This window comes from Tachypleus tridentatus, chromosome 2, assembly GCF_004210375.1.
Source record: "Tachypleus tridentatus isolate NWPU-2018 chromosome 2, ASM421037v1, whole genome shotgun sequence".
NCBI lineage: Eukaryota > Metazoa > Arthropoda > Merostomata > Xiphosura > Limulidae > Tachypleus > Tachypleus tridentatus.
In genome coordinates, this window is record NC_134826.1 from 108,710,911 (window position 1) to 108,774,947 (window position 64,037).

General features: G+C 32.6%; 1 protein-coding gene across 1 annotated transcript; it reads right to left on the reverse strand.

Annotated features, from left to right (window-relative positions):
* Positions 1-9,154: 9,154 nt before the first annotated feature.
* On the reverse strand, positions 9,155-49,836 carry LOC143245579 (uncharacterized). Its single transcript, XM_076491937.1, has 20 exons — positions 49,198-49,836; positions 42,360-42,427; positions 35,409-35,684; positions 33,969-34,262; positions 28,856-29,101; positions 27,726-27,992; positions 26,442-26,726; positions 25,100-25,414; positions 23,857-24,129; positions 23,166-23,438; positions 20,413-21,090; positions 19,593-19,859; positions 19,161-19,421; positions 17,619-17,791; positions 16,874-17,034; positions 16,539-16,690; positions 15,952-16,030; positions 13,645-13,798; positions 11,813-12,893; positions 9,155-10,799 (listed from the first exon to the last, which is right to left on the reverse strand). The coding sequence occupies exons 2-20, from the start codon at positions 42,421-42,423 to the stop codon at positions 10,519-10,521; spliced, it is 5,580 nt and encodes a 1,859-aa protein (XP_076348052.1). The 5' UTR covers positions 42,424-42,427; positions 49,198-49,836; the 3' UTR covers positions 9,155-10,518.
* Positions 49,837-64,037: the final 14,201 nt, after the last annotated feature.

Consider the following 64,037-nt stretch of genomic DNA (forward strand, 5'->3'; position numbering starts at 1 on the left):
TAATTAGTTAATGCCGAGTCTTGAGAATTATTAGTTTCTCATAAATATTCTATACACATAATCATCAATGAAACAATTCTGGATTACCACAATTTTTTAAATCTTAGTAACATAATATTATGCAAATGTTCGAAGACGCTTTATCTACCAAACAATAAAAACATTTATTAATTTTATTTTCGTATATTTTTCGTACTCCTTAGTGACTGAAGTAAACCTTAAAAATAAATTGCGCGTCTTAAAACAGTTCGCTTTACTGAATATCTCAACTCCTCAAAGAAATGATGAATAATAACAACGTTGCTGCTATAGCAGAAGTAATTGTTTTAACAGCCAGCAACTTTTGATTTCTAAAATTTGATCTCATTGCAGTTACTCAAAAGAATTGTTGGGCCATACGAGGATAAGGCTTTCTTTTCGGCCAAAATAATAAACATCTAACAGGAATATTTGTACAAAAAAGTGATTAAAAGATTAATGGAAAAACGTGTGCAGTGATTGGTAGATAACATGCTATACAGAAAATAAAAAAACAGTGGTATTCAATATCCGTAGAGTTATATTGTCAATTAATATTTACTGTTATACTTTAATTTCGGATAAATGTAGTAAAATAAATTATTTATTGGTGCCTAATAGTTATCAGATTCAATTATAAGACGAGACATCAATTAATTAAATAATAAAACAGGAAATCGCGTGGTGGGAATAGCTTCATAGGTTTGGTTTGGTTTGAATTTTGCGCAAAGCTACACTAGGGCTACCTGCGCTAGCCGTCCATAATTTAGCAGTATAAGACTAGAGAGCTTTGCTTTTTTTTTTTTGAATTTCGCACAAAGCTACTCGAGGGCTATCTGTGCTAGCCGTCCCTAATTTAGCAGTGTAAGACTAGATGGAAGGGAGCTAGTCATCACCACCCACCGCCAACTCTTGGGCTACTTTTTTTCTAACGAATAGCGGGATTGACCGTCACATTATAACGCCCCCACCGCTGAAAGGGCGAGCATGTTTGGTACAACCAGGATTCGAACCCGCGGATTACGAGTCGAACGCCTTAACACACTTGACCATGCCGGGCTCAATAATAATTTGAGCTGTATAATTTTATTTACCTTTGATATTTATTGTTTCATAAACGATTGACGTACATAGTTTTCTAACTACGTTTTCTAGTTTTAACTAAAGGCTTTGTTGGGAATAGCATACAACTAAGAAACTATAGGTTTAAATGTTTTATACACTCTTCTTGCTGGAAATTCGTATTGGGGAACCAAATTATTATGTAATTCAAATGATTATCAGGCTTATTGTGATATTATATCACAAATTCATTTTATCTCTAAACAATTATTATATTACATTAATATGTATCGCTCAAAGTGTTTTCATTTTGCTTTATAATCTCCCGTATCCGATGCCCTGTTAAATGTTAAAATGTGTTAAAATGTTAAGTGTTAAAATGAAAAACAAAAAGGTTTGGTTTTAAAATTTAGTGCAAAGCTGTGCAAAGGTTATCTATGTTATTCATCTCCAATTTAGCAATTTAAAACTAGAGGAAAGGCAGCTAATCATCGCTACCCACCGCCAACTCTTGGGCTACTCTTTTTCCAACGAATGGTGGGATTGACAGGTCATATTGTAATGCTCCCACGGCTGAAAGGGCGAGCATGTTTGGTGCGACGAGTATTCCAACCCGCGATTCTCAGATTGCGAGTCTAACGCCTTAACCCATCTGGCCATCCCGGGCCTATTTGTATGGTATCTGTAGGATATCCCCGACTATAGACTGTTGTAATCAGAAACATTTGGTACTAAAATGGTTTTCTCTTTCGCTGTTATTTTAAGCATTTATAAGGGCTGATTTAAGTCAATGGTTGGCATGCTAAGCTAGTGTCATGTGTACCCATCCCGTTACCACACAAACAAATATATATATATCTCCCTCCGCCTTTTTACCCGTAGCTGCATCGTAAGAATGGCGGTCAAATCCACATATTCGACCTAACCAAGAGCATCTGAAGAGTGGGTGGTGATTGTGCTGCTGAATAGTTACCTTTCATCTATTCTAGCACCACCACCCACAATGGCACCACGGTATGTCTACGGACTTACAACGCCAGAAACTGGGTTTTGATACACTTGGAGAGCAGACAACAAAGAATTGTGTAGCTTTGTGCTTAACCTTAAATAAATTTGTGGTGTGTACTTATTTGCTAGACTAACGAGGGATGACTACAGTTACACTTATCATAAAAGCTTAGTATTTCAGCTATTACTTTTTAACAACACATTCTTAATTTAGTCCCTTAGAGAGTTTAAAGAATTAGAAGAAAGAACAATAGTATTCCATCACCATTATTAGAATAAATGTGAAGTAAAGACAGAAGAGCGATGAAGAACTTTGTGATAAAGAAAACGTTTTGGGAAATTGTTAAACAAACTTCTTCAAAATACTCATTGAAATCCCAGGAAATTTGTTTTTCCAAACTCTTCCACTGAAAGACCGGATACATATTCATACCCAAAATCATGTACTTTTGTAGAACCCTAGATAAATCTTTGATTGGCCTCTACTCTTTGGTATAGTTTACTGGACTTATTATTACATATTATTTTTTCTTACACTTATTAGTTCTTAGAAATAGTAAATAAGTCAGATTTGTTTAAAGAAAGAGAAGAAAAAACTAAATACAGATTGATAAACATAAAGTTATTTATAAAAAGTAGTCACCTTTTAAGGCAAACAACTGTTAACGTAAAGAAATACCAATTGAAACTGCTAAATCAACATCACAAAGAATCAACGGAAATGAAGTGGAGAGTAACCTGTTGTTGAAGTTCATTTATACGTGGTACGTAAACAATAATGAGAATAATTAAAATTGCAGACAAATTAGAAATTGAGTAAATCCGAAATTTTCACTAAAAGACGATTGAGACGTGTAAAAGTACAAACAATGGAACCCAAAACAAGTTTCTAACTGGAATTCCACTAAAGTATGTGACCCAGAGATTCATTTCTTTTGGTTATTTTATCTTGTCTTTGAAACTTTTCAACCTCCAGAATTATAATCATACAAAGGTTAGAGGCCTGTCAGGTTGCTCATGTGGATTATTACTCCATTTCTAATGTTTATTAAGATGAAGTTTCATGGAACGCCATCGTGTAACAACTACAGGAACTAGCCTTTGACGACTACTGCATTGGTTTTTATTTTAATGGTCATTATGTAGAATTTCAAAAATATGGAAATATATCTCAATAAATGATTTGTGAAGTATTTACATCCTTTTATGAAATGTTTTATTTACCACAATAGTAAGATTCTGACTTCGTTTTGATTCTGATCAGGTATCTAATTTGTTTGGTTTTCAAATGAGCAGTTAGGTAAAGCACATCTACTTATATTTCAGAGGGTATTGGAATGAACTCAGTGATAAAGGATTTTATTTAACAATCACCAAACAATTTTCTTGATCTCAAAGTACGCCCTCAATAGAGAAAGAAATAAGCTAAAATCAAATTAAAACATGCACTGCTAGGTGGAGATTTCAAGGGCTTCTCTCGTTATTTCTTAGATATATAGGTGACGATAAAAGGAATTAATTAAAAGCTAAACCTTCCTAATTGAACTATATGAATAAGAACCGCTAGGCTGTGAATAGTTGTTTTATTTCGCTAATGTTTATTTGTAAATAAATGTTTTCAAAGTTTCTAACTACCGGGTTAACTTATGTAATTTACACATGCTCATTAAGCTTAATAAATGTAATAAATCCCGCTTAGCTGCCAATATCTTTATACATTCCTTCAACATTTTATTCATGAGCACCAATTATTTATAATGGACTAATTAGAATTTTTTATTCGTTTGGTTTGTTTGAATTAAGCACAAAGCTACACAATAAGCTATCTGTGTTTTGCCCACCACAGGTATCGAAACCCGGTTTTAAGCGGTATGAGTCCATTGTGGCACTTGCTGGGGCAACTAATTGGGAATGTTATGACGAAAACATCATCAGTAAAACGCAAGTTCCATCATACTTATTATGTTTACTGAGCATTATTGCATTCCCAACGTTGAGTTTCAACTACTCTAGAGACAATTTAGATACTTAGAAGACCGTAAAACTTTTTGATATCTTTCATATCTCTAAAAACTGTTTTATTGTTGTTGATACTGATGATTTGCTATTTTCTATAATTTTGTCCAAATATAATGTGTATATTTTTCCTAATGTTTTCCTGAAGATGTATTTCCTGAGAAAGATTGGCGGAGCTCTATTTGTTCACGAACAATTTAGTACTATATATTTGGAGTTTTACAAGGTTAACAATCATTTGATAACATACCAATAGTATTTATGCCACGTTGAATAATTTTTCATTAAAGATGCAAGAAAACTTTGTGTACTTCGGAAAACTGTATGTTAAAAATAGTTAAAAATAAATATAATCTCCTACAAGGCTGTAAAACATATCCTGTGATAAATGTTTTATGTTTGTATCACTTAAAAACGATTTTGTTGCATGTTTTATACCAAAAAGCAGTTTTCAATATTCATTTACGACTGATATATTTTTTATCGAAAAACTGGTAGAAATTAACAAGTGTAATTGTACACAATCTTATAAAATACATAATAACATAACATAATGTTTAGGGACAACAGCGCGACCTTTTTACTCCATCTCGACTGTCCCATCCTCGAAGCCAAACTAAAACTATTAAATAGATGAATCTACAAATATATCAAGGCAACCCTTATCATTCTTATACCAATCAAGCTTTATTTTAAACTCACTCAAATTTACTGTCTCCACAACATCCAAAGGCAATCTATTTCATAGGCCAACTACCCTTTCTGAAGACGGCTTCTACCTTACTTAAATCTAAATTTGTATTCCCTTGTTCTCTGATTCTTGCTGTTAAGTATGAAAAATGTTGGTGCATTAACTTTATTAATTCTTTTTACACGCTTAAATACTTCAGTCAAATCCCCTTTAACTCTTCTTTTTTCAAGATAAAACAATTTTAAGAATCTTAATCTCTTCTCATATGACAATCTCTTCATCAGGACACTGCACGGCTTACGAAACTGATCAACTAATGCAGCAAGATCCTTTTCTATATTGACACTGTTAAGATTATTTCAATACAAATCACATTTATATTTAAATTATGATAACCCATGTGCAATATCTTGGATTTATCATAATTAAAATCCATCTGCTATTTATTTGTTCAACTCACTAAACGATTTAAATATTTTTCTAAAGCAGAAGCAACCTTTTCACAGCCAGCAACACCCATTACTTTGATATCATCAACAAATTTATGTAATTTATTGACCATTCCCTCATCTATGTCATTAATGTAAATCAGAATGAGAAATGTTTCTAAGACTGAGTTATGAGATATACCATTTGGAACATTAATACAGTTTGACTGAATTCCATTTATAACAACACTCTGCTTTCTTCCATCAAGCCATTCTTCCATCCAGTTAGTTAATTTAATCTCTACACCTATGGAGATAAGTTTCTTTACAAGCTTTTTATGTGACACTTTGTGAAATGCTTTCTGAAAATCCAGATACACCAAACCTACACCCTTACCTTCATCTACATATGCAGTAACATTTTCAAAGCATGTCAAATGACCTGTAAGACAAGTTTCCATTAGTGAAACCATGTTTACTGTCTGATAACATTTTAAGCTTTTTTAAATGACTTTGCATGGTATCTTTTTGTCAAACTTTTCAAACCTTTTCCCATAATTAATGTAAGACTAACAGGCCTATAATTACTAGGACAACTTTTATTGCCTCCTTGAAGATTTGAGCGGCATTAGTTAATTTCCAAACTGTTGGTACTTGTCCAATATTTAAGGATTTACATAAAATTATGGCAAATGACTCACATATCAAATTCTTGACCTCCTTTAAAATCCAGGAGCCTTATTATTCTTTAAACTTCCCAATTTTATTGTAACAAGGACAAAATTTATGCTGTTATCTTGTTCAACTTTGTTTCCATCTATCAGTTGCTCAAGACGAGTAATACTTCTTATGTCTTCATTAGTAAAAAGTGAAAAAAAAACAGAATTTAATAACCAAACCATTCATAATCATTAAATACAAACCTTTATTTATCATCTCTCAATGGTCCTATTCTCATTTTAATATTTTGTTTACCCCCTAAAGTACTTAGAAAATCCTTACTCTTAATTTTTATGTTCATAGTCAATTTTTATATATCCCTTTTGATGTCCTAATTTCCTGTTTAAATAATATTCTTGATTTTTAAATCTTGTATAATACCATTCAATTTAAATTTCTTAAATTTGCAATGCTTTTCTTTAATTTTATCTTTTACGCCCCTTGTGAACCAACCTGTTTTTATTTACTTTCTGTACAGAATATATTTGTTTTAAATTTAGAAAAATTTTCTTTAAAATTTTCCACATTTGCTCAGTTTCTCTAAATAATTCAGTTGTCTAATTTTCAATAGAAAATTCTTGTTGTATCTCTCAAAAATTTTTTTTTGAAATTTGGAATAACATTATTTCTGATTTCCACTATGTAGCAAAACATCACACCTAATACAAAAATTATCACCTGTGTTCCCCAATTTCCACTCTCTCAGCCATTTCTATATTAGAAGTTAACAATAAATCTAGAATAGCATTATTTCTAGTAGGTTCCTTGACCAATTGGTGAAGAAATTCATCTTAAACATTTCCAGAAACTTTTCTCCCTCACAATTTGACACTAGAATTTCCATATCTGTATGTCTGAAATTAAAATCACCCATAATTATGATTTCATTAACAGCTCAAATCTTAACCTCACTCTAAAGTTTTTCATCAAATTCATTAGTTTTATCTGGTGGTCTGTAATAAATTGCTACTAAGAGCTTTTCCCTTGATATCCACTAATAGAAACGCAAATTTATTCAGTCTTCTTGTCATTATCCTTAATATTCTCAACTTCAAGCAGATATGACTCACATTTTACATTTAGAGCCACTCATACCCTCTCTTTCCTATTTTAGCCCTAATAAATCACCTATAACCACGTATTTCAAATAAATTTTTGTTGTCAAATTTACATTTAACCACGTTTCAGTTATTCTCATTAACTCAAAATCTTCTATTCCTACTAGTGCCCAAAAGTCATTTTATTTCTCATACTTCCAGTATTACAACAGCAACAATTGAACCTATTCTTATATCTACTTTAATACTGTTTTTCTATGGTGAAATTTTTTCTACACCTCAATTTTGTTTAATTTAGTTTATCTTTCCCTTGCCACAATCTGCTCTTAGTTTAAAACTTTTCTTCAGTTGAATTAATAACCCTTGTAAACATGCCAGACCCCTTAGTAAAAACTGAAGAAAAACCACAATTTAATTCATTTTATCCATTCCAATGTACCATCGCTCGATAATCGTATCAGATTTCAGTCGAAACTAATTATCCTATATTAATTAATGCTTTGTGAAATAAGTTGCTTTGTGATTTTGTTTGTCCGCGAACTTGCTGTAAACATTTGGAACCAACACGGCCAAGTTTTGAAGGTGGGCTGTTGTTGGCTTGGAGGTATTATTATCTACATGTCGTAAACACCTTACCTCGCATGATGAGAATCTAAGAATAGGTTGTCAATGTTGCTGAAACCTGAGCTGGCATCAGGATCTCTCGAGCGCCATGTTGGAAACTGTCTATACTCCCAAAGAAAGCTATTGAATATGATGATCAACTTCGAAAAAAAAAAGACAAAACAAAGTAACAATGACATCATAGTTTCATTGATAGAGCTGATCAAATACTCGGAATACAATTCTGGCGAAATATGTGAATAAGAAAATATTCCAAGCTTTACTAACATCATTGTTTTTGAGCATTGTGGTAATATATGGAGGGTTATGGAAGTAGATTTGAAAAATATGGTAAGAAATGCTACAATATTGTACTTTTTCTCTTTAGAAAATCGTTAACTATAGAATAATGTTAGTGAAAATACTATAACAAAAAACTATAGTAATATGTTTTTATGAGCCAAATTATTTGTTTTAAACTAAATACAGATTCGAAAGTGTGAACAAGTACGGTGCTCCATAAAATATTAGAAAGGCTTTATTATTGTTTAATAAAAATGAGTGATAACGTAGAACCTTGTGGATTTTTTAGTTACTTTTTAATGAAAACTGACATTGTTTATTTTACAACACCATGGTGCCACAAATACACAATAGTTATATTCTTAATAATGTTTCTAACAACTAACGGAAATATTTATAGAAGTTTTTGCAAACATTTATATTAAACACCATTTTAAGAGTTTGCTTGGTTTTAATAGAAGAGTCTTGTAGGTGTGTGTGAAAGTACATCACAATTCATTAAGCAATACCCTGTACCTGTAGCTTTTATATTTAAACAATGGAGAAATTGAGTAATAAGAAATGGGGAATAGTTTTGTCTTTTAATCAGTATATATTGTTCTTAATGAAATGTGGTAGATATAGCTGACTGTGTTTATGGTTGTGAATGCAGAACGTACCCAAAATAATGTCGTAAAGTAAAATAGTGTGGTGTCAATGTTTCCTGGTTAGTACGATTAATAGTTTTAAACGATTAATATGTTTCCGAATTTATTTAAAGTTTCTATTCACAAATACTTTAAAATACTAACTACAATTTGCCTGAACCATTTGTTTCAGTCTTTTTCAAAACTTCGAAATAATTTAATCGTTCAAATATTTGTGTTTTTTAAAATCCTGTTTTAAATCATTTAATTTCATGGTATCATGGTTAGAAATACATTTTAAGTACGTTGTTGAAGCAAACTTGACAAACTGAGGCTCAAGTCTTAGGAAAAGAGTACCTCCTATACAAATGAAAAATACAGGACTCGTTAATCATAAATACATTTAGAAGGTTAGAAACAGTACTTTTAGTATCATGTGAAACCAATAAGAACTGATCATTCCAGGAACCCTAAAAATCTCTAACAAAACAGTTTAATATTTACCTTAAAAATGCTTTATTAAACTCACATTATTTTGTAATTACTCTGCAAAATAATAAGTTTATTATTCCTAAAATGATTAACGAAGAAAATAAATTAATCTTCACTACAAACTTATGTATTTGTACATCAGTCAAGTTCTTTAATGTCAACAATGAAAAATTGTACATTAGAATTGGAGTGAAAAGTTTTACTTAAGGTAAAATTATATGTGATAAAACGGAATATACCATACAATCTAATGAATATGTTCGGTTAATAATCTAAACGTGAGTGTGTTTCTGTTATAGCAAGTCACATAGGCCCATCTGCTGTGCCCACCAAGAGGAATCGAACTCCTAATTTTAGCATTGTAAATCCGTAGACTTACGGCTGTCCCAGCGGAGGACGATAAACTAAACATTCATAAAGTTGTTTCAAAGCAGAAATTACACATATTTCAGTTTGTTTGTTGCTTTCAAAGAAACCTAAAGAAAAAGTCTGAAATATGTAAAAAAAAAAAGTCTTAACACTAAAGTAAACACTGAAAACAATTTGAAACTTAAAATTTATAGTCTATAATTCTTGATAGAAGATGAAAGAAAGAACTATATTGTAACAAGACGGACAACTGAATATAATAATGGAAGATAGATTATACATTTTGATGGATAAAACGAAAAAACTTTTGTCTAAAATTTACAATCTTTGGTTTGACCTAAACATTTTAAAATGTTACACGTAAGAACGGATCAAAAATTATTTGTCATGATACAGTATTGCTTGTATATAGTTAGTTTAATTTTTCCCCAAATTAAACTGCTAATCACTCTGGTTAAATTCTGCGCATGCTGCCTTTGTTCTAATATTTACTTTCACTTCGTCTGCATACAACTGTTTTGCTTTCTTATGCTTCAAGCACACAATTCAAGAAAACACTGAAAAGGATTATAAACAAAATTGGCCAACTTTCTTGAGCTTTTAAAAGCCACATATTGGTTTTATTGTTATAATAGTGCACTAAATCAAATAACAGATTACAAAGTATGAATGTTTGTTTTGTTCTAGATTATCACAGATCTTGTTTCTAAAATAGAAGTATTTTGCTAAAAATGTTTTCTTGACGGCAAAAAAACCTAAAGCCGTTAAAATGTGGAAAATAAATTAACTATTACATAAACGCACCGGTTGTAAAAGTTACTTCTTTACTATTTCAATTATCATATTGTAATCTTAGCCTGAATAAAGAGATTTTTCTCAATGTTCACCCTTGCCTATTGCCCAGATCTATCGGTACCATTACCTCCACCAATCCATAAATAATAAAAAGGCAGATAGATAAAAACAAGTACTAATTGTTAAAGTAATAGTTATTGAAATTAACTAAGTATATATTTTAAAACCAACGTGATATAACTATCCATGCCTTGTTATCCAGTTTAATGTTGTCCGTTGTGTATGATTAATTTTAATAAAATTTGTTATTTGAGTGGTGGCAGCCTGAATCAGGGCGGTGAGTCGTAGGTTCCATAGATACTCGTGAATTTGTCGTCTGAGCTACCGTAAATCATCTGGTGTGGTTTTCCATCTGTTGTGGCAACAAAGGCTGGAACTCGAAAAGGGAGCTCGTCATCAGAGAATTGTTTTTTTCGGTTCTTTTGAATCCGGAAACGACAGAAGATGGCGGCAGCGATCAAAACAAAGTAAATTAAAGATACTGCAGTCACAACTGTTATGAATGTGGAACGAGACGTACATACACCTCCAGGAAGTTTTGATTTGACATCTGGAACAAGAAAATAATATTAAAAACTTTATATACGTTTAAAACAAAATCAAGTTATATGTAAGTTTCATTTAAGCATAAAATAAACAACTTTTCAAATTGTTTGTTTGTTTAGGATTAAGTATAAAGCTACACAATAGACTATCTGTGTTCTGCCCAGGCATCGAAACCTGATTTTTAGCAGTGTAAGTCCGCAAACATACCGCTGTGTCACTAGGGGATGCACTTTATTTTAACTCGTCAGTACAGTTTCTTTATAGAATGCTAAATCTACGATGTTCGAAAAATGATTAATATGCCCTGTAGTACTAAAATAAATATTAAAGTATCTCTCAAAACTTTGCAATGAATTTTCATGAAAACAGGTGCATAAGAAATAATATATACCTTAAACATAATATTAAGTACAAGTTAATCTCATACTTTTGAAAAATATACAAATTCTGAAGAGGTTCTGAAGAATTTAAGTCGGGTTAATTAAGCCTCAGAAACAATTATTAATCAATTTATTTTTTAAGTAATTAAAAAGAAACTTGCGCTTATTTAATAAGTCCAGTGTTAGAAAAATGATTGTTATAAATTTGGTCATATCATCATTATTATTACTTGCATAGGTTCTTACGCCAGGCTTAGCATTTATTTCGTTGAATTCACGAAGGTAACGGGACACAATGCATGTGCGTCATTGACCATATAAGCCTCTTCAATACTGCCATAAAATGCTGTTGTAGTTGATCCATTTTGATGAGCTTCTTTATATTAAAGTAACCATTTTCAATACGTTATCTAATTTGTACTTCTGTGTGTCCTGTAGAAAGTTTCATAATGATCTAAAGTCATATGTTGGGAAATTTTCGTAACGGATAGACACACAGACACAAACCTGTTCATAATAAAAAAAATGTCTAAACGTAGTGCTAACAAATTAATAAAGCTTGTTAGCAAAGAAACGTTTCATTGTTATAAAGTATTTGCTATTTACTTCTAACTGAAATGTTGCTAAATATACCTACCCAGTAGAGTTTTAGAGTCTCTCTTATCCACTGGAATTTCTTTTTCTGCATCTTCACCGACCATAATAGCTAAGGATAGGGGTATTTCTTGTGGTATTGGTCTTTCCGTTGTAGCAGTAATTTCTGGAGTTGTTTCTTCATTGACAGATACTTGAAAATACAGCTCTCCAGCTTTTGGCATCCAGTAACGTTTTGTTGAGTTTAACTCATTATTATTCTGTTTGTAGTTATATGGATTATTGCTGTGAGAATTATCATATAAATTACTGTTGTGTCTTTCAGAAGAGCTGCCGTATAAAATGTTGTTAGGTCTTTCAAGAGAACTGCCATATAAATTATTATTTAATCTTTCAGAAAAACTACCATACAAATTATTGTTAGGTCTTTCAGAAGAGCTACCATATAATTTATTATTAGGTCTTTCAGAAGAACTGCCATATAAATGACTGTTAGGACTTTGAGAAGAGCTGTCATATAATTTATTGTTAGGATTTTCAGAGGAGCTACCATAAAAAGTGTTACTAGATCTTTCATAAGAGGTCGATGAAGATAGTTGTATTTCAGTGCTAATACTGTGTTTCCGTGTATTTTTATCAGATTTGATAATCGCGTGGGGTATAGTGGTTGTTACAAAGTTAGGCTCTGATGTATTTACAAAGGTGGTTAAACTTATCCTTTCATAAGAAATGTTCGAAAATTTCTCAGATTTATCATCCTTGCTAGCATTAGCTGATTCTTGTATCACATGTGATTTTTCAAGATCGGCTAAACTGTCGTAATTAGAAATATTGTCAAAATGTAAACTGTCGTTTACAGGAATTTTCTTTGAACTAGATGGTAAAACAGGACCTGATGATGAAAGAAACGTTTTAAAAATATCCTCAATAACAGCATTCACTGGAACTAGAACCGGTGAAGATTTCATTGAATTACTTGGAGGAGAAATACTCCTGGTTTTTGTTTGATTTACGCTACTAAAATTTGAACCCAACATCGGACGTTCAACTTGTGGTTTTGCTTCCTTTGTAACTGTATCTCGTTTTCGCCGTCCGTAAGACAATTCATTATTAGCACACAGAACCTACAGAATGAAAAGGTTCAATTAATATTTCAAAATACAACTTTTTAAAATAATACAAAGAGTTGCGTTTTCTGTAGTTTTTTTGGGGTGGGTAAAGGCAGGGTTATAGCGATTGGTGAATTTCAAGGTTCATATTTTATGCTATCATGCTACAGAAACTCGTTCCCTGCCTGCTAAAAAAAAGGATCAGCCTGACAAATAAAAGTAGCACAAGAGGTGGATAATTTTGGTCATATGCCTTTCATATAATTTATCGGTTCTAAATTAAGAACAGATTACCTTTTCTGTTACTTTGCTTAAAATTTTAAAATGATCAAACGAACCCAAGATCCTCAAAGCAATACATTAACAACTAGATCGTGCTTGTTGCTAATAATTTTTTCCACAGAAAAAAATTATTCGAACATAAAGCTTTATTTAATATTTTATCTTATTTTAATATTATTACTTAAAGTTTAAAATGATTCAGTAATAACAATTCAGGGTCATGGATTTATTGACGAAGCAGTTAGAGAATTAGTACACATACGCTTGTTGTAGTACACTTCTTTTATGTGGCGCCAAATGTCTAAAAGGTATAAAGATGACGTATATATGTAAGTTTCTAAAACTAACTATACAGCATTCAGTTGAGAATATTCTCGCTGATGAATCTGTTAGTTTTTCTCTGTAAAAACATTTGTGGGAAAAGAATCGTGATGTCGATACCTTTATAACATTTATTCAAAACTGCAGAGCAACACAAACTTACGTGTTCACAAAAATCCTGACAGAATCTAATTTGCACCTCAAAGTTCACTAACCCAGTAGAAGGGAAACGAAAAGCCTTAAATCGAGAAAATAGGGAACGATAATCTTTCTGGTCCAACTGGAGAGAAGGAAATATGCTGGGATCCGTGGGACACCTGTATATAGGAGAAAATATCGACGATAGTTATTTGTTTATTTAAAAAGTACACATTTGAGAGGATTTTCGAAATTAATAGATAATCCGTTGTAACAATATTGTAGCTATTTCTTTAAACAAATTCGGAGTTTTTGGAGATAATACAAATAAAACATGTTAATATTTATCTAGATAAATATTGGAAAAACACATTAGGTTTTTGGAGAAACCAAAAAATAAATCGTTGTAACAATGCTACAGTCATTCGTTTACATAAGTAAGCTGGGATCTTTAGAGTAAATATACATAGATTAACAATTTTATTATGAACCCCCATACACACAGACATACATGGAAAACTGTATATTAACCCACTTATTTCCACAAAAAATTATTATGATAATGTAATATGTCACAAGATTCCCTGAACCATATAGATACACAGGTTTAGCCTTATTATAATTAATATGGGTCCCACAGACTCTAATAGGAACATCGTTTTGGAATATTTCTTTAACTGGTTGTTCAAAAATATCTGTCAACAGCAACAATCGAAAGGGAAAAAAAACCTGCCATTAAGTAACGCTACGGATGCTATTCAGGTGTAATTGATGAAAGGAAACGATTGAATATAGTTTTAAAGTATAACAAGTGTCATGTTGTGTCCTAAGTGTCTGATTCCCTGAATAGCAGCTCTAATTCGTCTATCGCTAACAATACTATGTGAAAGACTATGTGTTTTTTTAACTCCTGTGGATAAAGAAAAATAAGCGTTTAAATAAAAAATACTAATATTTGGAATATCTAAAAATAAACAAATCTAAGATTATAATGAAGTCACATTTTAAATAAAAATTCTGGAATTCCTCCCATATTAATCAAGGTATAGGCGATTAAGTTACAAATTTAAAGAACGGTCCTCTCTCCACTTCTTTACATAATTTTTGTGACATACCTTTTCCAAATCTAACATACACACACAATTCACAATACGCAGATGACATCTTTAGAACATTTACAGATACAGCAAGGTAACACACTGAAGTTGAATCTTTATATAATGATGGGATTTTTAAGAACATACAAAGACAAGTTTGCTGAAGCTAAGTTTTTTTTAACAAGATGTTACATTTGTTGAAGCACAAGTAAATGAAGATAGGAAGGCTGAAACTATTTGTTAATGAAAAGCAGTGGGACCTCAATTAACAAAGTTAAGAATTGTTAAGTAAACTATTTAAATAAAGGGATCCTGATGCATGTGAAACATCTAACTGAAAAATCCTCATTAAGACACTATGGTAATTACTAATTATATGTTTATATTTTGCCCAATAGCTGTATTGTTAATTCAATGTCAGCCTAAAAGTTTTGAAAAACAAATTCCACTGTAGAATGGTGTATAGTAATAAAACATATACAATAATCTAAATTTCACAAAAACCTTTTAATTAAGATGTAACTGTTTTATCTTTCATTACTTATTTGAAATATATACACTCAAAGTTTCTGAACCTACTAAATACACGTCTCATGTTTATAATAAAATGTAAATTTGTTAATCACATCCACCACAATATAAAAAAAATTCATTACTAGCCTCGTTGTTCAATGTTCCTAATTTTCGTTATTTTTGAAAAATAGATAATGCGTTTTCTAATTATGACCATAATTTTAAAAATGTCGTAATGAAATAAATATTGTGAGTTAGATGATTTTAAATTATAAAATGATTTTCATTACTAGCCAGTTTTGCTTACTTATTTAGATATGCTAAGAGATCATTACAGGATGCTATTTATACTTATAATGTAATTCAGCTTGCTTAGTATAGTTGTAATAAAAGATTATTACAGAACCCTATTTACGGTTATAATGTACTTTAGATTTCTTTGTTTAATTATGCTAAGAGAATATATGAAAACACTATTTACAATTGTAATGCAGTTTAAGAGTGTGTTGTTTTTTTTCTTTTCGGATACGTAAATTGTTTTAAGACGTTATTTATAAATCCGGTTTTTAACGTTACTGCTCATTAACGTTCTTCATATTATATAACTTCTGTTGTATTCATAGTTTGAAATCATTCAACACTAACTTTTGTTTAGTCTTCACTAACAATATTTTCATAAAAATACAAAGTATGAAAAGAACGATTATTTGAAATAAACTTACCCATTGCTGTCGATTAGGAACAAGGATTCGCCATTGGCACTTCTAGCGTAAAGATTTCTAGCAAATATTGCAAACGCAGCTAGAAGAAGGAAATATTGTGAAGAAACTAAATATCCGAAACTGAAATGTATACAAAAGTATCGCAAAAAATAACGCACAACCCTTAATATCTTACAAGATTAATGAGTAAACAAAACAGATTGTAATAAGTGTAGAAAAAATTGCAGATGTTTTAGTTTTAAATATAATACTATATTTTATATTTTGTTGAATACAGATCTTATTAATATGTTGATTCTAATTGTTCTTTATTCGACACAGTGAACTTGTTTGTATAAGTTTAAGAAGATGTAGCATCGATGTTATTAATATATTTTTATGAGTTATTCAGCAGGTAAGGATTGACAAGTGGTGAAGAAATGCCTAGAAACCGGTTTAACTCAGTAACAAGTGATAAATCGAATAATAAATTGAGCTTATTTATTTTTTTACTATTTAAAGATATTTTTATTGTCTTAAATCTGGATTTAATATATTAATTTTAAGGTTATAACATATTTATTAAAATTGAAAACCAGGCAACTTACATGAAGTTTCTTGAATTTCAATTTTTAAAATGAGTTCGTCTCCTAAACCAACTAACCTAGCGTCTCTTCCATATCGATCTAGTATTCGTAAACTCACTTTAGGTGGTGATGCTGTATTGGTGACTACAGAATTGATGGAAGGACGTTGAGTGCTGAAAAATTTCATAATAAAAAATTAAACTTTATAATATCGCCTGCAGAACTATTTTTTCACCTCGAAGTTTTAAATACTTCTTATATAAATGGTGTTTAAATAAATACATGAGTAAAATTTATAAAATGAAAAAAATGGCTGACCAACAAAAAACATAAATGTATATAAGAAGAAAACATACGTCACATCAACTCCTTTAATTCCTCCTTGGAATGGACTACCTAACGTGACTGTGTGTTCACCCATCTCGAAAGAACACACTACCCGAACTGTCCGGTCACTTTCAGTCACGATGATTGGATGCTTCTGAATTACTACCTCATTTACATACAGTTTTTCTCCCTGAAATCAAACGAGTGTAAAATTTTATGTCGTAAACTCTTCAAAACTGAAATGCAGGGTATTTGCAAATATAACATTCTACTACCTGTGTTTTTATAATAGGAATAGCTTTATTTTGATTCAACTTTAACCTAGATTACAAGTTCACTCTAAGTTGAAACCACGACAGAATGTTGTAATTGAACATTCTATCAAACAAAGACTGATTATGAATGCTTTTGAAGTTCGAAATACAGACATAATGAGAGGTCTGTTCAAGCAAAGTCAATTACTGAATGTGGACATAAGTGTGATAATATTGGAATTCTCAGGATAATAAACTATTGTCTGAGGTTCTGACAGTTTATAGTACAATACTTTGTCTGAAATTTTCAAAATTTTTAGGTTTTCAATTGAATTATCGATTTTACTTTAACATAACATAAACTTCGGAATAGTTCAAACGAAGATAATGTGTATAGAGGAACATATAAAAAGGCATATGAACTCAAGCTAGTGTATTCACGTATAATATATGCATAGAAAAATTATTGCAAATTCCTTAAACTTTGGTTTATTTCAATAGAAAACAAGTCCTTACTCACCTCTTGTCTTGAACCACAACGACTTCCTAAAGATATCGCAAGCTGTATTGAAGTTTGTCCTTGACCAACAACAAAGCATTGACTGGGGTTCCCTCTAGCGTACACCCTGCCGCTAAATGGTGACTCAAAATTCAATGTGACTAACATGTCTTGGGGTGTGCATTGTACACTAACTAGAAGTAACATAGCAACAAACACGTCCTGAACAACATGATATACACTACACTAAAGCTCTAGTTTACATACTTGAAAGTAGAGTAAAATATTTTTATTTATTTGCTAACTTTAATTTATAGAAAATAAAGAGAAACTTACATACTCAGTCATGTTTGTTATTTACTTACTAGCTACAATTCATAGCAAAGAAAGTGAAAAATTTCATAATATGTATTTACAATATAAAGTGCTATTGTTGTAATTAAAGTATTAGAATTCAAGTAAAAAAAGTAGTTACTGATCGAAATTCATAAAGAAAATGTTTTTACTATACCATGTTGGTTTGTAGTCGTTATTCAGTATACGAAGTTGAAAGTTAGTAAACTATGCCATACAGTTTCTATTATTGTTTTAATACACATTAAAATGTTTTTGTTTCTATTATGCCTACAACACACCAAGACATTGTATTTGCGATGTCCTTAAAATATTTTCCTCAGAAGGCATTAATAACATATGTTGTTTCAGTGAACTCTTTTCAACTCTTTTTTTTTTTTTTTTTTTTACTTACGGGTAAACATTTGAATTTGACTCTCCTCAGCAGGTAGACCGGATGTGGCTTAATTCTTAGCGTATTGGATTGCAACTCAGAAGATCGTTAGTTCGCATTTTCTTGGCGCAAGAAAAATATCGTTCTCCATACTTTGTGGCCATGGATGTGTTATAAGAGTGAGAGTTAAATTCCACTATTAGAATAACATAGCCAAACAATGGCAGTGAGTTTTATTAACTATTTGCCTTTTCTCAAAATTAACTATTCAAAATTAGAGACGGTTATGCGAAAATAGCTGTTGTGTAACTTCACTATACCAAATCTTGGTGGTAGGAATTAATCAATGTTGTAAGCGAGTATTATAAGAACTAAACTTAGTATTACCCCTCTTTTGCGCAGCCATTGCCAGGATAATTGCTAACAAAGACGAATTAGTTCACAAATTAAAATGAAGAACTTTTATCCTGTATTCTTTATTCTAATTTAAACGATGTTACTACCTTTATTGACTATATCAAGTTCACAATGCATGCTAACTTACAATTAGAAGAAATATGACTCACTTAAAACTCTACAATTTATCAAGAGACAACCTCTTCTGTCGAGTTAACTTAAGAAATCTTTCGACAAACAGCTCATAATACATCTGACTGTAAGAAATTAATTGAAGATGGTTAATCATTTACCACCCAAGCTTTCTGTTCTGCCAGAAAAACCTAGCGTGTGATAAAAAGTAGCATCTGCTAAAGGATAGATTTATGTTATCATAGAAAGCTACTTACATATTTGAAGCTTTGTAATTTTCCTATTTCCTTAGATAATGGCTTGATTACCTTTCTCACAAGTTCCTTTTTCGCTGTAAATTGTGAAACGGCGGGTTTCTAGAGCCTTCTTTCCGTGCTCCAGTGTTGTTGTGTCATCACTACAGAGTCCGCAGTCACGTGTCATCACTTCGTAGTCCACTGAGCGACACGTAAAAAGCTTTTCTAAATCACATTGTTGCTGACACTCATGCAAAGAACGTGCTCGTGTCAGCCGATCAATACGAGAGAAAAATCGGTCGTTGAAGTCCTGGAACTGGCAAGTCGAATGTTCTGAAAATTAGGTTTACAACTTAATAAATGTAGGTCATAAGTTTTTTCTTTATTTTTGATAAATATTTGTGACATACACAATCACATATTGTTCTGAAAGTAAATCATTTTTTTTCTTTGAACTTACATTTCACATTTTCATGATATAGTTGTAAAATAAGCGATACATACCTGGAGCGCATTGATTTTCTAAATATTCAGCAACACCTGCTATTCTGTGAAATAATTTCGGTTGACTTCGACGGTTTTCCGAAAATAGTCGACAGATTCGGTGCTGGTAATAGTAATTTGCTGCTCGACACAGAAAGGTGGATTCACTCAAACAATAGTCCTGACAGTCGTGTCGATTAAAAACTCCTGAAATCTCTCGCTCCACCTTTCCTTGAAACTCGTAACCAATGATTCTCTCAAACGTCCATAGTTTCCCACATGAGCGACCTACATGATGTTTAGTCAATTGAATAGATTTAAATCAACATACATGTTCTTAAGAAAAATACGTGTCATTTCTACTTCATAAAAGTAATTTCATCTTAATTTTTAGTGGTATTTTGTAGTCTTCCTCTTGAAGTTGAATATAAAGAGAAATCTGTTCGTCTAACAGGGACTTTTTTTTTCACTCCCGTTATATCATAATTCTCAACGAAAAAAAAATGGGTAAGTTTGTTTTTATTCAAGCACTGTTGATATACCTTTCTCATGAGTCTACTCATCTTCATGTACTATAAACCTCTCATAAATAGTCTCAAACTTACTCAAGCAAAAATGTCTTTTAAGCATAAAAAATATATGAAATTGTCATGAATAACAAATTTCACTTATTTTGAGAGAGAATTGTTTGTAGTGAAAAGTATTTTTCTCCGGGTAATGCTTACCATCTTAATCGAAGATTCTTAAAGAGAGAAAGAGAGGATGAGTATCGATAACATATCCATAAATAAATAAATTAATTTGTTATAACAACAAATACAATAATAACTGAGTTACTCACCTTTTAGACATACTTTTTCGAAGTAGCTACTTTGTGGGGATGGAGAAAGGGATTCGGGGTTATTTCCTCCACCCATTCCCAAACAGTAACATTTCTGAGTCCTTCCATAAATAATCACAAACGCTTGACACATGTCACCCAACTGTTGGCAGCCTCTCTGACATTCTGCTAAAACTCCTATCACACCCTGGGTCCTAATGACGTCTCTTCTTCCAAACATGAAGTCGTAACCAATAGTTTTTTCATATGTGTAATCGTTTATTCCACATACTACAGGAGGAAGCAGTGTAGGATAAGTTGGTGGAAAAGGTGATGGAGTTCGTGGATGTACTGTTGGGAATGTTGGATATCGTGTTGGAAACGTTGGATACCTTGTGGGAAATGTTGAATATTTTGTTGGAGTTGACGGAAATGTTGTTTTTCCACTATCTCTACACGTTTTCTCCACGTATATAGCACCAGACTGGGGTTGTAGTGCCCTAAACTGTCCCGTTTCTCTACTCTCACTGCTTAACAAACAACGGGTTCGATCTAACGTGTATGACCGACAATTGAAGTCTCGCTCTCTATCACACAATTGTTCACACTGGAAGGTAGAGGTCACCCCTGTTAGTGACTTTGTAATATATAACATGGAAATGTCTCTTTCTGCAGAATTATAAGAACAGCTACTCGTTTCTGAAAAAAATAAAACGGTACCTGAATTTACTTACTGTTAAGTAATGTATAATAATAGTTAAACAAAATGCATTGTATCATTAATATGTATTTGAATTCAAGCATTTGAAATTCGAAATTGATTGCTATATAAAACCGACGCTGTAGGTCTCGGAAGGTATAATTGTGATTAACGCATATGAATTGGAAAAACTACAGAATTTGACAAGGAACGTTATAGATTTCAAATATTACAAACCGTAAAACTTCAGTAAATTAGCTTTGGACGTTAATATTTCTACGAGGACATTAGATATTGTCGCCGGAAAAAAATTACCTGTTCTTTATTGATTTATTATTTAGAATTAAGCAGAAGGCTACACAGTAAGCTATCTGTTCTCTGCCCACTACGGGTATTGAAATCCAGTTTATAGCACTGTGAGTCCGTAGATATGCCGCTGTGCCATTGGGGGACTACGTGCACTTCAATCTAGCTAGACAGGTGTACAGGTATATCAACAAAGAATTAATTTACTCGTCGTGGACCTGGATCGTCAATAAAATATTCAGTTTAAGATCAGTATTGTTGATAAGTTTCTAAAAGTGTTGTATATAAATCACTATTTGTAATAACTATTAGTAATTACTATTATTATAATTTTTATTGTTTTTTGTTTGTGTATTAAAATATATCTGTATTAAGAAAGAAAACTGTTTGTGTCAAATTTTTTGGCAAATACCATAAGTTTGACACATAATAACATTAAATAAACTTCTACATTCAAATTTCTGGCTGCTTGAAATATCAGTACACAGTATACATAACATAATAAATCGGAGACTCATAGAATAAATAATAATACGTGACACTAGTTATATAATTAAATTCACCTTGTTAGTTACTTTAAAACTGTAAATTCTAAGTTTGTTTCTAATTGTTGGTAACACACAGCAACTGTAAATTTAACCTATTTTCATCAGGAGTTTGTCGATAGTTAACGAATATTAAAGACTGATAAATTTCTAAAAAAAATAAATAACTATAAAAACTAAAATGCTGTTTTAAACTAAAATAAAAGACCAGTTTAATTACATTTCCAATAATCAGTTACTCTTTTCTGTAGAAAAAAATAGAAAAATAAATCTAGTTTTATTATTAAGTCGAAAACTTATTTATTTATAAATTCAAAATGTATAATTGTTTCAGATTGTATTATGTTTAGTGAAATATATTATTACGTATAAATGATTATTTTTATTTTCATTTATTACATAATTCGTAAAAACAATACATTATTATTAAGTAATATTTTATTATGAAGTTGTTTACCTGTATAAAATCATACTATATTCAATTATTAAAAGTATAGGAATAAATGTCTTTACAAAATTCGAATAAATTATTTATTCATCACAATTTCAAGAGATGAACAGTCTTTATGAGACAGAGTAATTAATTAGATAGACTAGTTTACAGATATGTACTGAAATAAAACGATATTTCTTGAATGAACTAATCATATGATTTCAGAAATATACGGAAATCTCCAATGATAATAATGTATCACTTTGATTTAATGACAATATTCAGGTATGGTAAACAATCAGTAAAACAGGCCTGGCATGGCCAAGCGCGTAAGGCGTGCGACTCGTAATCCGAGGGTCGCGGGTTCGTGCCCGCGTCGCGCTAAACATGCTCGCCCTCCCAGCCGTGGGGGCGTATAATGTGACGGTCAATCCCACTATTCGTTGGTAAAAGAGTAGCCCAAGAGTTGGCGGTGGGTGGTGATGACTAGCTGCTTTCCCTCTAGTCTTACACTGCTAAATTAGGGACGGCTAGCACAGATAGCCCTCGAGTAGCTTTGTGCGAAATTCCAAAACAAACAAATCAATAAAACTATCTTAGACTGTTGAGAAAACCTCAAACATATATTAACTTTGAGGTTAAATCCGTGTACAAAAATTTATTTTTATTTTTTATGAGCTTAAATTTTATGAAAGGTAGTTTTAATATCGTCTTTTCTTTTAAATTTTCGTTTATCAAACATAAAAGAAAAAAATATCAAAAATCAGTTTTTTATTTTCTAAACCCTTACCATTCACATTACATTGGTTTTCTAAATATTCGACATCAGATGATGGAACTAATTGAACAGAAGGGGAATTTCTTCCTTCTCGGTAGAGATTACACTCTCGACGACTGATATAATAGTTAACCGAAACACAGAGAAAACGACGTTCCTCCAAACAACGGCGCTCACAGTCTTCTCGACCACTGAAAACTCGAACTGTGTCACTGGGTTGAGCTCCCTGCAACTCCTGATTCGAAAAGCGTTCAAATAGCCACAATTTAGCACAGCCAAGGGACCCTAGAAATTGTACCAGACAGCTGCATATATTATTCATGTCTTCAAGTACTAGTATAGTCAGAGATCTGTAGATGGATTTCATTAAAGAATCAGTAAAAATGTTCATTTATGAAATGAAATACTTTTGACTAAGTAGTGGTTTTAATATGATCATTGCTGTTATTGTTAACCATAAATTTGCACAAAGAGCTATAAGTTCTGTGTGCATCACAGGGACTTAACTCCGAATTTTAATAATAAGAAACTATTTTAATTTTAGACGTGTCTGATATTGTCACCATTACACCTTTCCAAAATGATATACATGACAGAATAGTATGATATTCATACATCATATATAAGAAAGTATCAAAATTGATTTATGTAATGTTTTAAATGACACAAACTGTTTCAGTTATAAATAAGGATCTTTCCATACTTGATATGCAAATTACTTCGAAGTAGCTTCTTCCGTAAGAAGGTTGGATGCTCGAAGGTTGGTCTGTGCTCGTTGTCTTTAAGCTGGTGCATCGCTGCTGTTGATAATCTATGACGAAGGCTTTACACTTGTTAGACAATCTGCAAAGTCGAGAGCATTCAGATGTCACTCCTTTAATGGTTGACTGGTAGAGGGTAGTTCCACTTACTCCCACCATGTCATAACCTGTTATCTTCTCAAACACTTGTCTCTCGTTAGAAAAGCATTTTGCACCTTAAGTAAAAAGACTAAAATCAGTTACGCTTTAGATTAAACAAACAATAACCACACACTCACATATAAGCTTAAACAGCAATGATTTTAAATATATCTAAGTTAATATTACCTATCCAATAAATAAATCTGTTCTTACACCAATGTGTTTGCTATTATAAACTAATATTTTGGGAGTATTATGAAGTCCGATGTAAAGATCAGTTCAAATTGAGAGAGATAAAAAATAGTCCAACTTTTTGTTAGTCATAAGAGATAGAAGATTATTGGAAGAGAGGTCTCTTTCCTAAGTTCAGCGGATTTCAAAACTACAAGAATCCCTATTATTTTGAGACGTTTTGATCCAATATAAGGAAATCAGGTGTATTTAGCGTAATTTGGAGAGAAATTTATGAAAGACTATGTAATCAAAGAGCAAAAAGATCAAAACTATATATTTTTGATATATATTTTTCTCTACAAGTGGGTTTTCCGTCATCACTGAAAAAGATCAAAAGATGTGGAAAATTGAGCTGTAAGCAAAGAGAGATGACAGAAAATACGTTGCCAGTAAGAACCAAAACTTCATTCTAAACCTAATTTTTTATGTGACATCACACAGTAATAAACAGAAATTCGTTACATTTAAATTTGATGGGATTCAATAAGTAAAGACTTAACAAAGTTGAAGGGAAAGCTAGTTGAAAGTGTAGCATCTAACAAAGTTGAAAGGAAAGCTAGTTGAAAGTGTAGTATCTAACAAAGTCGACCTGTAATGAAGTTATGTTAATAGCAATCTACAATAGAGTTGTGTTAGAAGACGATCCATAACAGGAAATTTAGATTTAGATATTTAAATTGCATAAATTTATCGTCATTTTCTCCTAACTTAGTTATGGACAAAATTCAAATTCTCATAGCTTTAAGAAATTCCACTAAGTTTCACAAGGAAAAGAAAGATAAAAAATAATAGAATAAAACGAGCTTTTACTTGTTGGGGTTGTGGAAGAAGATGATGATGATGACATTATTGTTGTGGATTCAGTAGTCAAGCTGCCTTCACAGTTCTTTTCATAATAATTGAGTCCGGTTCTTGACCGAATGGCTGCAGCTCCACCGCTGATTTTGTCATCGCCACTGATGAAGCATTGCTCATTACTTGAATAAAAGGCGAAAGATCGACAGTTGAAATTAATATAGTCGTCACACATCTGCTCACAATCCTGTTGTGATCTCACGTTCATCTCGATTACGTCAGTATAAGTAGGGTAAGCACTAGTAGTTTCTTGATAAGGGCACGAAATCACTAAATCCAAGAATGGTTAAGGACAATAATAATTTGATGTAAATTATATAGATACAATGATTACAAGTTTTTTACGTACATTAGAAAAATAGTTAATACCATTAAAAATGTTACAGAAGGCTAAATTAACACAAAAACAAGATTTCGAATTTACCTAAAAACTAAATACATTTTCTATTGATATTAATGTTAAAGTTAAATAGAGGAACATTTAAGCCCTCTAGTGGCTCAGCAGTATGGCTGCGGACTTACAATGCTAAAAACCAGGTTTGATACCCCTGGTTGGTAGAGCACAGATTGCCCATTGTGTAGTTTTGTGCTTAATTCAAAACAACAATGAACATTAAATTGTTTAATATTTTATTTTATGTCACTGTGTTCTATCAAGCCAAAAGACTTATTAGAATTTTAGAGTTCAGTTTTAGTTTAGAAATATCGCTCAAAACACGATTACATAAGATTGATAGTTAAATTAAAATCAATATAAATCTTGCTGTTTTATAACCAGAACTAATACTAAGCCGCACAATATAATGTATTCATATTTAAATGGAGTTTAAGATATAATTCTGAATTTCTACCTTCTGCTCCAAAAGTCTGGCTAAAACCGAATGAGGTGTTGTGTAATTCTGATTACATTTCTTTACACTTTCCATCCTTTGAATCATCCTTTAGCCGTTATACAGATGAATGTCTTTGCCAGTTGCCAGTGAGCTATTTTCGTCGTTTCATCTTATTTAATTATTTGCCCTCCAGTGGTAGAGCGGTATGTCTGCGGACCTACACCGCTAAAAACTGGGTTTCGATACCTGCGATGGGCAGAGCACAAATAGCCCATTGTGTAGCTTTGTGCTTAATTCCAAACAAACAACATTTCTTTAAAAAGGGGATGTATATCGCCAACTCTTATCTGGTACTGGAAAGTAGAAATGTTTCACTGAACTGTTTTGTGTGTGGTTGTGAAAGAACCCTCTTTTGTGGTTATTTAATTTAAAGACTTAACAATTAATTAAGTGTCTCCACTCACCATTGATACACTCATTTTCTAAGTAGTTAATTCTTCGGTTGTTAGTTGGTTGATAGTTATTGGGTTTTGTGCGGCGGCTATCCTTGCTAAGCTTACACTCTGTTGAGTCTGAGTCATACAAAGCAGAGCGGCAATGAAAGGATTGTTCGTTCAAACACATCTCCTCACAATCGCGTCTGCTCTGAACAAACTGTATGATCTTTTCATACAACCCAGGTGAAAGCATGTAACCCAAGACTCTCTCAAATGCCCAAGCTTTGTTTTCACATGTTCCTATCTTCTGACCTGAAAACAAATACAGAATAAAAGGAAAAAAGTATACATTATTTACCCCTTTTTTAAGAGCATTAATCAAAAGTGGATAATATATAAAATAATAAGACAAACGTCTTCATAACTAATAGTTCTTTAAATCTACTTTAGAACACTACATTTTTAAACGTCTGCCAATTTGTTGCTCAAGAACTTAAGAGATAATATTTTCGAAAGTAACATAACGCTTGCTTACAAGAATTATAAGATGTTATATCGTAGGCTATGTAAATGTTTTATGTTAATTCCAGATGGGTGTAAATACGGTTGCTTGAAACCAGAGACACTTCCTTACGCATTAGGGCATGGAGCCATTAATATTCTGAAGTTTTGTTCTATTCTTATTGTAGTTTTAATAAGAGATGGTCATAAGAAATCTGTAAAATGTTTTAGTTCAACCAAACTGTTCAACGTTACTCATTACTCAAATATTGAACTACAACTTTTTAATTTACAATTTACATATCATTTTTTATGCAGCACCAAAGGATCTAGATTATGGCATTTTTATTTTCCCTCCAGGGGTACAGTTAAATCTTATTTAGATCTTACTATAGATTTCTGTTTAAAGCTACAGCTCAATCCAATCATAGAAGACCAGAAACCAAGTAAAAATGCAGAGTTATACAAACTTTTGAATAAAGAAATGAATATTCTGTAAGTGGAAGCCAAAACTTTTTTTTAATTTGTTGCAAAATTTTTGGTTATTTAATTAGAAACCACAGTAAACACTAAAATTAAATTTCTAAAACGAAACTGGGGTTCATATAAAATAAAGATATTAGTTAACAATGAATATTAATTTAATGCATTGTCATTGGTTACGCAGATTTTATAACAATGCTAAAATATTATTGAAAGGCAAGATATGTGTCTAGTTCATCAGTAAATGACACAAATTAAAAGTATATAACCTACGATCAGTAGCGTTTTTCTTAGTGATCAATATAAATTATTTTGTTCGAGCTATACCTCTCAAGCATATCCGCTCAAAGTAATTCTCTCCATCTTTCTGCATCAAATCTTGAGTCCGGCCTTGGGAGTTCCGGTCCAGCTGGTCACATCTCATATTGATGTAGTTCACACTAAAAGCTGGGCAGTCCAAACCTAACCGTTGGCAGTAGTTGCGACACTTCAATGTGCTGACTGGACTGGCCACTGGTATCGGAATAGACAGAGCTGACCTCAGAACGTAACCAGTGATCTTTTCGTAAGAGAAAATTCCTCCTGTGCATTGTTCTGAAATTATAATGCTAAAATTTTAAGAAAAATATATCCATTTATTTAAAAAAATATATTTTATTAAATTAGTATGACATCTACAGATAAAATTCAAAACCAAGATTTGTTGGGTATAGCTCTTAGGTAGTGTTCCATGGTATTTCCCCAGTCGCTCGTATTATACGTTAACCTTAACAGCAACAACAAGAAAAACCAAACTTCTTAATAGTTGAGTTTGTGTTTTGCAACGTTTGAGTATATTTATTATTAATCAGGATTAAAAAGTATTGCGTGGCATTTCGCTTAAAAAGTTGAAAAAAAAATGTTGATATACCCGGAATCGAAACATTTTGCCAAGTCTTTGCTTGAGAATTTATGGAAAGCTGGATGTACCCAAAATACCATGCCTGGTATTTTCTTGGAAAAACTGAAGAAAAATAGATGCATCAAAACATCGTGCCATATCAGATAAAGTTAGAGACAATAATCGTTGATTATATTAATTTTTATTGATATTCTTACATATTCATACCTTCAACATAATGGGAAATAATAAGAAACAAAATAGTAAAGAGAAAAATCCAATATATATTTAAAGAAGAAAAGTGATCTTCCTAACCCCTTCTATATAAATTTAACTACCTGCTTCTCTCTTCTTTTTCCAAAGCCAACATAATTTTTCATTACATTTTTGAAATAGTTAAGCTATTTTCTTCTGTCGCATTTGTAAGCTTAATTTTTTTTTCACTTTCTGCTCAATACATTTATTTAAGGAAAATAGACTCTCAATTTATAAAGCACCTTCTACTGTTTCTCGCCGTTTCGTTTTAAAAAGAAGTAAAACCGTTTGCAATTGTCTGTAAAACGTCTCTTGTACTCACCAATAACACACTTTTTCTCTCCGTAAACAGCCCCAGGTCGAGGAGGATAGTTAGGATTGTCCAAACTCACTGAATCATCTCCGCTCAAGTAGCATCTGGGATCATCAAAAGTATAAGCCCTACAGACGAAGTTGGTTTCTCTGTCACACTGCATTTGACAATCATTCGAACTCCTAGCAAACTGGAGGGAATCCATAGAAATGATGGATCTATTTTGTTTTATATCGTACCGACAGGTGCTTGGAGCTGATCAAACGAAATTAGATTTAAATTTATTAACCACAGGCACAGGCACATACTTTTCGGATTTTAGTTATACAGATAATTATAATCAGTATTGCTGTTTCTTGGTGACGAGAAACCCACTTGAAATAAAAGTGTATCTCAGAACTGCTGGTATGGGTATTAACACTTTTACTGATAAGGAAAGAACAACGTTTCGACCTTCCTAGGTCATCTTAAGGTTAAAAATATATATGTAAAAACGGCTGGTTTGGGGTGAGAAAATTTTTATGTAGAGGAGCGAACAACGTTTCTACCTTCTTCGGTCATCGTTAGGTTCACAAAGAAAGAAAGAGGTAACTGACCGATAGCTGACCACATGTTTGAAGGGGACTGTGTAACTGAGTGTAGGAATGTAGAGGGCGTACTTAGATGTTTGATTATATTTATTAATATAGATATAAAAGTGTTCCTTTGTATTGGTTTATTACAGGTTAAGTACAGAATATGTCACAAAACAACTTTGATGTGTTTATCTAACAACGTATGCGTTACACACCACATTATGAATAACTTGCATTTATTTTAATTACACACAAAAAAACACCTTGGTATAAGTAGATGCCGTTAATTTATCTATTGGAAAAAAAAGATCAAATTAACTATAGTAACAATAAAAACAACATCATGAAGACTTACAGTATTAGATGTGTTAAGCATTGGAAAACACTTGTTAATCCAGTATTTAACATGCTTAAAGATTTGCACGTTAAAGAAAATTAAACTTCAAACTCTAGCTACAAGATGAGAAAAGCTCAAAGTCAAATTGCAAATTTAATACAAAAGAGTCTGAAGACATAAGTAGAAGCTTAACCTGAAGATGACCTAGGAAGGTCGAAACGTTGTTCTCTGCTTATCAATAAAAGAGATACAGAAGAGATACAGAAGCTAAGAATGTAATACCTCATGTTTTCAAACAAGTCTAGTGAAACAAAGCAACATCAAAGATCTTATGATAAAGAGTATGTGTGTTTTACTTATAGCAAAGCCGCATCGGGCTATCTTCTGAGCCCACCGAGTGGAATCGAATCCCTGATTTTAGCGTTGTATATCCGTAGAATTACCACTGTACTGGCGGGGGCATATGATGAAGAAAAGGCTTCACTTACAAAACTCAGACAAAATAAAGAAATTGTTCGTCATGAATACGTTTTAATCATTCATTATTTATGCTACAATTAAATTATATTTATGTATACATCAAATCATTGTGAAAAAATTTACATTCTGACAGATAAATCACAGCTTCTTTGCACCATTGAACCATGTCACCAAAATCTTAAACAAGGGTAAGCTTGTGAGTCTTTAGAGTGGAATTCAAAGACCGTTTCTTATTGGTATTCGCTCATAGACATTTTGCACAACATAATACAATCGTGCCAGGAATAAAATTACTGTAAAAATAAGTATTTTTTTCGACAACTTAAACATGTTAAATTATATTTTCCATTTTTTTTTATAAATAAGTTATTACTTATAAAACACTAATGCAAGACGATTGGAAACCAGACTTGACTGTACCGCTATTTAATCATTTCAAATAGGAACAGTATCTTTTAAATATCAATTTTTTTCGTTAAATCCACTAAACGTCTTACTAAGTACTCATGTTGTTAAACAATATAAGTTGTGAAAGATTTTCCTGTTATGGACTATTATACATTAACCTAAAATAAAGCCAAAACTGTACATAATAACTTGAATAACTGTTCTTATAATTATTAAGTAATTAAAATTTAGAGTAATAAACACAAAACCTACATTTTTAACATAATTTAATATAAAACTGTTATTGTTGGGTATTAGTTTTGGAAACACAATTACTATCATCAGAGATAATGATGGTAACTTCTGGTAACTGCGCAAACAAAACTAACTGGTTGTATCTAATAATAAAGATTTTACCTTTCATGTTTTACTCTTAATATAGTAGTACAATATGTCTTAAAAGAATTAATAAATTATTAAATTATTTCATGATTCTAAAAAATCCGGACTTCGAACTAAAAACTTGGAATATCACAGCGTTGCTATTGTACTAAATCTATTTTTCCCCATTAAGCACTTCCCATCTTTTTAAAAATTAAAATGTAAGTGAAAAATGTTTTTCAATACAGTTTCCTTGTATGTAATATATTACTGGGGTATTCACCTGTCGAAATGTAGAATTCAGGTCACCGGGCCCCTCACCAGCACAGTGTTGAATACCATGATTTTCATAATTCATCACTAAACGGAAATATAACAATGCTTTTCCGCCAAACACGATTGCTTTGTATTACATGAAAACTGTTTCTGCTTCCATGAATATATCTTATTTTTATTTCATAATTATTGTAAACCTCATCACAAGTATTTTGATGTTGTTTTTGTTTGTTTTTTCAATATAAGGTATCTATAAATTTGGGTAGTTGTAATAGATTATATTTGAGCATTTCAACCAAGTGTTTGGTATCCGGATTCAAGCCTTTGTTCGCTTATATATTGTCAACTTAGAATGCATGATGACTACGAGGAGCTACCTCAATTAAAATAACTCTTCTTTTTTTGCAGCGAATTTTAACTTGCTTCCGTATAGCTAGTCCTTTAAAGGCAACATAGCATAACCACTATTTCTTCATCGTATATTAGAATGCACACGGTAATTGTGTTGTTAAATTTTCTTCCTATTTCGAATTTTAATTACATCTAGGCATATGTGAGTAACTGTACGTTTAGATAATTAGGAATATATATATTTGTTTACCTAACTAATGCTTTTATGCTACATGATATCTTTGTTACACAATATAGACAATTGTGACGTATCTTTTTCATCGTCGACACTGATATTCTGAGGATAGAGAAAATAAATATAAAATATTTAAAAAATACGTTTATTATTAGCACTTTAACACAAACTGTCCGTAAAATTGCATAAGAAGTTTAACCTATTTTAAATTGCCCTCCCCAAAGAATAAAAAAAAAATTATTGTATCATTTTAAAAGACGAAATAATACGATATCTGAAAACAGAGAGTTTAGTACATTATAATAAAACGACTTTGAGAATGCAAATTAGAAGTTACATAACAACCACGACAAAAAACGTCCACATTTCTTAGGACACAACAGAAAACATAAGAAAAAAATCTCCAGCTCGTAGAGCCGCAACATCCCATGTACACACAAGCTACCTCAAGCAGCCAGAGGACGAAACCAGTATTCCTGCTTTTTTACTTGAAAATACATCAGTCATTTAGTCGGACGCTGTACCTATGAATTTCTGGGCGATCAAACTGTTGGAAGGAGCGACAGGAAACCGCCGTTCTTTATGCTAGGTAGATTACAGAAACAACCCAGTACTGTACTTTGGACATAAAGGCATTACGACTAAGCCTTTTGCAATAGAGTGTGTGTGTTTTCTTATAGTAAAGCCACATCGTGCTATCTGCTGAGCCCACCGAGGGGAATCGAACCACTGATTTTAGCGTTGTAAACCCGTAGACTTACCGCTGGACTAGCGGGAGGCTTTTTGCAATAGAAAATTCGGTGTAGAGAAATTGTCAAAATACACTGTCATTAGTAAAGTGCAGCCGGACAAGGTGGTATATATATATGCATAACGTATTCAGCCTCTGTATACGCAGATAATCCTGGTTGTTTACGTTATTAAACACAACACAATCAACTAATGTATTCCAAGAAAGAATTATTCAGTGTTTTAAATAAAAGTGCTCAAGAAAATGTGTTTATCCGAATATAAAAAATATATCGAAACGTTATAAATACAACAGTCAGAAACGATTATATAATAAATTTCTATGGATACTATGTGTATTATTTCATATATCACAGTAACATTAGGCTATCTGCTGAGTCCACCAAGAGGAATCGAACGCCTGATTTTAGCGTTGTAAATGCATAGACTTACCGCTGTACTATATGTATATTGTACAGCTTTACAAAAATTTGATAAACTTTAGAGCAACGCTCATTTTACGTTACTTTGCCAACGTTTTACAAGCCAAAAGGCTGGATGGAGCATAGCAGTTAGCTTTCCCTCAATTGATTAATGACCTTGAAATCGCGCTCCATACTTTGGGATTGTGAATGCGCTAATACTGCGACTCTCAGATAAGAGTAATAAAAGAGTTAGCAGTTCAGAATTAGGATTAATATTGTTTACGTAGTTTTCGTGAAATTCTAAAACAAACTACAAAACAAAACATACGTGAACTATTCAAACTACTAGAGTATATATCCAGTACAGTTTATTTTATTTTACCCTGTGCGGCTCACTACCCTCTGACTTTAGTCACCTGTAATTATTTCAGTTGAAAATAGTTTGGTTGAATATTTAGTTATCTGGTGAGGTCAAACTTACTTGTTCCCCAGTGGCACAGCGGTATGTTTACGGACTTATAACACTAGAAACCAGATTTCGATATCCTTAAGCAGAACATAAATAGCCCATTCTGTAGCTTTGTGCTTAACTACAAACAAAGGGCTTAAACTTGCTTGAAATAAATGTTCCGTCCATGAAGTTTATTTTTGAATAAGTTTGCATTGTTTAGTTAATCTAATTTAATTGATAACTTAGTAATTAATAATATTTGATGTTGAAGAACAACAGAGCATAAAAATCCCTCATATTGATTTCTTACTAACAGAGTAGACAAAATGTAGGCATATACTTGTTAGTAGTTAATTTATTTTACAAATCATTTTTGTTTCGTTCATGATGTTATTAATGTTACCAGTCATGACATTTGGTGTATATCATCATTGAAAATAAATATGCATTTATTTTAAACATAATAAGGTCCATATAAACATGAGGTCCACTTACCAGATGCAGCACAATGATTTTCTAAGTAGTCCCGGCTACTACCTGGAATCTGTCTAAACGCCTGAGGTTGTGTTCGTCTTTCTTCTTTACTCAGGCGACATATCTGTTGCACATTATCGTAATCCGCCGATCGACAGACAAATTCTGTCTCCATAAGACAAGAACGTTCGCACTCTTCCTTGGTTTGGACGTTTGTTAGCTCTTTCTCCACGTAGTCGTCCAGGTAAGCTTCCTTTACTCTCTCAAATGCCCACAGAAGACTTCCACACAAGTTGTCATACGTCTGTTTTTCCACTGAATTCAGCAGTATAATTTCATTGAAATTCTACATACATTGGCAGTTATTCGAAGTACTAGAATATTTATTAAGTGTAGTTTCCCTTATTTTAACCTGTGTTTCCCCACTGAAATTCTTCGTACATTCTCTATCAAAACTTATTTCTAACTCTTCAGAATAGTGGCCTTATCAACAGATCGGTTCTTAACTTTTTCATCTACTGCAGAACAGCTTTTCCATAACATGCTCATCATATATTGAGTACAATACTAAACGCATCAACATCCTTTAAAAATTAACCAACTAAAAGTGTAAGTACTGCTTAACAATTTTATCCTTGAATATTTCTTCAAAAATATTTTTGAATAACATAAATAAACTAATGAATGTAAATGTATGTACTGTTCAAAGTTTAAGCCTATGACATTTTTTTGAAAAAATAATGTTAGAATGAATCAAAGTGTTTATGCTGTTCGAGCGTTTTAAAGTACATTATTTCTCCAGAAAAGCAGTGTTATAATTTCAATACATAACAGAAGTTAGTAAAGCAAGTTTTAGTCAAAACGAGAATGTAGTGCTTGAAATGGTGTAAATCTAATGGGCAAATTTTAATTGTTAGCAACTATCTTAATGATTACCCTAAAACCAATTATGGAAATGAATATTTGAAAGATTTTATCTGTCGGTAGAAAAGATTAAAATATTCGTAATAATCAAAATATATTCATTTGAAAATGTGAGAATTTAAGATAAAAGAATTTTAAAGAGTCGTACTATTAGTAATAAACACTACTATTTAACTAAAATTTTTACTTCTTATCTTCTCAAAACTTGATATCATGGTAACAGAAATATCTATTAAAACTGGAACCTGTTAATTCATTTTTTCCACTTCGAATATCTTTCTTTAAGAAAATTTGAATTTTGTATATTAAATTATAAAATTGCTAATATTTATTTATAGAAAAGGCTTAACTAAATCACTAAGAACCTGTTACCTGAAACCTCACTGAAGTTTTTCTATGCGATGCCAATATTTCAAAAGCATTTTTTTATTTTTGTTATTACTCAATTCTTTCTATAAAAATTGTCAAAATTTATTGAAACAGATCTACGACTACATGTATTATATTTTAATACATTCTTTAGATAAGTCCACTTACCACCTCGGATGCATATTTTCTCAAAGAAGTTAGTGCTAGTCATAGAAACCAACTGATCTCTCCGCCCTACAGAGTTAACACCATAGGAGAAACAGCGGAAACTAGCATAATCCAGCCCAAAAGCAAGACACTCGGCTGTCTGTTGGCAGGAGCTGATGCAGTCCCTGGTCAGAGCAACATCTTGTTGCTGGAGTAGTACGTTAGACTGAATGGTTGGGGCAAAAGCCGTATTTGTTGTCTTCTCATATGTTTCTATTCCACCAAAACAACTTGAAACTGTTAACGTTAGAAGTAAAAATTAAACAGGATAATTTCTGGCATGAAAGTGATAAAATGCGTTATTTAATAAACAAACTATTTCAAAACTTACTTTTACAACGTAGTCAAATAGGAACATTTGACAAATTATAGAACTTTGTCTTAAAGTAATTGAAAAAGCTTTAAATTATACGAATAATACAATAAACTTTTACTGAATATTATAGTTTTAGTCTTAACTAAGACTAGTTAGCTATGTTGGCACTTATGTGTTTGAGTAGTTATTTTCGCACGCCAGAATGGAAGTTTTCTGTAGCTAGAGGGTGCTACATGTGTGTCGAGTAGAGACAATAATATCATCAAAGAGAGTACGTTGCTCGGGCTCCTGACCGCAGACAATGACATACACTACATGTGACAACGTGTCTCAACATGGCTAGGTTTAAAACATTAATTCATTAGATCTTTGTTTAATTATATTTTCTGATCATTTATATGTAAATCATCCTGAAAAACGCTTATTTAAATATCATACAACAGTTCGAAATTCAATCTTGTCCATTATTTGAATAAGATCACAACTTATGCTATTGTTTTCAATTATATATATATATATATACAGAAATTAAAGCTTCACATGACGGGATTAAGGTCGTATATTTGTAGTTTTGCATTTCATGCTTCATTGATCACACTGCATTATAAAATGGCGGGAAAATACAGAACGTTACTATATTCGATTGTTGATGAGAATGTCATCAGAGTCACGTGATTTGTAAAGTTTTCATTCATAAAATTATTCATACCACTATTTTAGAGGAATTTCATTTAATTTCGACTTATATTTATAGATAAAATATTTCTCCATAGATTTTTCTGGTTTGTTCACAGACTTTTCTAACCTTATAGAATGGTATTACACTGAATTTCGGGTGTTTTTCTTTCGCACATTGATCTAAATGTTTACTCAGTCTGATATGTCGCGATTCTGGGTGATTTATCTGTTGTCTGTGGATAGTCATTCTGCTATTTAATTGGTACCCGATCTGCCCAATATAATCCAATCCACAACCTGCATATTTCATACAATATATTAGATTTTTTGATGTACAGTCCATCTCTGAGTTAATATGAAAAGTTTATCCTGAACTTCTGAATTTTAAGTCTTTGCTTTCCTGAAAGACTTTACGTTTTGCAACGTGGGTGATCGCATCGTTTGGCCCCGTTTTTCTTGGTTGACTGGACTTTTTAACTAAACTCCCAACTACTCTTGAAAATGATCCACTCTTAGTTACCTTTGATGTATGTAACTTATACACTAACGTTCCCCATGACATAGGGAAAATAGCAATACAGCATTGGATTGAAACCTATTAAGAAGACTTGGAAAGTAGATTTGATCATAAGTTTATATTATTATGGGTGTAATGAGCAGGGACGTAAATTTTTTACACCCGATGGGGGGATGATTTTTGCAACCACTTATGTGGACTGTTCAATTTGCAAATTGGTAATCTCTGATTACGTGAACCTGAAAGCTGTAAACATGCAGTCACAGAGTAATCTTGTTGCCACAATACTTGCATGTATACTTAGACCTACTGACTGATACTTACGAACTATCGCTTAGATTGAAAAGCTTAGAAGCACGCCTGTATTAAAGATGTACATTTCGGCTACTGAAAAAGCCTACATCTAGGCCTAATTATGTAATTCGATTGGTAAGAACACGAGAATCACAAGAACAAACACACAATTTGTAGGCCTGTGATGCAATAAAACAATTCAACAAACCAAACTGTAGGGGGGTGATTGTATGCACCATATCCCCACCTAAAATGAAGGGGGGATGTATACCCCATCCCCCCAGAATCTACGCCTCTGGTATTAAGGTATGAAGCAGAGGGCGCGATCTATATTCAAGACAACTGGTGGAGATTTCTGGATGACTGTTTCATCATCTGGAAGCAAGACCTGGGAGATATTTCAGACTTCCACCAGTTATTAAACAACATCAATGATCAAATCAAATTTATTCTGGAGACCAGTTAACATGCGATTCCTTTCCTGGACATTAAAATATACAAAGAAGGCCACAAGTTGCAAACAGATATTTATCACAAGGATACGAACTCATTTCAGTATTTGGACTTTACATATTGTTATCCAAGACACACAAAGACTAACATCCCTTTCAACATGGCCCGGCGCATATGTACCATAATCTCAGACCCCAAAATAAGAGAACAAAGATTGCAAGAACTGCCAGTCCGCTTTCTACCAAGAAATTACCCAATAACTTTAATTGAGACGGAAATAGATCGGGCCAAATATATACCAGCGGAAACCCTGAGGACAGTTAAACAAAGAGAAAACTATGACAAAAGATTACATTTGTACAAACACACAATCCAAATAATCCAGATATTTACAAGATAATCCAAGCATTAAAAGCAATACTCGACTGATGAGAAAAAGAAAGTCTACAAAATCTGGCTAACGCAACTTGGGTGAAAAGCCAGAGACAAGACCCTAATTTTAAAAGAATTCTTACAAATTCGGAGTTTAAGTCAACCAAGGAAAACGGGGCTAAACGATGCGTTCACCCACGTTGCAAAACATGTGAAGTCTTTCAAGAAAGCAAAGACTTAAAATTCAGATGTTCAGGATAAACTTTTCATATCAACAGAGAGATGGACTATACATCAAAAAATCTAATATATTGTATGAAACGTGCAGGTTGTGGATTGGATTATATTGGGCAGATCGGGTACCAATTAAAGAGCAGAATGACTATCCACAGACAACAGATAAATCACCCAGAATTGCGACAAATCGGACTGAGAAAACATTTAGATCAATGTGCGAAGGAAAAACACCCAAAATTCAGTGTAATACCATTCTATAATGTTAGAAAAGTCTGTTAACAAACCAGAAAAATCTATGGAGAAATATTTTATCCATAAATATAAGTCGGAATTAAATTAAATTCCTCTAAAATAGTGGTATGAATAATTTTATGAATGAAAACTTTACAAATCACGTGACTCTGATGACGTTCTCATTAACAATCGAACATAGTAACGTTCTATATTTTTCCGCCATTTTATAATACAGTGTGATCAGTGAAGCACAAAACGCGTAACTGCAAAAACAACCTTGTTTGTTTGTTTTTGAATTTCGCACAAAGCTACTCCAGGGCTATCTGTGCTAGCCGTCCCTAATTTAGCAGTGTAAGACTAGAGGAAAGGCAGCTAGTCATCACCACCCACCGCCAACTGGGCTACTCTTTTTACCAACGAATAGTGGGATTGACCGTCACATTATAATGCCCCCACGACTGAAAGTGCGAGCATGTTTGGCGCGACGGGGATGCGAACTCGCGACCCTCAGATTACGAGTCGCACGCCTTAACACGCTTGGCCATGCCGGGCCATAAACAACCTTAATACCGTCATGTGAAGCTTTAATTTCTATATCAAGTTCGTGATTAGCTCTTTTTTTACTATGTATATATATTCATTTATTTATCTGTATTACTTGTAATTTACGAAGATGGCAATAACAAAATTTTATTTGGATTATCTCATGCTATATTTTCAAAACTAAAATATATTTTGAAACATTATTATGATAACACCTAAACATCCGTGTATTTAACTTACTTTTTCTTTTCTTTTTTACTGTTTCTATAGCTGGGTAGTGTTACTATCACATCTAACGTACTGCTGAAAAGTCTTTGTTACACCTAATGTCTTTATAAATATTGAATGACTATTTAACTACATAATAAATGTGATCGATAACTATTATAGAATAGCAGTGCTTACTAATTTGTTCATAAATCTTGGAGGACTGAACATTCTTGTACATTAGAGATGTATCTTACATTACATACGCGTTTCAAACCACAGTCTCAAGTAAGAAACACCTAGCTTGTCAGGAGGGAATGGTAGACAGAGAATAATAATATTTAGAAAAAAAGACATAGGTTGTTTACCATCACGAGATTAATGAGAAAGGGTCATTTCCGAGTTGACCAATTTTATTTCGTATTAAGAAAGTCAACTATAATACATTGTCGCTATTTACATTGTACTTATTATCGAAAATAAACGGTTCAAACTCAGTATAATCATACATTTTCCACATACATTTAATGTTCATCATAATTTAACCAGAATTAAAAATATAAATTTATCTTCAAAGATAGGATATATAAACATTATATTTAATAACATTTGGATCAAGTCGTTTTTCTCTCCAGTAGGCTGGCTCCCCGATAGTACTGCGGTAAATCTACGAATTTACAACGCTAAAATCAAGGTTTTGATTCCCCTCGGTAGGCTCAGCAGATAGCTCGATGTGGCTTTACTGTAAGAAAACAGTCACACGCACTCTCCAGTAGGCCTGGCAAGGTCGGATATTTAGGGCGCTCGACTTCTAATCTGAGGGCCACAGGCTCTAATTCCCGTCTCACTAAGCATGCTCGCCCTTTCAGCCGTGGGGCCATTATATTTTCTACCGATCCTATTATTCGTTGGCTCAAGAGTAACTCAAGAGTTGGCGGTGAATGGTGATGACTAGCTGCCTTCTCCTCTAGTCTTACACTGGTAAATTATGAACAGATAGTGCAGATCGCTTTGACCGAAATTGAAAATCAAACCATGTAGTAGAATTTCATCAGTCTGATTATTAATGGTGAAAGAGACAGGTTATTAATATCTGAAAGTGACCCAGATTTGATTGAACTTTATACTGTCTGTTGTAGACAGATACTGAAAATTAAGATGTATCTTAACTCCTAACCCACGCTTATGAGTACTAATTAGAAACACCTAACTCTGTCACCATTCGAGTATAAGGATATATAATTCATTGCATTGTATAATGAAATGTCATACATTTCACATGTTGATCTCTTACTGACCTTTAAATTTAGTGGCATACAAAAACTCTATGATGTTAGTAAAACACGTAAGTTCAAGAAGTCTAAATGAATAAAAATCCTATAACCCGAGCGCTTTCGAAAGGTGGACCTTTCTTTTTCAGGAGCAAATTCATACAAAAACTCTAGTTAAAGTATCATGAACATTAAGTTCATATTTGAATCATCTGATTAAGTAAAGTTTAAATCGTTTGTTTTCGGTATTAACTACAAATTAAATACTTGAATAACGACAATGTATAATAATAAACTATTTTTTAACACCAAATAGACTTGGTGAACTTGAAAGTGTCCTTTTTTTTAATCACATGTTGGTAACAAACTTTCTCTCTTTTCTTCACACTCTTTTTCTATGTTTAACATTCCCACGTGATGAGTTATTTCTTAAATCTAAGTTTAAGGGTGTTTACCCTACTAGTCTCTCCCGTAACCCATAAAAAAACACTTTTTTTCTAACTCATAGGTTTTAATTTTGTTTTACATAACCCACCAAATCTCCAAAGTGAATGTCAAAAGTTATTTTAAATTGAAGTTAAATATTTATGCATATATTTTACACTTTCTCTATGGTATTACTAACTTATCGTCAAGTTATATAATCTGCATAACATAGACTATATATATAGTCTATAATACTTTACAACGAATTGGGTAAAATGTGAGCATAGAAAAATATACACACCTTTTAATATTTCATGAAATAATTTTAGACGTAATCTTCTTTTATTGTATGTCCTTACATTTCTACATATAATTTATTTTAATAATTTCTTATATTTTCCTATCTTTTAGCACTGTTATTTATCACAACACAAGTCAATATTACTATACAGCAGGTAAAGAGACTTCAGCCCTTGGCAGAACGTGATGGGTTTTATGTGTTACACTATCTTTGTTGAACTTGCGGATCACAGGAGAGTAAAACAAAATTTAAGAATTTTTCTTCAGGATTTATTTTGAAATAATGGAATTGAAACTTCGATCATGTTGCATAATTTCCTACAAAAGTATAAAACATCTTTGTCAAACGTACGAAATTAAATGTACTTTGAAACCTGTATTCCGATTTTAATAAAATTGGCTTTCTTTATAAAATACAAATAATAGAGTTAAATATATATATTTGAAGACACAGTAGCTGCGATCTTATTCAAATAATATGTAACAGCAGCTTTACTGACATCCTATTGACAAATAAGACTGTAATGCTTTTAACATTTAACTTTTAACAAAGTCTAGACATTGATGAAGTCATCATGTATGGAAGTGTAGTGTCTACGCTTGTAAAACTCATGGAAAATAAAACTATAAAATAAAATTTGTAAAAAAATTATTTTGCAATGTTGTATGGACAGCATAAATTGAAACAATAGAAATTGTAAATTTGAAATTATTGTATGATATTTAAAGCAACGTCTTTTTCAAGATTATTTAATATAAATATCCATGAAATTTAATTAAATATAGGACTAATGAATTAGTTTGTTTGCTGAGACACGTTGATAGATATCGTGGAAGTCGTTGTCTCTGACGTCATCAGAGGGGAGCGAGTTGCCATGAAAGAATCATCAGAGATGTTATAGTTCCAGAGGTCGCGTTGCTAGGCCGAGATAACTAATGTAATTTTAATGTAGTATTGTAAGTTTTAATGAACTATTACTTTTCTTGAATTATTTTTAACTTTAAATATGAATCACTGCCTTTATATAAGTATTGTAAACAGGAATTATATTTTAAATTCTTACCTTGAGACAAAACAGACACGGGAAAAAGGAAGATTAATATAAGGACAGAGGCTCCAATGTTCATTTCTCTACAGAAAGAGAAGTAATACTAGTTATTAACAATATTATATGATTCTGAAGGATACGTACAATATGTAACACTCAATCTTCAATATATACAAACCTTGTAGAATGAATTATGTTTGATTCCTTTTCTTTTCCCACTTGACGTCATTTATGATACTGTTGCAGGAAAAATAGCATTGCGACTCCTCAAGTATGTAAAATAACAATTTGGAAGATATTTGCTTTCATAGACTTTAAATATATCACTGATTTCTTGCTAGACTGAAAGACATTTTAAGTAATTTTGTTGTTATGTATAAAAATACTTTGTTCTGGAAAAGTGAGTTTAAAACATACATTTGTTTCCAAATTACCAGCATCTACGCTATATTACAATCATTATAATTTTTGCCATTAACGTACATTCATTGGTCTTTCATTACCCAAGCTAGGCTTCAAGGAGTATTATTTTTGGATGCTAATCGCGATAGTCCTTAAAGTCCGCCTGTTAATAAAACAACTAAGTAATCTTAAGAGGTATTTAAGGATGTATTTTTACATTATCTATTCATATATGATGCAAGAATGGAGATTAAGTATAAACGTTAATATATATTCATATGTATATGATACAGTTCTGTAGAGTTAACAATAGTGCAAAGACATTATCCATGTGTATATCCTGCACGTTTGTGAAGTTAGGAGCAATTTCAAGGCATTTTTCATGTGTATATAATATAAACATGTGAAGTTATCAATCAAGACATTATATATGATGAAATTATATAAAGTTAACAACAGAATCAAGACATTATCCGTATGAATATGATGCAAATATGTTAACAGCACTGTCGATATATTATTCATTTTTAATTGATATAAGTATGTAAAATAAGCAACAATGTGTACACATTATCCATCTGTATATTATATAAGAACCTGAAGATAGAAAAATTGCAAGACATTATCCACGTATATATGATATAAGTGTCTCAAGTTAACAGTCTCAAGACATTATCTTTGTGTATATGGCACAAGTTACTGAATTTAGTAGAACTGTCATGACATTATTCATATATATATGACATAACAATATAAAGGTACATCAGAATCATGATGCTACGTGAAGTTAGCATCAGACTTAAGACATTGTCCCTGTGTAAATGATATAAATTCAGGAAACTGGCAATAGTATCAAGATGTTATCCATAAATACGCTGCTGGCCAAAATCTTAACGCTAATGAACATAAAGAAAAAATATGCATTTTGCGTTGTTAGACTCAACCACTTATTTGAGTAGAGCTTCGAAAGATGAAAATAAGAAAAGAGAAAATAAAAATAAAAAAACGTTTTAGCATTTAACAGGGAAAATGTGAACACTATGAAATTAACCTAAATACTAGCTAGTCAAAAGTTTAAGATCATACTGAAATGAAGCGTTAATCGGTAAACACGTAACGAAATTTAGTCATTTGTGTTCAAGCATTAGCGTTGTCAACATCTCCCGCTGACATCTCCTGTGTTACATTGGGTAAAATCATGACAAAGGCCAAAAGTTGACAGAGTTTGAACGAGGCAGAATTGTCGAGCTGCAAAAGCAAGGTCTCAACATGCCATCGGTGGTGAGATTGGGCGTTGTAAAACTGCTGTTGCAAATTTCTTAGAAGACCCTGAGGGATACGGAACGAGAATTTAGAGTGGTCGGCCCAAGAAAATTTCGCCGGCGTTGAGCAGGAGAATTCAACGGATTGTCCGACAAGACACCAGCCGATCGTCGAACCAGATTAAGACCCTTACGGACGCAGAATGTAGCTCAAGAACAATAAGACGGGATCTACAAGATAAAGGCTTTAAAAACCGTAAACATCATCAAAGGCCACGCCTTCTTCCATACCACGAAACAGCTTGGTTAAACTTTGCTGAGAAGCACCAAACATGAAACGTAGAAAAGTGGACAAAGGTTTTATTCTCTGATGAGAAAAATTAACCTGGATTGTACAGGTGACTTCCAACGTTACTGGCACGATAAGGATATCTCACCGGAGACATTTTCTGCACGACACAGTGAAGGAGGTTCCATCATGATCTAGGGTGCTTTCTCCTTCCATGGAACAATGGAGCTTCAGGTTATACAAGGGCGTCAAACAGCAGCTGGCTACATTGGCATGTTGGAGAGAGCATTATTATTGACTGAATATCCTCGCTTGTGTAGAAATGACTGGATCTTTCAGCAGGACAACGCTGCAATCCACAATGCTCGCAGTACAAAGAACTTTTTCATGGCAAACAACATGATTCTTTAGGACCATCCAGCGTGTTCTCTCGAGCTGAACCCCATTGAAAATGTTTGGGGGTGGATGGCAAGGGAAGTCTATAGAAATGGACGTCAATTCCAAACAATGCATGATCTTCGTGAAGCCATCTTTACCACTTGGAATAACATTCCAGAAAGCCTTCTGCAAACGCTTACATCGACCATGCCAAAAAAATGTTTGAAGTTATTCGCAATGACGGCCGTGCAACTCACTACTGAGACCTCTTGTTGGGCATTTCCTACTCTGTTTAGGACTTCTTTTTGGTATGGTCTTAAACTTTTGACCAGCTAGTATTTAGGCTAATTTCATTGTGTTCACATTTTCCCTATTAAATGCTAGAAAAAAAAAATTATTTTCCCTTTTCTTATTTTCATCTTTCGAAGCTCTACTCAAATAAATGGTTGAGTCTAACAACGCAAAATGCATATTTTTTTCTTTATGTTCATTGGCCTTAAGATTTTGGCCAGCAGTGCATATATGGATTATAATTGTAAATATAACAACAGCGTCAAGACATTATTCATATGTATACGAGGTCTGTTAAAAAAATATGCGGACTGACGTCATAAAACAAAATGTAATTTATTTAGAAGTTACAGGTCTGGGACCCCTTCAAAGTACTCTCCTCCCCAACGCACACACTTATCCCAACGGTGTTTCCACTTGTTAAAACAGTCCTGGTACGCTTCTTTTGTAATGTCCTCCAGCTCCTTCGTCGCATTTGCCTTAATCTTGGGAATTGTCTCAAATCTTCTTCTTTTCAGGGGTCTTTTGAGTTTGGGGAACAAAAAAAATTGCAAGGAGCAAGGTCAGGTGAGTAGGGGGGTGGGGAAGAACAGTGATCGAGTGTTGGGCCAAAAACTCACGAGCTCTGAGGGCTGAATTTCGCAGCAACGCGGTGCATCTTCAATTTTTCGGTCAAAATCTCGTAACAAGATCCAACTGATATCCCACACTCTTCAGCAAGCTCCCTGACAGTCAGACGTCGATTTGCCCGCACCATGGTGCTGATTTTGTCGACGTGTGGGTCGTCAGTTGACGTGGAAGGACGTCCAGGACGCTCATCATCTTCAATGGACTGTCGACCATCCTTAAAACGTTCATGCCACTTGAAACATGCCGTACGATTCATAACAACATCACCGTAAGCCGTGTTAAGCATAGCAAAAGTTTCAGTCGCAGATTTTCCAAGTTTAACACAAAATTTCACAGCAAGTCGTTGCTCCTTCAGGTCACTCATTCTGAAATCCGCCAAACGAAAAAAATCGCACTTCACTTAAAACCGCGTAGCTATACACAAATGAAGATATCTGCAATCGGGAAATGGCGTCGTAATCAGCTGATCTGTGCGAACCTAGCGACACCAAGCGGATTCCTCTGGAACCAACTGGAGCCGCGCAATTCAAACAGTCCGCGTATTTTTTTAACAGCCCTCGTATGGTGTATTTTAAGTCAGCAACAGAGTCGTGATATTATCCAAGTATATATCATATAATTATGTATAATTACGAGCAGGATCAAGACATCATTCATGTGTATATGAATTATTTCATAATTATTTCAGAACCGTTAACAGTACTAATAGTAGAACTTAAGCTACACAATTGTCTTACTTTAAATATTAATCATTGTGTATTTTTCTGTCTGTGATAGTATTTATCTTGCAGAGCTAGCTGGGTCGATTACAGTAATGTTTCATACAATAACTGGAAACTATCCGATGGTGTACACGGGCTATGATTTTTCTAGAACTTTTGCCTTCTGCAAGGCATAGTATGCAAATAACATACATTGATGTTATTAGTAAATTAATAACAAAACAAGAGGAATTTGGTTTGAATTTCGCGCAAAGCTACACGATGTCTGTCTGCACTAGCCGTCCCTAATTTAGCAGTGTAAGATTGATTATAAGGAAGACAACTAGTCATCACCACCCACCGCTAACTCTTGGGCTACTCTTTTATCAACGAATAGTGGGATTGACCATAACATTATAACGCCCTCACGGCTCAAAGAGCGAGCATATTTACAGTTACGGGGATTCGAACTGGCGACTCTCGAATTACGAGTCGAATGCCTTAACCACCAGGCCATGCCGGGTCAACAAAAAGGAATGGTAATTTTATTTAACATATTTTGTTATATAATTTTCATTCTTTAACGGATACCCTCAGCTAGCTTGTTATATTATTTGACTCTTTGTTTTTTTATATCACATTTTTATATGGCTGATCCATATATTCTAATATGGCTATTTCTGTGTGTGGAAAATATTTGTATTATATATATTAGAGTGTGGTTTGATATAGTCAGTATATTTCTTAATTCTTGCAACGTCTATCTATTTTAAATTATTAAGTAAAGTAAATAATCAAATGTATCTTTATGTGTCAGAAGAAATGTGTTTTACCTTGTTAACGTTTCTCTATTACTGATCATAACAGTTTTAATAGAAGAATAAATTGATTTACTTTGGGTTACCAAGAGACACGTCGTAATTTATTAAATATCTTAATCAGTAACCCTGTATTCTTATTATTAATTTATAGAAACTGTTTGAATTCCTTAAAAAATAGAGTCTTAAAAGATATATTTCCAGTACTTAAATCCATCAAATTGATACTTTTTGCATATGCTTACGCAAAGCTACACAAGTTGTAATTTGCACTAGCTGTACTTATTTTTTAAGGCAAAAGAGAAAACATTTAATACATGTAAATCTGTATGATAATGTTAAGCCATTCATACAAAATGGTAATATAAAATCTCCAGTAACGCATGGGGATTTGAACCTGCGACTCTCTAATTAAGAGCCGAGTGTCTTAACCATTTGGTTATACTGGCCTTCAAAAATTTTACCCCGAGCGCTTTCGAAAGGAGAAAATTGTCCCACGCTAGGACAGCGCTAAGTCTTTGGATTTACAATGCTAATACCAGGGGTTTAATTCCCTTCGTTGGACACAGCAGATAGCGAAAATAGTCTTGTTAATTTGTTATTAAGCGCAAATTTGTATAATCTATTTGCTCTATGCCAATTGTCGCGCTTCAGCACCAAATTTAAACGTTTTAAACTCACAAGTTTATCCCTGAATCGCCGATAGCAAGAAGTTCAATGTATGGACTCCAGTTTTGTTTCTTTTTTCTCATAACGCTCAACAGTATATTCACAATAAGTAAAACTGAAAGAAGATAAAATCTAATAAAAATCCACAAAACAAATAGCAGAATAACAACAATGAAATAGTTGTAGATAAGTACATATCGAAATAAACGATTTGATTAAAGGTAAAGAAATGAAACGAATAGTTAGGTTGCAAGTCAAGTATTTATAGATAGCTTACATTTATGAATAAATAGGTTACAACATCTCGATATAATCCCAGATTGCAATTGTAGTGCTGTCTTTGGGTATTTTATTCTATATTATTAAACGGGTGTCAGTTATCTTTACATCATTTTAGTGACACTATACTACACACTTGTTGAGTAAAGTTCCCATCATATATGGATAACTGATCAGACGTTAGCCAATGTGAAACTCAATTCAGTCTCCTAGCCTAACTAATAGAACTAGTTCTGATGCTGAAAATCTGTCTTCGCTGACGGTGTTCATTCAACCTCTCAACGTTATTTATCAAATGAATGCTATATATATCCTAAAAATTTCTTTATCTCTTTATTATTCAGCGCAAACATGAACAGTTGACTACCTGAGCTTTGTCTGTTGCGAGTATCAAAACCTAATTTTTAGTGGGGATGAACATGTTTTGTAATTAATCCTATAAAGTAGGATGAAGAGAAAGAATTTTGAATCATAATGTTTCACGTTATCAAGAAATGCCAAAAGTAAGATTTTAGACCTCGTTTTAACAATAACAGTACCCGCTGACGCAAAGTATACATGCAAAACACTATTTCAAATTTTGATAAAGTATTATTCTTTCCTAAGATGTTACTCATAAGTGTTAGCTACATTAAGCAATTTGAGCAATGTTTCTAAATATAACACGCATAGTTGAAGAAGGTTTTCATTTTAGTGTTCTGTTGCTTTTTATGTTCACATTCCTTGTTGGAGAAACGGTCAGTGTTAATATAGCTGGTATTAAGAGCGCATTGTTTGGGAAACTATTATCACTAACATTCAATAAGTTATCTTATTACAAGCCTATCACAATTTATACGTATACTAATTTCTTATATTTTTAATAACTCTAAACAATTATGTTTATACTACCAACTCATAAAGCTGTTAGATAAACATAAAAATTAAAAAAGTTATTCTACGGTTTACAAACCGGTATTTATTATATATCTAAATTGATAAAAATTATGCTTTAAAATGTTCTTTAAACGTTCACTTTAAAGAATAACTTCCCAATTTTATGAGTATTAAATAACACGAGATACCAGAGAATTGTGGATGTTTTTCAAAAACATTATATACCTGTTAGTGAAATAAAAAAACAAACATACTTACAATTTAAGATCAGAATTTATCTCTTTCAGATAACTATTCCAATTATAAAGCACTTCTTTAAATACAATCTCAGTTTATTCTGGCTGACACTCATCGAAATACTTCGCCTTCTCACTCTTCACAACTACATGCAATATTTTGGAGCTTTGACTTCCCTTCAAAGTTATACGTATATCGAAATCTCTCTAAATCTCCAGGTATGAAAATAAGATTAAAAACAAGTATCACAAGGCATCATCCTGTTCTTGAAGCTACTTATCTTAGGCCTCGACCTTTCTTGCTTACCTAATTTCTTAGTTACTACTCGTTTTCTCACCTCTCAATGATATGAGAGATTTCGAATATGAGCGTTCTTTGATGTCCAGTAACAAAACTGACATAATAAAAAATCTAATTACCCCACGAAACTTCACACTAGGTCAATACACTAAATAATGTCTATCAGTAACCGTTACACATGAAAGATTAAATTTTGATCAAATATAACTCTCGACCTGTCTGTCCATGCTTCCGCACAGCTAGGTGTCGCTTGATTGAGGCTTGATGTAGGATTCCAAGTCTCATCAGGAAATGGTGTGTGATGTGTGCAGTGTAGCACTGAATGGACTCAGCCAAGGCCTGCGTACAAATAGGTGGCGAGAAAAGGGGAGGCGTGATGTAACTGCCATCATATCTGCAGTAATACTTCCGCGTATACTGTTTATATCAATCCATTACTCGACAGTTCAAATAAAAGGTCTTTATAAACTATATCGCAATAGGATGAGTAACATCATGCTAGGTCAGTAGCTTATTGTTAACCCCTGAATAAACATGACAGCATTTTTACCTACTAATCTGGTAAACTGGTTAGCGACCATGAGGTAATATTTCAAGTTAACATTTCTTGTCTAAATTAAATCCAACAATTAATCATTCCATCATGTACTCTAGGTCAACTATTCTCCTTTGTAATGTGGGCATTTTTTTTAAATGATTGTCACACATTTTCTTCTAGGCTATATCATAATGTTTATACACGATATTTAGTTAACATCATACTAAATTGTAGCCCATCCACAAGGCTGCAAAGTGCTCTGAGTGCGCTTCAGAAGGTCATTTTGGGCGTAGAAGTTCATATTTCAATACAGTTCACGGAGTACACATATAAATCTAAAATAAAACTAGAATGAAATCAGAAATAAAAAGATTACTCTTACACATTACAAATACCCTCCTGTAAGATGAACCACCTAAAAATCTCTCGAAGTTATCAAAATAAGTTAAACGTCTGAGCAAGAAACTATTTTGCTAAGACAGCAACACTTAATAAAATGTATATAATACCATTACAAAAGAATGATATAGACATTGATTTCTTCTTCTTCGGCCTGCAATATTATTTGTGACTATTTAGTTTAACAATTTGGGGATTGTACCAAACTTAATGATTTATTAATTATTTCATACTCATATTTTATGTATCATTCCCTTCAAATGGTTATACAAATCACAAATGCGTACGATTATTAATAGTCAGAACACTCCTGTAATATTATTTGTCAGTGGCCACTTCATACTCTGTATACAATACTATTTCTGCAAAATCAGTAATTAGTTAGGAATGTCAAAGGTAATTATAAATTTACTCTTCTAAAAGCTGGTGAACAATTCTGTCGGTAAGCAGCTACAATAGTTGATAACTAATACTGTTTGATGGTCGTTAGTACGATATCATTGCTGACGAACATTAGATAGATACATTTATATTAAACTTACATTTATGTGATGAGCCACCTCGCTCTTAATCACTACTTTATATCTGAATCACAGCACTAATAACACAATGTAACACAAATTTTGTTCCTGGATAGTATGTGTTATTTCTTAATTGCTTATGTTGTAAATGTTCAGAGTATGGTCATTATTTCCTTCAAACTTTGCTTTTGTGATCTGGATAATTAAATTTAGAAATTAACCTGTTTTCTATGTAAAAACGGGCAAATTTGCACATTTTCATTTACATAAGGTCTGAATAAAACAACAAATGAATCACGATTTACATGTATTTATACCAAAGTTATACAAAAATGAAGTCTTTGATAACCTCCCAGCCATACTCATCATACTTAGGCTTCTAGCAAGGTCTTGATGATGTTGTATTCTCCTTTAAGTGCACCGAATGAGATAGGGTAAGAGATGGATACTTATTCCCGTTATGGAGCAGCAGAGCTTTGAGGCTTCTACAACATTCTAGAAAGTTCTTGAAAATTCTTGTAAGTTCGAGAAAATTCTCTATCAGTTACTTAGCACTGAATCTACCTGGAATATTCTGGTAAATGGCTAAATTTGAAAATTTGATTACCTACGTCACAAAAGCAAAGTTTGAAAAGAAAAATAGGTCTTTTTCATTTACTTTAGGTAGAAGCAATTGGAAAATAACACTTTCTGCCCAGGAACAAGGAAAAGCAAAAAAAATTGTTACATAGTGTAATAATATTGCATAGATGTTTAAGCTAGAAAGTGGACTATCCTTAACAAATATACAAATACTGCGCAGTAAAACATGTTTGGCTATGAATAGAGACGTTTCATAAAAGAGGCCAATATTTTTTAGACATCAGAAAAACACGTGATGTAATTTATTGTGTTATTTATTTACGATAGCTTTCAATAATGTAATCAAATTATTAAGTTTTTCTCTTACCTGTATATTATATTGTCAATTATAATGTTTTTAATATTTCTGAGTACTTTTTATCACTTACGAAGATTATTTTCAGCTCACTGAATGGATTTTAGACTAAGCTATGTATTTTATCGTGGCTAAGCAATGTGAAATATTATGGATTCACTTCTGAAAAGGCCTGGCATGGCCAAGCGCGTAAGGCGTGCGACTCGTAATCCGCGGGTTCGCGCCCGAGTCGCGCTAAACATGCTCGGCTCGCCCTACCAGCCGTGGGGGCGTTATATAGTAACGGTCAATCCCACTATTCGTTGGTAAAAAGTAGCCCAAGAGTTGGCGGTGGGTGGTGATGACTAGCTGCCTTCCCTCTAGTCTTACACTGCTAAATCAGGGACGGCTAGCACAGATAGTCCTCGAGTAGCTTTGTGCGAAATTCAAAAACAAACAAACAATTCATCAAATACTTTCATTTATATTTGAAAAACAAACTAAACTTTAAAATATTTCATTTTAAACAAAATAAATATAAAAGAAAAGGAAATTTAAGTGAAACTTGATAAAAAAAAAGAAGCATTATTTTTAATACAAACAAACAAAACAATTCTGAAAATATCTTTGATTTAGCGAAGGTACACAACTGATCACTAAATACTTTGTAACCAACATAGGTTTTGTTTTCTTGAAAACTTAATTAAGATGTTATGTACTTGTAGTTATCTTATTATATTGGATAGGCTATTCAAACATTATGCTGTAATATACTTAGTTTTCTTAAATCACTGTTATAAAATTAGCTCAAAATTTCGTTGTAAATGGGTGAAATAGCTATTCCTGTATTAATTCATCAAATAATTATTTGTTTATGTTATTATATATCATTCATAAATTGGCTGTGAATCACAATGGTATTGCAAGCTCCATCACACACACAAAAAAAAGAAAAAAAACTCATATACAAAAGTTAAAACAAACTCTATTATTTTTGTGCAAGCCACTTATCACCAATTACGTTTCTTTCCACCTTTTATTTAACAAATGACTGTTTCCACAGCTTTCCTTTACCTTTGGGCGTGTACACGCAACTGCCAAACTTTGCATTTTGTAACTTCAATATTGGCTAATATAATTAGGCTTAATGTTAAATCGGGAAACTACCTGAAAACAGGTCAAGCGTAGTGAAATCAAGCGCTGTAATTCATCTTTCTGCTAATAAATGATCGTATTTCCCGTGTTTTTATCCGAAAGAAAAGAGTTACGGCTAGGCATGACTCCCCGAAGTGATTATAAATAGTTCTGACTTGTGTACGTGACAAATCTGTTTTTTACATCTTTTATGCAGACAAAAAATATAAAAATGTTGTTTCCATCCCATATTTACTAGCAAATGTGTGTTAAAGGTTAAAAAATATATCATTGATATATTCAAGAAAGGAAACTGAAAAAAAAGAGGATGTGCACTACTTTATAGTGACTATATACAACATGTGAAAAAGTCGTTAAATTTAAGCATTGTTGAATTCTGTTGATCTGTGTAACCTGCTAACACAGAATGAACTCATAAGACATATTAAGAACGGGTAGTGGTTTAAAATAAGGAATATGTGTTGCGTTTCCATATACTCGGAGTTCGTTGACGTATAATGTTCATATAACTTCTAACCTTATAAGTATTTACGAAAGAATAACTAGGCACTTATACTGAAGTTTGTGATGAGCGATTAGTATTTATAGATTTTGTCCAAGTTTGGGAGTGTGATAAGCCTATGGACTTATAAAGTTAAAATCCGAGGTTCGATTTACCCGTGGTGTACACAGCAGATAGCCCATTGTAGCTTTGCCCTGAAACAAACAAACTTACAGAATCACAAATTTCATGCAGCTTTACTTTCGCATAAATGTTCACAACAACTTGGAATTAGAATTCTTATTGATTCCATTAAGTTGTTAAATATTTTGTTCATCCGTTGAAGTGAGGTTATAGTGAAACGGATAATGATGATATCAAGATAACAACACTGATAATTGTTAATAGATATTGTAAGTATTTCCATAATACTGTCTGTAAATACGCTAATACATAAACGTTTTTCAAGAGCACTGGCAAGCTATATTAATTATTTACACAGTAGTGTTTCATCGTTTTTCAAAAACACTTATACAGTATTTTTGGTATTTTTTCCGTTTTTGTTTCACCTTCTTTTCTGCTACACCGAAAAAACGCATATAAATTAGCTACGCATACGTAATGCGGAAGCACATATTAGGTGTATAAAAGCACATCGCGCTGGCTTAACTAAGAAAATATCTCTAAATGTTTATTACTTGCTTTCTGTTTTCAGAAGGCGAAATTCATACAATGAGATTTTTAAACTATATAGATCCACAAGACTGAATATTTCGAAAAAAACGGGAGACCTTAACATTATCTGTAAAAACGAATAACCTTGAGTAGAAAAACCATTACAATAGTAACAGGCTCAAAAACAACACTTCAAGCCAATGAAGTTCAAAGCCCTTATCTTCAAAGATACGGCTGTGTTTTTGAAAGAGAAATCGCTGATAAAAATCATGAAATTGAAAATAAGCATATTTCCTGTTTTCATTAACAAATTGATAATAAAGATTTGAAGTTGATAAAGCCTTACGAGCTAAAAGCTCACAAGCATCTAGCCACATCTCAAAATAAATATCTATGAAAAATGTAGCTAAATTAAACTGAGCTCAATATCATGCTATTCTGTTACATATCTTCTAAGTCCCCAGATGAATGGGCTGCTTTGTGCACTTGAAATTAGTAGACCTAAAACATTAGTAAGTTCATAGAAACCTGCGAAAAACATAGAACAACATTAAAATGAAGATTCTCTTCAGAAGTCTGATCTAGTGGAAATACTGTTTTATAGTCAGTGTTAATAAAGAATGGGAAAAATATATGTGATAAATGAAAATTCAAAGACAGAATAAAACCTGAAACATCTACATATGAAGACGGTGCCACACTTTGCAAGCTACTATGTTATGATCCACTATATAATATCAAGTTAGGGTACCATTTTTTAAAAGAAATCATAAAATACTCTTTTTCTTACCATTATCTAAATATCCCTAACTTACGATTTTTTTCTTTTCAACTTGAAATACACAGTTATTCCAAAATCTTTCAAGAAATACTGCTGCTTTCTCAGTTATCTATCTCTGAAAAACTTGCAAACATATAACCGCTGAACCAGTTACTTTTATTCAAATCTGTTTTTCTCATAAGTTCCGTAAATATTATATTTAAAACGTTTTAGGACTCATCACTGGCTTATTAATAGTTTGGTCGACTCTCACGCAAATATCAGTTGGTCAACTACAACCCACAGCTTATTTACTGTTTTTTTTAAATAAACGATTTAAAATGCTTTAGACTCATAAACAGTAACAGTAGTTTTAATGCTAAAATGCTGATAATTCTCACAGTAAGAAAGGAAAGAAGTGAATATTAATTTAAATTAATATTTAATATTACATATCACATAAATAGGTAAAATCATTTTGGCTAAAACGCAGTAACAATCCGGTTTCAAGTTTTTCTCTACCGAAAATAGTTCTCAGACAGTGAAAAAGTGAAATCTAACAATTGAGAAAGACTTAATACAAAAATCTACTGCATCTACCACAGAGAACTTAACCCCGAATTTCAGCATTGTAAGTTATTATGCGTGTGCGTTCATGTTTGCCTACACTCCCAAATTAATTCCGCAGGCACAATGAGCCTTGGGCAATCTAAATATAAAGGTAAAAATTTAGTAGTTCTATTATGCTATGTTCTCATATGGAAGAAATAATTTAAAGTGTGGTTTTACATCACAAACATAATTTGATGTTATCATTAACAAAGTAATGTTCTTCTTATATGACATTTGCAGGAAAAGTCGTTTTCATAATTTATTTTTGTAGCACAGATCAGGAAAGTAGCTATGACAGAAAACTGCTGCGCGTGTTGCATTGACATGGAAAATCATTAGAACAAGGGAAATACAAAGTTTTTGTAAACTATACATTAAAATAGAACTAGTGATGTATGACTCGTTCATCAAACAAATGCAGTTTTTAACTTTTTGTTAAAAGTTCTGTACTAAGCTTTGGAACTAATATATAACTCTCGGTATATTGACTGAGGTGACAGACATTAGATTTGTATTTGATTCAAAGGATAAAGTATTGAACACAATGCTTTTTGTTTCCGGTTAAAATGAATTGTTTTGAAAACAAGCCAGTAGATGATATTAGTTATGTTGTTGTTCGTATAAATAACTACCTATATGAATAAAACGTTGTAGGCACTGATTTAACTGTTTACCCTTAGCAATTCTGTAACGTCAACGAATATAATTTTTAGCTTTGTTTTTTAATCATTAAGCAAAGTTTGGTGCACGTGTATTAAAAAAGGGCCAGATGTTCCCAATTATGATTTGATTAAAGAGAACGACTCTCGAAATTTACTCTCTGGCACAGAGCCACTAAGCTATGCAAGTTTTTAAAATGGTTAGTCAAAACGTTTACTTGATTAGCTTATTAAATTAAGTTTCGAAGAATGTTGACAAATATTCTAATACACTTATGATATGTGCTGCTATAGCTTGAATAAGGACTGTTGATAAATATTATCGTATACTCATATGTATGTCATTTTTACTGAAACGTCTAGTTTTTTATTATACCTAGCTTTGTTTATTTTGAAATTTGGAGCAAAGCTACACAAGGGCTATCTGGGTTAGTCGTCACTAATTTAGCAATATAAGACTAGAGGGAAGGTAGCAAGTCATCACCACCCACCGCCAACTCTTGGGCTACTCTTTTATCAACGAATAGTGGGACTGACCGTAACATTATAACGCTCCCACGACTGAAAGGGCGAGTATGTTTGGTGGGACGGGGATTCGAACCCGCGATCTTCAGATTACGAGTCGAACGCCTTAACTCACCCGGCCATGCCGGGCCACTTTTAGTGAGAATGTCTAGTGGTTCTTTTCTCAAATTATCTTTTAAAAAGAAATTGGAGTAGTAATACAGTCCTGATTGTCAATACTTAAATAGCTGAAATATACATGGTTCAAGACTTTTTGAAATAAAGATAAAAACTTCTACATACAAATTATATACTTTAGAAGATTAATATGTATTGTATATGTATATTACTAAAGTATTATTTATGTGTTCCAAATCTCAGCAGAAGTGTACGAGTGTAAGAGATTTGCCAAACACACAGCATAACAGTTTAAAACCAATACCAGACTGAATAACATGTGGGCGTAAGAGAAATGTGAAATAAAATGCACTATCAGAAGCTTCCTCAGATGGTTTGGGTGTGGGCTCTCTTCTTCTTCGATAAAAGCAACAGACATTCCATAAAATGTGCTTTAAAATAGTTGTGTAAAAATTTATGGAACTTGTCTTAACATGTAATAAGCACAAATAAACTTATTATATGTCACTAAAAAACTGAAAACCTACTATACTGAGCCTTTTTATAAACGAAAAAAATATTTATTTATTGATTTCAAATTAACAAGAAATTTATATTATGCATCTGATTTTAACAAACATGAGCACAATTTATTAATATTAAAGAAATGTAATCCATTTGTACCACTGAAATCATTGTTGTTTATTAATCAGTTATAAAATATGCTCAATTCAACGTATTGCACACACAAAAGTTACAAACAGTATGTGCTCTTAAACTAACAGGTTCGTCAAGTTTAAGTTTTGGAACTTTTTCAGGATTACTGCAGTAACTTTATATGTAAACATATAAAAAACCCGTTAAGGAATGTGAACATTAAATACATGAAAAAATAATTTACACTTTTTGTAAATAACATTTATTACACATTTGGATAAAAATAAAGACAATCTAAGGAACTGGTTGGGTGTTTGGTGTTTATTGGTGCAAAGCAACTAAGATATCTGCATCAAATGGAAATGTAAATGTAAAATTATTGTTAAAAAATAAAGATATATAAAACCAAACAATGTCCAAAATTTGGATAAATGCTAAATAGAATTAAAAAGGCCAATGGTTTATATAAGTTAGAAAATCCAAGCAAGTTGGACAATTCATGGGCAAGCAACCTATCTAAGATGATGCAGTCGCTCAAAGTTGTAATGGCAGTAATACTTGAGTAACTGTGACTTGAGTGTCACAAAGGCCATACGTTGGTGGATCAGCTCAAATAAAAGAAAAAATAAGTTGAAAAACTGTTACTAATGCGTAGCCTTGTGAGAACAACATCCTCTCTCCGATCCTTAAAGAAACAAGATGACCAAAGAACAAAAGAAGGTTTCATATGGAAAAGCTTGTTTCAGTGTTGTCCACTCCAAGTCGACTGCCAACTGGCACAAAGCCAAGCCTTCAATACAGGACACTATTTCAAATATGAGATATGCATGGCTTTGACAACACCAGAGCAGACAGACTTAGCCATAGTGTCAGTGAACTCATTCCCACAAATACCGACATGGCCAGGTCTGCAGAAAAACTGGATATAGATACAAGATAAAGAAAAATGGGCTATTAATTTATGAATATCAATTAAAACAGATTGCGAACTCACACTAAGCAACTCCAGAACAGTAGAGAGCTAAAAGAGTCAGTGTACATTATACAGTCTGTGTACTGCCTAGCTTCTATGTGATCCAGGGCAGGAGAAATAACATACAACACAGCAGTGAAAACAGAAACTGTAAAGGGAATGCTGTGAGCAACCACCAAGTAACAATAAACCATTGCAGATCTCACAGAGTCATCTAATTTCAAATCATCCATTTACATCAGAATTGAAGAATGGTTCAAAAAATGTTTGATAAAGAGGAGATAGTACTTCCAGTTAGGAGTATCCACCTTTCTCAGATGACTCAAAAAAGATCACAGATGGGGATGGTAATATGTCATGACAAGATAAGCTGATCAGTGGAACATCATCCAAAGCCAGACCCAACTCAACTAGCTGTACCAGGACATGAAGTCCAAATGAAAGATTGGCAGATCATCTATTCTAAAGGAGCACAGCCCACTGAGGAAGGCAGACAACCCCAGGTGGGATACACAAACTACATAACCTACTCACCTTCAGCGAAGGATGTCTAAACACTCATGGCTGGTCGTTTGTTTTATACAGAATAAAAAACTCCAGATAACTCAATATGAGAAACAGTTAAAAATGTACTTATATATCTATTGTTAAAAGACACAAACTTACATCAACTATAAGTCAATTTTTACATTACTGCTTGTAGTGGCATGTTAGTAAGTATATTTCTACATTCATTATCCCAACGAATGAAAAAAATAATAACAAATCAACACATGTGTACATACGTATATATATAAATATACATATACAGGATTTCAACTGAAATTATTACAAGGCATTAGTTCCAGGTAAACTCAAAATTAATGTGGTAAAGTTAAAGCCCTTTTCTAGAAAGTTAAAATATAATTATAAATATATAATGTAAAAATTATCACCAACAAAAGTACTTCAGGTTTAAAATTTTCCCTGTTAAGAATCTCCAAATAAAGTATTTTGCTTGATCTGAAACAAAAGCAAACACCTCTTTATCAACCTTCCAGTTACAAGCTCGCACACTCATCAAAGTATCAACATCATTGTAACCAGCAAATGGAGACAAGCTACTCAATCTGCATTAAAAACATCATCATCTAATTGCTCTATACAATTAACAGTGAACACTAATATATATTTAGGACTGCCATGTAATTGGTAGCCATTAGCAGTTATAAAAAGAATCAGATAATTGAATATATTGTATAGTTTGAACACTCAAAAGACCAATAACCTATTTTCAAAGACATTTGTAATGCATCCTTCTATATCTGAAACATTATTGATAACAAATTGGTACACAATTATTAAATTTGTGTAAAAATACAAGGTTTTTTTTTTTCTAAAAACTACGAAACATTTAAATATATAACACAGACTTCACAAACGTACTTCAATATATATTGAAAGTAATGAAACACAATTATTTTAAAGCACAGTTTATTGGAATGCTTGTTGCTTTTATAGACGAAGAAGAGAACCTACACCCAAACCGTAAGAGGAAGCCCCTGATAGTGCACCTTGTTTCACATTTCTCTTACGCCCACATGTTATCCAGTCTCGTATTGGTTTTAAACTGTTATGCTGTGTGTTTGGCAAATCTCTTACACTCGTACACTTCTGCTGAGATTTGGAACACATAAATAATACTATAGTAATATACATATACAATACATATTAATCTTCTAAAGTATATAATTTGTATGTAGAAGTTTTTATCTTTATTTCAAAAAGTCCTGAACCATGTATATTTCAGCTATTTAAGTATTGACAATCAGGACTGTATTACTACTCCAATTTCTTTTTAAAAGATAATTTGAGAAAAGAACCACTTGACATTTTCACTAAAACTCTTTCAGGTTAGCTGGTTAATACTATCAGTATATAAAATATCAATGTTATGCAAGTGTTTAAAGTACAATTCAATTAATTCATCAATCTATCATTTCTTTCTGCTCATATGCCTATCACATGGTTTATTAGTAATTGCATTGATATATCAGCAAATTATTGTATTTTGTTTTTGTGCAAGTGAGTTAAATAAACGAGCTTTTCATTTTTGAAAGTAGTAATTAGTAAATATTTTTCTTATGTAGGTTAAGTGGTACAAAAATGGCAAGGAATTCAGCAAATACGACTATAATATAGTATTGCAGACTTTATAGTGTCACTGGAATTACCATCATGTACAGTAGATGATGTTGGCAAGTACGCATGCCATGCTGTGCATTCACTGGGAGAAGATGAGACGTCATGTTTCGTTATTGTTGAAGGTGTGTGAAACAGTAACAGTTGTGTTCTGATGAAGAAATATTCTTGTAGATACTATTATTTTATAAATATATTGCATATTTACACACTGATTAATTGTTGGTGATATACAGGGTACTGTCTTTTATGTTTTTTGTATTATGTAGTTGTATGTATATTGTTTAATAAGTACTATATTACATTTTGACTAAATTTGTGACTGCAGAAGGGAAACTGAGTATTGGTTTTGATGAGATTTTGTGAAATAAAATATAATAACTTCAAAATACTTTTATGTAAACATTGAATCACATGAAGGTAACTTAGATTAACATATTCGTTGTCACAGATCGCTGAGAGCCATTAACAGTCCAATCTCCAGTGGTGGTCTCTCCTGGAGCAACAACTCCACGTATACCCACACCCACCAAAGCTTTTTTTGCTTCTTCTATTAGTGACACTTATAAACGAGATTATAAACATGACTATTCGCAAGATTTCACCTTTTCAACCAGTCGAACACCAGATTATTGAGACAAATACTCCTCTTCAATGAAAAAGTCATCTGATTATTCTTACTCATCCAAAACCCAGGATTCATCTCAATCCTGCAGCTCATTAAAATCTAGTGGTAAATCAACTACTGGTCAATCATTACAAGCTGCATCATCTAAACTCTCGACAGATTAAGAGCTCCTGTTGTCTCCTTAATAATGTGCTTGGAAGGCTTAAGGAAAGAAAGAAGACACTAGCCAATAGTATTCCTGTACAGTAACAGAAACGTTGAACAGTATCTTAGCTACAAGATAACCAATAGCTATTCCAAATCAGTGATATCTTAATGATTAAACATTTTGTTTATTAATCTTAAAATGTATTTATTTTTTTAAAAATATATATTTCATATATTAATGTGTTAAAGTGAGAATGTTAGTCGAAAAAGAGCTCAGCCAAATTTTTTCTATGGTTGTGACAAAAGTTGATAAGTCTTTTTGAGCAACATATGAATTTGCTTCTTCTATAACATTTATTCACTTTATGCAAAGAAAGTTAAGAATAATATTTTATTCAATGATATTATTTAAATTCTATAAAATGCTGTTTATATGTAAGTTAACTGTGTCGAAAAGTCAGTATAAAAACAATGCTTGATTAATATATATTAATGATAAGGGTTGACTTTCAAATGTTTTCAGGGTTTCATTTAGTAGATACAACAGTCTAGCAGGACCAAGAGATCTCTTGTTATGCTAAACCTTTATGTTAAATTTGATTGATATAAACAGGCTGGTAAATTTTGTTTGTTTTATCAAGGTAAAGTAACCCTTTGTTCAACTCATTAGTTTGTTTCTCTTTTTTCTGGTAGTAAACTGATACTATCAGCCTGCTGAACTAGTGTTATATACATGCTTTTTCATGATAAACTAGAATTTTTGATGTGGTGATATCTCTTTTTTTTCATAAATTGTTGAGGGTAAACTAGGATTACACAGGCTTGTGAATGTTCCGTAATTCAGCTGCAGAGATTTTGAAAATATTCATTATTTTCAATCTCATTAGGATTTTTTACAAAACTGTTACTTAAACCGAATTATTATTTCATTTTTTAATATTATGCTTATTAACAATATATAAACAAACTGAAGAAAAGGGAAGAACATTGAAATAAAACAAATATCCATCCTCATTCACCCTGACTTTTTCTCCGATACGGTACTTAATCTCACTCACAACATTAGCTATTCTCATTCAGTGCTGCCTTCTATGTGCAAACATTTTTTTATGGATGCAACAAAGCTTGCACTCCCCTTTGTTAGAATTATTATATTCCAAGATGTCTCTCATACAAATCATCATGTATCATATCTCAACCAATGGTAGCATGACATGCTCACATGAAACATGTAACTCTCTCTACTGAGCTTTCGCTTCTCATTTGGCAGTGTTTGAATTCAGAAGTCTTCTTTTGTGTGCTTGGTGCTTCCAATATGACATATTATTTTTTATTTCGCCCAGGACCGCCATGGTCTGGTGGTTAAGGGACTCGACTCGTAATTTGGTGTGACTGGGTTCGAATCCTCGTAACACCAAACATGCTCGCCCTTTCAGCCAAGGGTGCATTATAATGTGACGGCCAGTTCCACTATTAGATGGTAAAAGAGTACTACAAGAGTTGGCAGTTCCACTATTAGATGATAAAAGAGTACTACAAGAGTTGGCAGTAGATGGTGATAACTAGCTGCCTTCCCTCTAGTCTTACACTACTAAATTTGGGACGGCTAGCTCAGATAGTCCTTGTGTAGCTTGCTGCAAAAGTAAAAACATGCAAACATTTTGCTCAAAGTGGTTCTTTTTGGGCTTATTAGTTTTGTTTATATATTTCTGCGCCTAACAATTTGTGAAGATTTTCTTGAGTTGTGAATTATGAAGCTCACGCTACCACTTCAGGTGTCACCAGAATGAGCAGTGCTTTTTCTTAGACCTCAGATGTGGGTAACCCAACAGTGAATCTCTGTGCTTTTGAACTTAGAAAGATTGAATGCTACATGGGTCAACTTTTGTCTCCAGAGTCAACTGAAATCGTTCAGAATATTGAGGATTTTGATCGTTTTTTTTTCTCGCCTACAGAAGTTGCCAGTTCTTCCCAGCCTGAGCAAAAACTTAGACCTAATTTGGTGTTCACGGATTTTGTGTCTAGATATATGGTGTTTTATCCCTTATTCTATCTCTTATTTTCCTCATCCTTCTTCTTATATGGGCCATCTCAATCATTTTTGGTATTTCCTCCCACCCCAGATATATGAGTACATGTAGCTCAAGTTTTCTCACAATTAAGGGAGGGGATCACTGTGCTGAACCCCTGAGGGCTTCTGATCAGTATGCTCTTTCTTGTCATTGTGCATAGTATCCGTTGTTGGCTAAAGAGTCGTTGAGTTCCTTGTTATCTAGTTGGAGAGTAACTCCCGTATCTAATCTTAGTCTTACTCATGTTTGGTATTTTCATCTTCATCCAACCATAACTAACCTTCTACAGTGTTTTTCTTTCATATATCTCCCATCAGATACTCGCCACATAAATTTTGTGGAATTTTCTGCAGGTACCTTTCACCTTTTCTCCACAATAGCCTGCATTTTGTCCTTGGTTCTGGTGTTACATGCATGGTTTCTTTGTTGTTGGGACCTTATTGGTATGGATGTAGTATTGGTTTGGGCCAATTTACCCTCTATTTATATCTGAGACTTGTGTCTTGTACCTTTTATAGACATTGTCTTTGACACAGTTCCAAAAACTGTCGAACCTTGGGTGATAT

Excerpts from the sequence above, each read along its gene's own strand:
- LOC143245579 (XM_076491937.1), bottom strand. The coding sequence starts at position 42,423 with ATGAACATTGGAGCCTCTGTCCTTATATTAATCTTCCTTTTTCCCGTG. Across the intron at positions 29,102-33,968 it reads AAATCATTGTGCTGCATCTG|CTCCAAGCACCTGTCGGTAC; the intron begins GTAAGTGGACCT and ends TCGTTTGATCAG. Across the intron at positions 26,727-27,725 it reads TGAGCGGATATGCTTGAGAG|GTCAGAAGATAGGAACATGT; the intron begins GTATAGCTCGAA and ends ATTTGTTTTCAG.